Here is a 52,675-nt window from a genome sequence, read left to right on the forward strand (position 1 = left end):
CGATGTCCCCGAGCGAAAGCTAACATTAAATTAAATTAAAGCACGCTAACATTAGCGACATAACTCCGCTGCTCTCCTATAATACGGTAAAGGATTACGGCCAAGTGTTTAAAAAAGACATAAAGGACAACGTACCTTTTGACTTTCTTCTCTTTTGTTAATATGCTCGATCTCCCATAGTCGATCCCCTATCCCACAGGTCGGGACCGCCTCGTGGCCTGGTGAACTTCCGTTGTGTTTTGGGGTTTGCAGCGTGTGTGCTCCGGTTGTGATTGCTGCATTTTTCTCTCGCAGCATTTTTACTGTTGGATTTATTTTGCCATTTGCACGTGTCGACCACCGTAAAAAATGTATCTGTTACTTTGGGAATCTTTGCTTGTTGGTCTTTGACGATTAATTATTTGTGAAGCTTTTATTTTATGTCCTCACCGGAAGTGATATCTAATAGCGTCTCTGCTAACTTAACAACCTCTTTGCATCTGTCTCTATGCTTCCCTCTGGTGGCCATAAGCTGTAACTACACCCTCAGTCAGGATGAACATTGGAATGTGGGAAATTTTTCTAAAATTAGGTTTTATGATGGAAGAGAGCAGTCATATTAATATTTTAACAACACTGTCATATTTAGTTAATGCTGGAGTTTTACCACAGCTCACATTTCTCATCATTACTCAGTGAAGATGGAAAGTAGGAGCAGTTTCAAACCTGCACAGTAACTGGTAAAAAGCTTTAAGGATGAAACTTCTCCTAAAGTTTTTTGTACTTTGTCAGTTTGAATGTTTTACTGACAGCATTGTTGTCCCGTTGTGTCTGAAATGGAGGGAAATCTGTTCCAAAGTCATTTTGTTCATATGATGAAGGCAGCCAGCTGCAGTCTGCAGGTTCAGTCTTTATAATGTGAGCCAGAGCCGTGTATTGAGAGAGTTCGGCCAACTCGAATCATGGGCGCCATGTTCGCTACCAACGGCGAAGATTCCCCAGCTTAATTCTATCGGCCGCATATGTCAGAATCGCTGAATTTAAAATACAAATAAGGCTCGATATATCATCAAACTTCGCTTGTAGTATTATCAAGATCCCTACATATGAACTCAAACATTAAAAACATTGTTCGTATACAAGTTTAGTTTAGTTTAGTTTAGTTTAGTTTAGTTTATTCCAAGCAAAAATAATATACAGAACAAGCGACATTACAATTTTTTTTTTTTGTTCAAATTCAAATAAGCTTGGAAAGGAGTGGGATGAAGACAAGCTTATAGATTCCCACCCCCATTCAGTTCTTAATAAATAATAAGGCCGCCGCCATTTACATAATTTGTTCTCCATCAAATGTGTTTACATAGTACAGTTGCAAAAAAGGAAAGGAAAAAATACATACACATTCACACATACATACACACTGACATATATATATATATATATTTATACATACATTTCTCTTCCCCCCTTTCTTCTTCCTTAAAAAATACCAGCAACTGATTATAACATATTTTACTTTCGTACGCAGCGATCTTCTTGCGCACTGTACTTTAATAATGTAATTTTTTTGTATCTTAGTTTGAAAAGGTGAATGGATGGGCATTGTTTAATATTGGCACATAGACTGTTCCATAGACGGACACCACATACAGATACACACATGGTTTTCCTCGTGGTCCTCACTGCTGGTACTTTGAATTTGCCACAGCCCCTCAAATTGTAGTTACCTTATATATACAATATTCTTTGTATATAGAGCATCATCTAGAGGGGACTGCATAAGTGGGTTCAGAAAATCCACTTTTGGACCAAGTGCCTTCTCAGTAAAAACATCAGGGCTGTGGAATAGCATCCCTGTTAGTATCAGGGAAAGCACCACACTTAGTACTTTTAAATCAGGTCTTAAGAAGTGGCTAAAAGCAGGGCAGCACTGTGGACATTTTTAGTCATTGATTTTGTGTACTTGTGTTTACTTTATCATATATCATGTTTTTGTTTCTTTAGTTTATTTTTAAATTGCGTTTGCCTACTTGTCATGCAATATACTGTAGGCCTATTCTGCACATAGTCTCACCCAATATTGTGTTTTGTTGTTATATTTTTGTATTATTATTAATTTTAATCTTTTTTTTTTTTTTTTTAATTTAACATCAATTCCTGTCCAGGAACTACAGGACTACAGATGAAAATTAACCTTGTGGCTATAATCTGGCTCAATTGTATGTTGTGCACTGTCCCTGTTAAATAAACATTAAACTAAACTAAACTAATTTGTCGGTAATAATTCCTTACTTGCTTTGAACAATAGCTGTGCTGTATAGAAATCAATTAAATCTTGAAGTTTTAATATTTTGGACTGCAGAAACAATGGATTTGTGTGTTCAAGGTAACCCACTTTATTAATGATTCTCACTGCTCGCTTTTGTATTGTTACTAGGGACTGAAGCAAACTTTCATAGTTATTTCCCCAGACTTCAATTCCATAGGTTAAGTATGGCGATATCAGGCAGGAGTACAATATATGCAAAGCCTTAGGATCTAGAACATATTTAGCTTTGTTCACTATTGAAATATTTTTTGCTGCCATTTTCTGTATATGTCTGATATGTGATTTCCAGCTCAGTTTATTATCAATTATGATTCCTAAGAATTTGATTTCGGCTACTTTCTCTATTTCAGTACCATTTATGTTAATTGCTGATTTATCTTTTTCTCTATAATTTCCAAATGTGATAACTTTTGTTTTGTTTAGGTTGAGTGATCATTTATTCCTATTCAGCCATGTTTGTACTTTAGTTAATTCATGATTTACCTCTTCTATTAGCTTACTGTAATTCTCATCACAGTGAAATAAATTTGTATCGTCTGCGAATAATACAATTTTTAGTACGTTAGAGACCTTAAATATGTCATTAATGTATAAGCTGAACAGTAATGGGGCCAGTATAGAACCTTGAGGCAGACCACAAACAATGCCCATTCGTTCAGACTCAAACTCACCCAACTTCACAAATTGCTGTCTCTCTGTTAAATAGCTTTTAATCCAGTTCCAGGCCACTGCCCGTATGCCATATTTTTCTAATGTTTGGAGTAGGATACTGTGATCAATTGTATCAAATGCTTTCTTCAGGTCTATGAAAATTCCGACAGCGTGCTTTTTGTTGTCTATTGCATCAGTGATTTCTTCTACAGCGTCTATGATTGCCATTGTGGTTGATCTCTTTGGTCTAAATCCGTATTGTCCATCATTAAGCAGTTTATGTTTCTCAATACATTTTTCTAGTCTGGTGTTGAACAATTTTTCTAATATTTTTGAGAACTGGGGTAGAAGAGAGACTGGAGTTAGCTTAAAAGAGGTTCCTGTTAACACAGGACCTAACTCGCGTTGCTTTCCGTGTTGTTGTCTTAAGTAAGGCAGTGCATTCAAAAAGGCAATTGAAGAAAATGTGATAGGCCTATACTGCCCTACAAAGGCAAAGTGTAGTAACTACGTCTATGTTGAAACTGAGAAAAATGCCTTCAATGCCTTGGTATTAGGTTGGATATTGTAGTTACTGCAAATTTGACATAGCAATATCTCTAAAACAGGTCACATTTAATATCCCAGCCTCTACTTACCTTGAATATCTTAAAAGTACTGTACATGCATTGTAGTCAGCCTAGTCACATCTCCATCCATAACAGAGGAATTATTAATATGTAGAATTAGAATATGTAGAATAATTATTAATTGAATTATAATTATAATAGAAATAGAAATAATACAAATAAAACTTGTGTTACTGTCTGTGATCATTATGGTCATTAGTATTATTCACACACACCCCCTCCCAAAAAAAAACACACACACAGTTGTATCAAATGAATCAAAATTGATGAAAGTTTTGATTGTTCTGCAGGGAGCGAGTGCAATAGAATTCTCACATATTTACACATTCATTGAAACATAAGGCATGCAAAGTGCTATATAAAATAATGGGAGTCATTAGGCCTAACAGACCTATACAAATAGATATATAAAAGATAATATATATATTTTTTTTATTAGCCTGTTGGGCCTAAAAGTGCAGATAAATCATTAGATTAAATTTAAACAAATACTAACATCCAGTACAATATAAAAAACAGATCAATTTGTTATTTTTTGATAGCCATATTATGCTTACAAATGCAGATAACTCATTAGAGTTCAAACAATCACTAACATCCAGTGCAATATAAAATCAGTTCAATATGTTCTATTTTTGATGGCTACAGTAGGCTATATTATGCTTACATGTGCAAATAAATCATTAGGCTAAATTCAAAAACACTAACACACACAAACAAGTAAATATGTTCTTCTCCTGGAGGGTCAATGTGAAAGTGCAATGTAATAATCAACAATCAAAAACAAGCTGTTCCCTTCACACTTTATCATCTCAGCTTTGCCATGCTTTTGCTCCCTAGTGCTCCCGTTGACTTGTTCAGTTTAGCTTTTGGGATTTGTCCCTGCTGCTTCCGAGCATGAAAGTGTAACCGTGTAGTGAAAAACTGACTAAAAGATGGTGTTTGATACCATGACAGGTTGGTAAATGGATGTCCTGCGTGAGATGCTCTGCTTGACTTACAAGTGTCAGTAGAAGATTCTCTTTACCAGCAAAGTGGTCTTCACTGGCCCTAAACAGCTGTTCTGCCTTTTCAAATAGCTCCCAGCAGACATCTGTGCAGAACACCAAGCAGCCTTCCTTGAATTCTTTCAGAGCTGTGAGCCTCTGAACCGGACCTTTCTGCGGCGCAGAATCCTTCACAGCATTCACACACACTGAACACAGTTTTTTCAGCTTTACCACTTTATTGAGACAGTACCCGCCAGCATCATGCAGGCTGCTCCTCTCTGCATCTACTAGCCCTGAAAATGATGGAAGGTGCCGCAGCTCCAGATCCACAGGCAGAGTAATGGCATGATTTCCTGGCTGATCAAGGAACTCAGCAAGAAAAGCACCATCATCTTCTTGGTAACTACCTTTTGAGGGGCATTTCAAAAACTGTGCAACGGTTCTGATTTTGAGTGCTTGCTTAAATTCAAGGTGTTGGGTTTCTCATCCTAATACAGCCAAAGAGGTTTTCCAGGCAGTCCTGGGAGAAGCGAGATGTCAGGACGAATGGAAAGCCCTGCGAGAGAAGCTCAGCCTGAATATCCAGAATTGATGACGCGGAAAGTACGACACCTGACTGCACAGGTTTCCAATGGCCTTTTGCCCCGATAGATATGTTCTTCATCCCCCACATGGCCGAGCGCAGATGTGACAGTGCAGCTTGGTATGACTCCTGGTTGACCTGACTCAGTGCCAGACAGGGTGTCTACCTGACATGAGATCAAACCATCTGTTGAAAAAATCTAAGAACCACGCTGTGGTAAGAAGATCTGTGTCAAATCCTTCTGAATGCACTAAGTAGCGCAGTGCGGAGCTCACTGAATGACTGACACAGTGTAAGGCATTGGACACCTTCATTTTACCAAAGTGGGATGGTGTCAGTGTGTGTTCCTTCAGTTTTGGGGCAGGCTTCAGGTCTTTATCTTGCTGAAAATCGTGGAGCATTTTGACATGCTTGACAGTGACTGTGTTTGATGTTAAATTAAACTTCTCAACAACCTCCTTCCCTAAAATGATGTCATTTCCATTGACAAGTGCCGCTTTCATATTTTTGATGATGTGGGGAACATCAGCAATGAAATGCAGAAATCTGCCCTCTTCCATGGGATGGGGAACTTTGTTTACTGTCCTACTGAATTTAGAGCAAACAATGCCAAAACTTAGCCAAAGTGCACGATTTGAAGCACCCATGTCTGATGTTATTGCTGTCACATGTAGCCCAATGTCTTTGGCCTTCTTCAGTACCCGCTTACAGCCTTATCAGTGCATGCAGTGTCCATCAGATCCAACTGGTCACGGTCAACTTGAATATCTGAAAAAGAATCAGAAGAAAAAAACACACACTCGTTAAATGTGGAAACATGTATGCAAGCTAACTAGACATGGGTTGAATCGGACACTATCAATTCAGTATAATTGTTTTCAGACTGCACAGAGAGTGAGAAAGATTTAATGGTATAATATCAGTCATGGTCAGAGTTCACGTTTGCAATTGTAAACATTAGTGAACATTACCAAAATGAATAATAATGGTGTCAATTATTATTTTGATTAGCCAAAAGCATTGTCACTTTTAGTGGAAATAAATACCTACATATAAAATAAAGCAAGAATTTATAACATCCAATAAATTGATATTTATGTACATGTCACATTAACTTTGTAGCTGCATTTTGCACTCCTGTCCTTATGGGGATACCTCATTTTCAAATAGACTAACTTCAATCAGTTCTCACTTTGAACACCTTGAACATATTTACCTGTTTGAACTTCAACAGATGTATGGCTTTCTGTAGAACAATAGAAAAGGTCAAAATTGTATGTGTTCCTGTGAACACTGAATAACAGTAATAACTTAGTAACTGAGGCAAAGTTATGTGTTACCAAAATGTGGCTGTCTACATCCACATGAATTAAATGCACACGTTGTTTTCACAGTAGGTGTTATATTGCATCCGAGTTACTGATGTTATGACAGTAGCTGCTAATTTTCTAACTAGCATAAGGTTAGCATAAGGCTTGACTAACTTCAAACTTAATTCATTTCTTAAGCGGTGTCAGGAGTTTTTGAGAGCATGGTATATATTAATGCTATTATGACTTTATTTTTTTAAGTAATTGTTAACAAAAGTCAAAGAAAAAAATGACATTTACCTCACACAACACGGAGAAATCTGTCGCGTTCTTCCTTCTGACCTTAATCTCCCATCATTTCCTCCGTTTTTTGTCACGGGGGAAACGGTGTAGTTGTTTCCCCTGACCCGGTCTTACACTACAGCCATATGCACTGCAGCGTGGCATTATATTGGCATAACAACTAATAATGATTTAATAATGTATTTGAAGTGTTCTGATATAGCTCACTGTGGGGATCGCTGTATGAATTATGAATATTGGTAGCAAACATGGCGTCCACGAAACACGTGACCAGCCCAGAACCAATCAGCATAGCGGGATAGCTCAAACGTTCGAACCCATAGTTGGCCGAACTCTCTCTATGTACGGCTCTGCTGTGAGCAGGGCGTTTCTGCCCTCAAGTGGCCACAGATTATAGCTACATAGATATATATTATAGAAAAGGTAAAGCTGGAGATGTTACAAATGACTGACACTTCCGGTGAGACCTTTCACAATAAAACGCTATTAACGCTGTGCTGCCCCTCACAGACGTAATATAAAGCTGTTTGATCTGATAACAGCGGAAACTTGTTTTACTCAGGAGTGAAGGAAGAGAAATGAAGGGCCCAAATACAAGCTCACAGGCTGAAGACAGGGAGAAATAAAGTTAAATCAAAGCTTAATTATTAGATGCTAGAAACCTGAGCCACTACAACAACATGAAAACATAACAATATGAGAATTGAAAAGGATTAAAGTTCCTTTTATTCCCCCTTTTACAAACTACTTGAGATGTGTGTAAGTGCAGGGATTGTCCATCAGTCTCGACTGTTATCAATCACGTATCAGATCAACGCCTTTAGTGCTTATTCATTCATACCATGATTTTTATTTGTCCAAATGAATTCTAACTGGGACACTTATTGACTTTCCCTCACATGAGACTGTGTGTTTCTACTTTACATGTGAGCGTTCAGTTAAACTGAGCAAAATATTCCCCATCCATACAGATCAACTTTTCATTTGAGCCGTCGGACACGCTCTCAGAGTCATCTGCATCTATATTGTGTCCAAATGTTGGCAGCGCAGCAGCTTAATGGCTGAAGGAGTGAATGAGCCCACAGGAGGGGAAATGTGTCCAAAGAAAAGTGTCATGTTTAGTTAAAAGCTGAGACTTCAGTTTCCATCAGCAGCCATGTTTCCAACTCTGTGGCCAAGCAGTGTCCTTCATCACGTAGCGGTCTGATTATGATGCAATATGTCTGAGTCACCTTATATTCAAAGAGTCCAAACTGTCAAAAGCACTGAAACATAATAATTCCATTTTAAAAACAAGGTTTTTCAGGAGAGTTTGCAGCTTCTGCATCCTGTGCAGCAGAAAGGCTGAAAGCAGAAAGTTGTTGGAGCCTCAGAAGAGTCTTAATTCTACCTAAACACACGTTACAGTGGAGAAGTTCATCATGCATCATGTTTGTGTTCCACAGACCTTATTGTGTGTGTTTATTCATTCATATCTGCCATGAAGAAGCGCTGGGAAATGAAACGGCCGTTATTACTGCCCTCTAGCGGTTAAACCGCACAGCTACATCAATCAATGCTTCATGATTTAACCGGAAGTCAGATCACCAGTACAGACATCCCAAGTCTCCCGGAAGGTCCGGGAGTCTCCCTGATATTAATAGTTAATCACGGATGCCCGCGAGTCGGATAAAATATCCCGGATTTTAGACTATTCGAGGGAGTTTTTTTTTTTTTTTTTTCAATGCGAGTGAGAGCGTGCAGGCAATTAAATAACTCGTGCAACTTGGGCGTTTGGACTGCGCAGGCACGAGAGAGAAAGTGGTGTGGGGAGAGGTTGCTTGTGAAACCTGTCTGTCCAAAGCGACGCTCTGTTCAACGAGCGTCCAGGGCGACTGCTTGTCGGGGGGGGGAGAGGAGAGGAGACTGAGTCATCTCCCTGAAATGAGTTTTCGGAACTTGGGATGTCTGCCAGTACCACGGTACAGCGAGAACTATAAAGTCTGCTCCGTTTAAATTTACTGTCACATGAAGTAGCCACGTTTTAGCACCACATTCACTCATTCTTTACTTAACCTTTAAACTAAATATAACCGGAGCTAACAAAGATGCTAGCTAACTGCTGCTAACTAGCTAGCGTTAACTGTAGCTTTTTATACACTTGAAGAAAAAACCTGCGCCTTTTGCACTAAGAGGCCACCAACTTATTTACATTCAGTCACTCCTGAGTAAAACAAGTTTCCGCTGTTATCAGATCAAACAGCTTTATATTACGTCTGTGAGATGCAGCACAGCGTTAACAACGTTTTATTGTGAAAGGTCTCACCGGAAGTATCAGTCATTTGTAACATCTCTAGCTTTACCTTTTCTGTAGATACCACCTGTGGCCACTAGAGGGCAGAAACGCCCTGCTCACAGCATAAAGACTGAATCTGCAGACTGCAGCTGGCTGCCTTCATCATTTATAACAAAATGACTTTGGAACAGATTTCCCTCCATTTCAGACACAACGGGACAACAATGCTGTCAGTAAAACATTCAAACTGACAAAGTTTTTTTATTTAATTTTTAAATTGTATTTATTTATTTAAACATGTCACATAGACAGAACAATGACATACTCAAAAGTAAACAGTTTGTGTTATTTTAACTTCACATGTTCACACCTCCACATATAGTAAAAATTGAAAGAAAATAAATTATTGTAGTGTGGGCTATCTCTTATAGAAAAATAAGTATTGAAAGATCTTAAATGCACAAGATAAAAAAGGGGATAATAAATGATAAAAAAAACAAGGAGAAAAGAAAAGGTAAGTCCATTCTAAACAGTTACAGGGGGGTTAGGACAGGTTAAGATTTGCTATGAGCGTGTATCATTTATCTGCATGGGGATTATTTACATGTTTCAGACATTTTTGGAAGGAGAATATATAATTTTTTAATGCAAGCCATGAAGGTGGGGATTTGGCATATCGACACTTGTGAATATAATATTTAGTGATGATGATGAGGTTATTTACCAAGAACTCTGTCATTTTATCTTTGAGGATTACACCTACCTGGATGTTTTGAAAAGAGCAGAACTCCGTGTTTATGGAACTGGACGATAATAAATCACGGAGAGATTTCCACAGATTTTGGACAGTCTCACATTCATAAAATAGGTGTTCTGTTGTTTCCAGATTTGTTTTGCAACTATAACAGTTTTCTACAACAAATTTAAATCTTCTTTTTAAAAATTCATTTGAGGGATAGATGTTGTTTATATTTTTGAAATGAACTTCTTTACATTTTGGGGGGACTGGGAATTTTAAGTATTTTGTTCAAATATTTGATTTTTCAGATTTGTTATAATCTCTAAGAATGAATGAGCTTCTTGCTATACCTGGATATAAGGTGTTTACTGAATACTGTCTTAAAAATGTATTGTTGGACTTCCGGTGGCGCCATGTTGGAGAAGACAGCATAAAAAGTTAGCTCTCGGAGAAACCAATTAAAACTAGCTCCTTTAAACATCATTAACAACGGAAAGTGGGCCAAAGTCAAGGAAACTTGACAACGAAAGTCAATGACAACAAAAAAATAGATGGAGACAAGGTCTAAAACAGAATACGCGAACAATGAGGAGATGGACTCGGCGAGGGGAGCCATGCCGGAAAAGGGACTCGACGGCGGGGAACAGGAATCCGTAATATTGGCGGAGCTACGCAAGTTGAGACAAGAGCACACAGAAGCGGCAAATGAAAACAAGAAAGCTCTGGTGAGACTAGACACTAATGTAAGGGAACTTGTGGAGAGAACTGCCTCGCTGGAGCAGCGAACTGTGGAAGTGGAAGAAAGGTTGGGGGAGACTGAAGACAGGGCGGCGCGGCTGGAACGATCAGTCGCCTTTCTCCTTCACCAAGAGGCCATGTTAACGGCAAAATGCGAAGACTTGGAATCAAGGTCAAGGCGCAACAACATACGGATACACGGGATCCCGGAGGGAGCAGAGAGAGGTGACACCATGGGATTTGTGACTGACTTCATCCGCTCATCACTGAAAATCCCCGCGGCCGCGGATATCCGCATCGAAAGAGCGCACCGCTCGCTGATGGCCAAACCAATGGAGAGCACGGCCCCCCGCGAGCCATCGTCGCCCGCTTCATTGATCACCAGGTGAAAGACCGCATCATACAGCAAGGATGGAAACAAAAAATAACACGAGGGACGGACCATCTACTTCAACCAAGACTACACCAACGAGATACAGAAGAAGAGGAAACAAGTGCGGGATGTAATAAAAAAGTTGAAGGAGAAAAACATAAAGGCACAGTCTCCATATCCTGCACAACTGAAGGTGTCTCTGGAAACAGGGACTAAAGCCCGATTTATGCCCTACGGAACCGGACGAAATTCGTCTGTCCGGTCCATACGTTGCTCCCGGAGCTTCTGTTTATGCCTCCGTCCGTATTGCGCACGTCCGTAAGAAATCCTCTAGAGGGCGGTATATATTGAGTCATTATCGGCCGCGGGTTTGAGAAACATGGCGTCAATTGAGGAAGTTGCACACAAAGAAACCGGTGTTTAGGAAACATTAAGTTGTGCGTTTTTTGTTTTTTTTTACACCCGTTCCTTTCGTATACGGTTGTGGTAAATCTCCTACTCTTCGTTCTTCTTCTTCCTCCATAACTTCCGGAGCCAACACGCTCCTGACTCTCTACTGCCCCCACGAATTCCTCTGGTATTGCTCCGTTTCGCCCGGAGCTCACCGGATTGCTAAACTCTTGCCCTACGGACAAACTGACGGATGAAACGACCCCCGGAACCGGGTGAAAGCGTCCGTTTCCGTAGTTACCGTAGGGCATAAATGGGCCTTAAGACATTCGCCACACTGATGGAGGCCGCACCCATGCTGAGGAACATGGGGATTCATGTGGAGGAGGACGAGTGGGAGAAACTACAGAGAGTGAGGATGCATGGCAGCTGGACCGCTGCAGCAGGTCAGAAGGGGAAGAGGAGACAGCCATGCATCACAGAGGCAGACCTTCGAGCCCTCATGCAGTGAACTCTGAAGTTCACAGTGGTAAGGACCAGACAGTAGTCTGGATCTAAAAGTGAAAACAATCCTGAAGTATATATAATACGGACAATCTGAGTATCCGGCTAATAAAATGCTAAAAGAGTATTAAAGAGCTAGTTATGGTATTTAAATACTGCTTATATATTAATGTCAAAATTGGTTGAATGAGCTAACTTGGAGCTCAATTTAAGTAAGTAGCAACTTAATTACATCTGAGAAGTTGCAGGTGCACATTGTGCTATTTCCCCAGAGAGACTTTGCCACATCTCTCTGATGATGGGACTTTTGGGACTTCATTGTTGTTGTACATTAGTTCAAAGGGAGATGTGTATTATTTGATTGTTTTCTCGCTGTGTACTGTTTTGCGCGGTTGGTTTTATTTATAGGAGGAACAGAGTGTCAGGTTGTGGGTGGAAGGGAGGACACGGATGCGGACTTTTCAAAAGAACAAGGTAAATTTATTAAACAAAAACAAAGTACCAACATAAAACGCGGCTGAGCCGGAAAAAAACGTAGCTGTGGATAAAACACAACAAGGAACTTAACACGGCATGGATAAATACTTAGCTTGAAAACGACGTGGAACATGGAACATGATAGTATCGCATGGGTTTACCAACTTGACATGAAACAAAGATCCGGCAAAACTGAAAGGGGAGGCAGGAAACTAAATCGGGAGTGAGAGTGATTGGGGAGTGAGTGCAGCTGAGGGAAAAAACACAGGTGAAGTGAGTGAACTAATAAACAGAGTGCAGGGAAACTAAAGCATGACAAAAAACCTAAACCTGGACTGAAAACAAACATAACCTAAACATGAAAACTAAAAACATGAGTCCATGGGTGTGACACAGAGCTGACGGTCAAAAACTTAGAATATCATGAATAGGTTGAACCTGGTGTCTTATAATGTGCATGGTTTAAATCATCCCATTAAGAGGAAGAAAATATTAAGTCAGATGAAGAAACTACAATGTGCAATTGCACTATTATAAAAAACTCACCTGAGTGAGAATGAACATAACAAACTGAGAAGGGAATGGGTAAACCAAGTATTTCATGCTTCATATGGCAAGAAAAGGGGAGTGGCCATACTAATCAATAAATCTCTACCTTTTTCTGCAGAGAAAGTGATTAAAGATGATATGGGCAGATATATTATGGTGGTTGGCACAATAGGAGAAATGACTATTTCGATAATAAACATCTATGCCCCAAATGAGGAGAATGAAACATTCTTCAAGAACATAGCTAATATAGTTTCCAGTAATGGACAAGGGATGATAATCATGGCTGGGGATTTTAATACTATACAGGATGGTAAATTAGACAGGCTGCCACCATAGAAAGGACCAAATACAAAAAAATCCAGAGTACTAAATAATGTTATAAAATAATTAGGCCTTATTGATCCATGGAGACATAATAATCCTAAAGGGAAGGACTTTACCTTCTTTTCTAACCCACATAGTAGTTACTCAAGAATAGACTTTTTCTGTGTGTCAAAACAACACATACACAAAGTCAGGAATTGCAGTACAGAGTCTATAACTATAAGTGACCACGCCCCCATCACACTATCTCTTGAGCTGGGCAGGGAATCCTTCTTCAGGTACTGGAGACTCAATGTGTCGATCCTATCAGATGAAAAGGTAATCAAAGAACTAAAGCAACATTTAAAGGAATATTTTCAAATAAATGACAACGGTGAGGTCTCACCATCGATTTTGTGGGAGGGAGGAAAAGCAGTCATAAGAGGGAAAATAATAGAAATAACATCCAGATTGAAAAAAGCTCGATTGAAACAACAAGGAAAACTAGAAAACAAAATCAGAGAGTTGGAGTTAGAACATAAAAGGACATCTAACAGCTCCATTCTTCTCGATTTAAAAAAAAAAAAATTAGGCGTGAGTTGGATGAACTACTAACATACAAAGCAGAAGGAGCTCTTCGTTTTACAAATCAAAGATATTATGAGATGGGTAACAGAGCAAGCCGGTTACTGGCATTTCAACTGCGAAAAGCTCAAACAAATAGAATAATCACTAAAATAAGGCATCCCAGCTCCAATTTAATCACAGCTAAGCCAACAGAGATAGCAGAGGCCTTTGCAGAATATTATAAAAACTTATACAATCACTCAGTCTAATCTCACTGAGACCAAAACACAAGAATTCTTCAAAAAACTACGGTTACCGACATTAACGAAAGAGGAAGCATCTGAAATGATAAAACCAATTTCATCACAAGAAATAAATGACACGATAAAAACTCTTAAAAGTAACAAATCGCCAGGTACAGATGGCTTCCCTGGAGAATTTTATAAATGTTTTGCAGAAGAGATTACACCAGTATTGTGCAAGGTTTTTAACTATGCTCTGTCAACAGGAAACCCTCCAGGTACTTGGTCAGAAGCCATCATTTCTGTGCTACATAAGGAGGGCAAGGACCCGACTTCATGTGAGGGATATAGACCTGTTAGCTTGCTCTGTAATGATTTCAAAATATTAACAAGCATACTAGCACAGAGAATGCAACAACATATAACTAAATTAATCAAACCAGATCAAACTGGGTTTATCCCGGGGAGACAAGGAGCTAATAATATCAGAAGAACTTTAAATCTTATATCATGCACTAAAAACAATCGACAACCTACCATGCTGCTTAGCCTAGACGCACAAAAGGCATTTGACCGCGTGAAGTGGAACTTCTTGTATCAAACATTGGAGGTTTTTGGGTTTCATTCAGCATTTATAAACTGGGTAAAAATTGTTTATAAAAATCACGGATCAGAGTCAATGGGTGCTGCTCAGAATTTTTCCATCTCAAAAGAGGAGTCAGGCAAGGGGACTGCCTGAGCCCGCTGCTGTTTGCTGCAAGTATTGAACCGTTAGCGGAGTCAATAAGACAAAATAAAAACATGAAAGGAATAAAAGATGAGGGGGGCATAGAACACAAAACGTCGTTATTTGCGGACGATTTATTAACATATATAAGTGAGCCCTCCACGTCTATACCAGCGTTACTAGACAACTTAAAAGAATATGGTGAAATATCAGGGTATTTGACGAATGAAGCCAAATCAATAGCTATGATGGTCTCAGGACAATGTCCAGGAGAACTTAAAGAGAAGGTCCACTTTAAATGGACCGAAAGAGGGTTTAGATACCTGGGTATAACTATCACTCCTGGTACAGCTCAGTTATTTGAGGCTAACTATGGGAAATTGATGATTGAGATAAAGAATGATTTGGCTAGGTGGGAGATTTTGCCATTGACTCTGCTGGGAAGAGTATTAGCAGTAAGAATGAATATACTGCCAGGATTGTTGTTTTTGTTCCAGTCGTTGCCCATTGTGATCTCTGGAGCTTTTCTAAAAAAACTGGACAAAATCATATCAAAATTCTTATGGCAAAATAAAAAAGCGAGAATTAAATACAAGACGCTTCTTAGCAAAAAAGAGAAGGGAGGGTTGAATTTACCTAACTATTGGGCAGCACAACTCAGAGCCTTAATTATGTGGATCACTAAAGAGAAAGATTCGATATGGGTGGATATGGAGCAAAATACATGTCAAAATGTTTCTTTAGAATCACTCCCATTTTTGAATGAGGGGGCTCGGAAGAGACTCGGGATGGGTAACGAGTGGATCAGGGGAACAATGAAAACTTGGTCAGCAGTAAGAAAGAACCTGAAACGGTCGAACTCTGTGAGCAGGGCTACTAAAATAGCAAAGAACCCAGACTTTGTACCATCTGTCATGGATTCAGGATTTAACAAATGGACTGACAAAGGACTAATATATATTGACCAAATGTTCCAGGGACAAACAATGAAATCATTTACACAACTTCAAAAAGAATTTAACTTATCAGCTCATGACTTCTACAAATTTTTACAGCTAAGAGATTATCTACAGAAACACCAGGAATGGGAGAACATTTGTAAGACACCATCTAAATTAGAGGAAGTGTTCTGGTCATTTTCAGAGGACAAGTCAAAAAAAGGGATTATATCAAAAATGTATAAAGCAATACAACATGAATCTGAGGATAACAACTTGGATAATAAAGAAAAATGGGAGCTGGAAGCAAACATCATAATAACAGAAGAAGAATGGGAGGAAACATTTAAAGAGGGACATAAACTAACGAATAGCCCAACGTGGAGGGAATTTGACTGGAAAGTTAAGATGCGTTACTTTTACACCCCATTTATTACATCGAAATACAGCAATACAACTGATCTATGCTGGAGGGAGTGTGGAACGGTGGGTGACTCCACCCATATATTCTGGGATTGCCCCAAAATACAGGATTTCTGGAAGAACATTCAGAAGGAGATCAAACTGATTTTGGGTATTGAGTTCCCTCTGGAACCAGCACTTTACATCTTAGGTATAATTCTCGACGATATGACGGATAAGAATTCTAAATATTTACTGAGAATCCTGCTGCTGATAGCAAAAAGACAATAACAGCTTCCTGGTTGAAACCGCGGCCTCCAAGCATAACGCAATGGAGAGACAGGGTAAAAAATGTGTTTATCATGGAGAAAATCACAGCAAGACTACAGCTGAAGACAAACTTGTTTGATAGGAGATGGTCATTAATAAGGCAGGTAATGCCTGAACTCTAATCGCCTCCACTTTTATTCTATCTTATTTTATTTATTTTTATTTTATTAATATAGCAGGGTACTTTCCTTCCCTTTTTCTTTCTTTACTTTTGAATTGGTGTTGTTGTTTTCTCTCTTATTTGTAAAGTACTAAGACTTGGTAGTATTGTTTTTTGGTTGTCAAATATGAAAGTATGACGTATTAAGTACGAGAACACTGACTGATAATTACAAAGATCTAGTCAATGAGAGGTTAGGGAATGGAAAAGACTTTCAAAGGACTATAATCTATCTGTATGTAACGCACATCTCCTATGTTGTTGAATTTGTGTTTGTATGTATGAATGTGTCAAATAAAAAATAAGTTCAAAAAAATAAAAAAATGTATTGTTACATTTTTCACTTACCTGGTCCAAATCATCTAACTTTATTTGATGTAAATTTGGAGTTGGAATGTTCAAGATATTGTTCTTTATTGATTGGATAAGGACTTGTGGGATATTCTGTATGACTTTCCTATAAGTCTCACAGGAGCAACTCATGCTATATTTAGCATTAAAATCATTCAATTCAAGTATGTTTCCATTATCATCCATTATGTGTCTAACAGACCAGATTTGTTTAGTCATCCAGTCTTCCATAAACATAGACTTCCTTCCATTCAATATTACCCGATTATTCCACAATGGTACATCATGAGGGCTGAAATTATGCCTGAACATCAATTTCCAATTTAACAAAAGCTGTTGATGAAATTTGGATAGTTTTATGGGCAGTTTTGAAATTTCAAAATCACATATTAATAGAAAATCAATACCTCCAACTTTGTTAAAAACAAGAGAAGGTAGCGAGAACCATATCTCATCATCATTTCTTAAGAAAGAACGAAGCCATTTGATCTTCAATATACCATTCATAATTTCAAAATCAATTGCTTTTAAACCAGCATCCTCATAATCCTTTATCAAATCTCCATTTTTGATGTAGTGATGCTTATTTTTCCATATGAAATTAAAGTTTATTCTATTATTTTCTTTTATAATTCTAGGTGGGATGGCGAGGGAGTATGCTGGATAAATTAATCTGGATAATGAATCAACCTTGGTTAACATGGTTCTACCGAATAGCGTTAAGTCTCTTTGTAGTCAGTCATTTGTAACATCTCCAGCTTGACCTTTTCTGTAGATACCATCTGTGGCCACTAGAGGGCAGAAACGCCCTGCTCACAGCATAAAGACTGAATCTGCAGACTGCAGCTGGCTGCCTTCATCATATGAACAAAATGACTTTGGAACAGATTTCCCTCCATTTCAGACACAACGGGACAACAATGCTGTCAGTAAAACATTCAAACTGACAAAGTACAACAATCTTTAGGAGAAGTTTCATCCTGAAAGGTTTTTACCAGTTACTGTGCAGGTTTGAAACTGCTCCTACTTTCCATCTTCACTGAGTAATGATGTGAAATGTGAGCTGTGGTGAAACTCCAGCATTAACTAAATATGACAGTGTTGTTAAAGTATTAATATGACTGCTCTCTTCCATCATAAAACCTCATTTTAGAAAGATTTCCCACATTTCAATGTTCAGCCAGACTGAGGGTGTAGTTACAGCTTATGGCCACCAGAGGGAAGCATAGAGACAGATGCAAAGAGGCTGTTAAGTTGGCAGAGACGCTATTAGATATCACTTCCGGTGAGGACAGAAAATAAAAGCTTCCCAAAGAATTAATCGTCAAAGACAAACAAGCAAAGACTCCCAAAGTATCAGATACATTTCTAATGATTTCTGTTTGTTAGTTTTATTTTAATATGAGTAAACTCCTCCAGTGGATCAGTCTAAGTACTGGAACAGAATATATTACCATAATACTCTACATTTCTATTAATGGAGGTAAATTTCATCCTATATTTATGGGTATAATAATGTATTTTTCTTCAGAAATGTGATATTTTTTTATTTAAAAATATTCCCTGTTTCCATATGCTGAGTCATGATTTTGGTTATTTTGTTTTTTTCAATGAAAAATATTCATTAAAGAAATAAACAGCTGCTAACAGCTGCTAACTCGAGCTTTTCTTCTTCTCCCCTCATCGTGTCTTCCTCTGACAGTCAGCTGGTTGTTTTGCTTCAGTTCTTTTACTCTGTATTTATTGGTGTGTGTATTTAATCTCTGTTTTCACTCTGTGTGTCAGCCTGCAGCTGTTTGGATGGATGGATGGAGCACATGGAGCAAACGTTTGGGTAACTGCACTCTGATGCCACTCAGTAACAGGGACTTTGAATCTTGTCGTGGAAAGATCTTCCCTTGTTTCCTAATCCCTCTGATGAGAAATGAAATATAGAGATCTCTGTCGTTTTTGCCGGTCGGCCACGTGTTTATTTTCTTCTGCAGAAGGGTCAGTCAGCACCAGTCAGCGTTCATGGTGAAGAAAGACGTCCGGCAGAGACAATCCAAAGCATTTATACAGGAGGAGGGGTTTCTGTATCTTCAGATGTGTATTCTTCAACCGTCACCTTACCTTCGGCCATTTGAAACTATTGCGGGAGTAGGTTTCAGAGACTTTATAAATGTCGGTGCAACATATGGCCGCATTTCAGCCAGTGAAGTTCTCCCTGACCCCACTACAATCTCCCGAAGGTGCAAAATTATGGCGAGTGAAAGGAGAGGAGGGACAGTTGAGGAGATAAAGGAGGTGATGTCACTCATAAATATTGGCATGACTACAGATATGTGGACGGATGATTTCCGTAAGATGAGCTACATGGCTATCACGTCACTATGTAACACCGACATTTGAACTCAGGAGCAAGCTACTCACCACAACAAGCTTCCCAAACCATGCTAAAACAGGAGATAATATCCGAAAAGAGCTTCAACAGCAGTTAGTCACAGTCCTCGGCTTTGATGCATCAGTTATGAACAATGTTGTCTGGGTAACCGACCAGGGTGCAAACGTGTTGGCCGCTCTCCGTCCATACAGGCACCTGGCTTGTCAAGATCACCTGTATAACACAGTCCTCCGACATGCCTTAAACACAGATGAGCTGGCTGAAGTAGTCCCAGAAGTAGCAGAGACCCTGTTGGCGGCCAAGGCTTTAGTCCGCTACCTAAAACAGTCAGGTCTGGTCAGTCAGCTGCCAAGAACTGTTAAACAAATGGCAGAGACCAGGGGCCTCATGTACAAAGGGTGCGTACGCACAAAATAGTGGCGTACGCACCTTTTCACGTCAACGATCAGATGTATCAAGAACGAAAAGGCCGTGGAAATGTGCGGTGCCTCACGGCAGCTTCAGGGCTGGCGTACGCACGTTTCTGCAGCTGTTGATTCTTTGGCGACACCTAAGGTGATGTTGGGAAACTGTTATAATAAATAAATGTGAAAACAATTAGTCCTCAGACAGTGATGTGAACATTTGAGACACATGAACAATTAATACTGATAAACAATTAACACACCCATGTGTCTCCACACGAGTGGATATAAAAGCAGCGCAAAGTGGTGCAATGCATACCATTAAAAACAATGGCTGCTTTAGCAGTATTAGAAGACTTTGCAAATGGTGCAATTCGAAGAGAGCGTGTGTTCACTACAACAGAGAGGATTAGCTGGCATATGATGGCGACTGACTCATTAGCCGTTTTGAGGGAAATCCTCCTGGAACTGTGCGCAGAGCTGCAGCCGGCGTTGGAGCGCAACACAGGAGCCATGCGCTGCCTGTGCTCACAGGTGATGTGCACACTGGGGTTCCAACCGGAGCATTCCAGAGGGAGCTGGCCAACCGATTGGGACTGTGCCAGTCTACCCTGACCCGAGCCATGCCAGCCGTGTGGGACAGAATTATCCGCATCTCAGCCACGTATATCAAATTCCCAACAGGCCAACATTAAAGCTCAATTTGTAGCGAGAGCCGGTTTTGTAATCGGAGCTATCGACTGCGCACACATTGCTATAAAAGCGCCATCACATGATGAATTTGTATGTTAACAGGAAACATTTTCATTCGATCGATGTAAGATCATATGTGATGCGTAAATGCAATTAACCAACATTGTGGCGAGGTGCCGTGGTTCAACGCACGATTCATACATTCTGAGTAACAGCATTGTTGGGAACAGACTACAGGATGGCACTGTGTGTGATGGCTGGCTTCTTGGTGAGTAACTTCATTCTTGTAATTGTCCTAATATTATTCCCCGTGACGCGCATTGAGCATGTGCGCCCCCAGTTTCTATCCCGTCTTCACAGCATCATTATTATATTATATATATTAGTCGGTGGTTAAAGTTAGTTTCTTGCTGTTTTTTGCTGGTTAAACTTCAGTTTAAGATCTTTCTAACAAGCCCCTGATCGTCTCTGTGGGCAAATGTTAATAACCCCGTGCGTAAAGTGTGAAATGTCTCAATCAGCCTCGACTTTTCCCCGGCGCAATTCTGCACGTTACTGTATGAACACGTTGTTGTGAGTTACACAGAAACATGGGTATTTAGCTTGGGGGTAATCAGAGTCGCCCACATGAGCTCCCACCACCCCAGAGAGAGCAGTGTCACCCATTGTTGCTCCGACTCTCTGTTCAAACAGAGTCGGTCACCCCCCCACCCGCCTGTTTTGGCCACACTGCAGCGGTGGACAGCCAGTCTCCGCTTCACATCCACCTTAATGTGGGACCACTTCTTCTTCACCTCTGCTTGTGAGGCTTCCCAGACCCCACAGCATTGACAGCCTCAGGCTCTCCCACCCACTCCTCTTGTGTTTGCTGCCAAAGAACACATTTTTGCGGGCCTTCACTTCAGAAAGTAGCACCGACATCTCGCTTTCCGTGAAGTTCTTCTTTTTTCCCGTCTTATTCATTCTTTTTTTTTTATTTTCTGACCGTACACCGAGGGGAATCGCAGGTGCAGGGCTAATTTAAATGTGATTTGCGTATTTAAGTAGGGGCGTGGACAGGGAGGAGTCGGCTGCTCCGACATGTGCGCTCAATTCCACGTTGATTGGAATGTACAAACGAAATGTGCTTGGATACATGCGTGCGCACAGATTCGTACATCCGACATTGGAGGGCATTTGGGTTTGAGCGTACGCCAAGTTTCAGTAGGAAATCCATGCAAGTCTTTGTACATGAGTTCCCAGGTCTCCAAAAGGAGGCGTGGGTTCAAATCCCTCTCCTGACACTAATTTCTTGCTTGAATCTTACTTGCTTATTAGAAGACCATGAAGAAAGCCATGTCAGGCCATGGTGAAAAAGGGCATTTATCTCTGAAGACGGGCCTTCAGTTCCTTCCATTAACATACACAATTCTGATGTGCGATGGGGCAGTTCTCCTGCTACATTAAGCTCTTTTCCACTCATACTTACTCACAACCACCTCAATGTGGGTGGGGTTCTTATAGCAAGGAGGTCCAAAAGTCCTGTGATGTCACTTTTATTGGACAAAACATGACACAACAATTTAGGACATCAAGGCGAAGGTATACCTGCTACTTGGTCTGTGTCTTTGCGTCTAGTAATCCACCTCGTTGATGAACACAGAATACATCAAATCCAACTGTTGCTGTTGCCGGGTTCTTGTTAAGGAGTGGCTTTCATGACTCATCCAGTGACATCAATCCATGACCAATCAGTTGCCTGCAGTCTGTAAATGTCACATTTTCGGGTGGACTCAACTCGACCTCGACCGAGTAGGTGCTAAAAATGTTCCACCTTGTGCCAGGTGGTATTACCTCATGGAAAACCATAACAGCTGAGTGGGATCCAGTCGAGTGGAGTAGGTAGAGGTTGAAAAGGGAGGAATGTGTTCCGATGTCATTTGAAATCTCTGAAAGTTGACTTTGGCTTGTTTTATCTCTTCTTTTTTTTTTGGAAGGCATGTTTTATAACATGTGAATAGCTCGGCTAGCTCAGTCGGTAGAGCATGAGACTCTTAATCTCAGGGTCGTGGGTTCGAGCCCCACGTTGGGCGTAGCAGTTTTAATAATCAACAGAAGTTTGATCCAGCACATAAAGTCAAAGTTCAGCTCTGTTACCACCATCACAGCGTCCTCAGTGGTGCCTCTTTGAATGATCACAAACCTCCTGAAATGCACAATATGAATAAAAAAAATTCAAACTTGCGCAAGAGCATTACTTTGACCTTTCTTTGGGCTCATGTCATTTCTGTATTCCCTTTTTGCTCAAGTATGATCATTCACTTTAAAACAAAAGAAGGAAAATCTGAATAACAACCCATGGCCTCTGGCCCTCTCTTGCTTTCATTACTCATCCAGTGACATCACTCCCTGGCCAATCAGTGCCTTGCAGTCTGTAGACGTCACATTTTCGGCTGGACTCAACTCGAATCCCTGCCGTGTAGGTGCTAAAAATGTAGCTGCTACCAGCTGTTACTACCTCATGAAAAACCCTAAAATCTATAATCAAGTAGAGTAGCGTTTTGCATTTTGGTTCACGTTTGTCATATTTTACACAGTCAGGGAAGTAGTGATGTCAGGATGGCCGAGCGGTCTAAGGCGCCAGACTCAAGGCTTCATTCCTTCCTTAGCACAGGGACTTCTGGTCTCCAAAAGGAGGCGTGGGTTCAAATCCCACTCCTGACACTAATTTCTTACTTGCTTATTAGAAGACCTTGAAGAAAGCCATGTCAGGCCATGGTGAAAAAGGGCATTTATCTCTGAAGACGGGCCTTCAGTTCCTCCCATTAACATACACAATTCATATGTGCGATGAGGCAGTTCTCCTGCTACATTAAGCTCTTTTCCACTCGTACCTACTCACAACCACCTCAATGTGGGTGGGGTCGTTATAGCAAGGAGGTCCAAAAGCCCTGTGATGTCACTTTTATTGGACAAAACATGACACAACAATTTAGGACATCAAGGCGAAGGTATACCTGCTACTTGGTCTGTGTCTTTGCGTCTAGTAATCCACCTCGTTGATGATCACAGAATACATCAAATCCAACTGTTGCTGTTGCCGGGTTCTTGTTAAGGAGTGGCTTTCATGACTCATCCAGTGACATCACTCCCTGGCCAATCAGTTGCCTGCAGTCTGTAAATGTCACATTTTCGGCTGGACTCAACTCGACCCCGACCGAGTAGGTGCTAAAAATGTAGCTGCTACCAGCTGTTACTACCTCATGAAAAACCCTAAAACCTGAGTCGAATATAGTCAAGTGGAGTAGCGTTTTGCATTTTGGTTCAAGTTTGTCATATTTTACACAGTCAGGGAAGTAGTGGTGTCAGGATGGCCGAGCGGTCTAAGGCGCCAGACTCAAGGCTTCATTCCTTCCTTAGCACAGGGACTTCTGGTCTCCAAAAGGAGGCGTAGGTTCAAATCCCACTCCTGACACTAGTTTCTTACTTGCTTATTAGAAGACCTTGAAGAAAGCCATGTCAGGCCATGGTGAAAAAGGGCGTTTATCTCTGAAGACGGGCCTTCAGTTCCTCCCATTACCATAAACAATTCTGACATGCGATGAGGCAGTTCTCCTGCTACATTAAGCTCTTTTCCACTCGTACTTACTCACAACCATCTCAATGTGGGTGGGGTCGTTATAGCAAGGAGGTCCAAAAGTCCTGTGATGTCACTTTTATTGGACAAAACATGACACAACAATTTAGGACATCAAGGCGAAGGTATACCTGCTACTTGGTCTGTGTCTTTGTGTCTAGTAATCCACCTCGTTGATGATCACAGAATACATCAAATCCAACTGTTGCCGGGTTCTTGTTAAGGAGTGGCTTTCATGACTCATCCAGTGACATCAATCCCTGGCCAATCAGTTGCCTGCTGTCTGTAAATGTCACATTTTCGGCTGGATTCAACTCGACCCCGACCGAGTAGGTGCTAAAAATGTTCCACCTTGTGCCAGGTGGTATTACCTCATGGAAAACCCTAACAGCTGAGTGGGATCCAGTCGAGTGGAGTAGGTAGAGGTTGAAAAGGGAGGAATGTTTTTCCGATGTCATTTGAAATCTCTGAAAGTTGACTTTGGCTTGTTTTACCTCTTCTTTTTTTTTCGGAAGGCATGTTTTATAACATGTAAATAGCCCGGCTAGCTCAGTCGGTAGAGCATGAGACTCTTAATCTCAGGGTCGTGGGTTCGAGCCCCACGTTGGGGGTAGCAGTTTTAATAATCAACAGAAGTTTGATCCAGCACTTAAAGTCAAAGTTCAGCTCTGTTACCACCATCACAGCGTCCTCAGTGGTGCCAATTTGAATGATCACAAACCTCCTGTAATGCACAATATGAATAAAAAACATTCAAACTTGCGCAAGAGCATTACATTTACCTTTATTTGGGCTCATGTCATTTCTGTATTCCCTTTTTGCTCAAGTATGATCATTCACTTTAAAACAAAAGAAGGAAAATCTGAATAACAACCCATGGCCTCTGGCCCTCTCTTGCTTTAATTACTCATCCAGTGACATCACTCCCTGGCCAATCAGTGGCCTGCAGTCTGTAGACGTCACATTTTCGGCTGGACTCAACTCGAATCCCTGCCGTGTAGGTGCTAAAAATGTAGCTGCTACCAGCTGTTACTACCTCATGAAAAACCCTAAAACCTGAGTCGAATATAGTCAAGTAGAGTAGCGTTTTGCATTTTGGTTCACGTTTGTCATATTTTACACAGTCAGGGAAGTAGTGGTGTCAGGATGGCCGAGCGGTCTAAGGCGCCAGACTCAAGGCTTCATTCCTTCCTTAGCACAGGCACTTCTGGTCTCCAAAAGGAGGCGTGGATTCAAATCCCACTCCTGACACTAATTTCTTGCTTGAATGTTACTTGCTTATTAGAAGACCTTGAAGAAAGCCATGTCAGGCCATGGTGAAAAAGGGCATTTATCTCTGAAGACGGGCCTTCAGTTCCTCCCATTAACATACACAATTCTGATGTGCGATGAGGCAGTTCTCCTGCTACATTAAGCTCTTTTCCACTCGTACTTACTCACAACCATCTCAATGTGGGTGGGGTCGTTATAGCAAGGAGGTCCAAAAGTCCTGTGATGTCTGCTTGCATCCATGACAGCACCCCTGAAAGCACACACCTGAAGGTTCCACTGAGATTTGAACTCGGATCACTGGATTCAGAGTCCAGAGTGCGGACTTTTACACTGCACGAAAAGAGGGATTTGTGTCACTGTGGACGGCAGTGAACTTCCGCGAATTTGCCTAATTTTCGGACGCACCTGGGCGCTTGCAGGCAGACAAACTTTAAGTTTGTTGAGCGACAAAATCGTCGGAAACGAACCCGACTCGCGGCGGGCTCTCACAGCGGGGTGCTAATGGCTCAGCGATTAGCACCCCGCTGTGAGAGCGCCTGGACCTCTCACTGGCCTCACTGGTATTGGATGAAAAAGGCACGTGATTACATGAAAAAGCTCCTGTAAAGCTGACCGCCCATTGGCCAATAAGGTTAATATATGCATACTTTATATGGGCATATCATTCAGCAATTATGATTAATAATTGTGATTATGATTACTAATATTCCTGGGATGTTTGTGTACTTCATATATTCACGTCATTCTTATAAGCTGCACTATGACTAGGCTAATGCAGGCATGAATGACGTGATTCTATTGAGAATGAAAAAGAAAACTTTTTTTTTTTTAAAGCGCTTTTATTGCCACACCACACAATGTACATAGCTTACATTGTAATAAGAACCATGTTGATAATAAAGAATTGAAAACTATATACACACACTGCTGTAGCCTACAATATACACAATAAGCCTAAACGCCGCCGTTTGGAATCCGCATTCTTCGCATTCCTCCGGTCCCTGCAGGGTCTGCGGAGTTGTCAGACGTCCTCATCCTGGATCAGAAGCTGGCTTCTGGGAGTTGTTGGAATAACCAATAAATAATCCATGCAAAGCATATTGACAACTTGTCTATAAAGTAACGAAAGTCATATTGACAGCGTATATGCTCTTACTCCCTTTCACTCTTCTGTGGTGAGACTGTGAGTATTTCGGGTTGGCTTCAAGACGCGCCTGTAGCACAGCACACAGGTCCGTCACGCAGCTAAAAAAAAACAACAAGAGGAATGAATAAAATGATCAGTGCTTAAAAGTATCAGTGCCAGCCGTGGTAAAAGTCAGCGCCGCTCACCCTCGATAGTGTCCCCGTCTGCCTCTCTGAAGTTCGGACTGTTTGCCACCGCCTCCTTCAAGCGACTCGTTACATCCATATTGTGAGGTGACCGTAGCCTGTAAAAACAACAGGCCTATGGTTTATAAAAAAAAAAAAACTGCATTGACGTAACGTAACATCGGGTCCAACTCAACTAGATATTGGGAGAACATTCACTTTTTCTTACCCTTGACCTGGATTATAATGCCACGGTGAGTTATGCAGGCGCAAACTGCTTCCTATAAATTGAAAACACGAAATTCATTTTTTTTAAATAAAGCAACTCACACTGGTTTTCACGTGATGGACACAATTAAGTTGAGTTTAGCCTAAAGCCACAGTCAATAACCTACTCTTACCGCGATTTTCGGATTCTGTATCCGCCTTCTCTTGGGGGTGCGCTCTTCAACTTCTCTGGAATGTAACTCCAGTCCATTCTCGACGGCCATCTTGCCTCCAACCTAGCGAATCTCTGGTCCATTCCCTCCAGCACCCTCTGGCCACCATACGAGAAATCCCGGTCATAGCATTCAACAGGACTTTCATTTGACCTGCCTGTAAGCAAGTGAGTAAGTAAGTTTAATACACAGCACATTTAAAATCAGCGAGAACTGTCCCAAGTGCTGTACAGTGTCAACAAGACTAAAATTAAACAATCAAATGGTCATGTGCAAGTAGAAAAAAACACACAAACCTGTAGACCCGCAGAGAGTTGCTGGGGAGTTGAAAGCAAGTAGTCTTCCAGCCAGATCTGCTCCTTAAACTTTTTGTTTACACTGCACGACACAATGTTTCTCATACGTGATTGAACGAGAGCTTATGCGAGCCGTTAAGCTCCACCAATCATATGCGTATACGTCATTACACGGAATACTCGCGAGACAACCTCCCGTCCTTTTGCTATTTAATGTTGTCTGACCACAGCTGGCAATTTGCACTGTTTTGACACAAAAATGGACTCTGCAAGGACAAAGAAAAGACCTCGGCGATATTGTGACCATTGTGACACCGAATTAAGCCATACACAATAAAACACTGAGCGCACTACTGCACATTATGTATACAGGCCAGATTTATATATTTTTATTTCTATTTTATTTAAGAAACCTTTTTAGAATATTGCTGTTGCATGCTTATTTTATCTTTATCTTATCTTTATTATTATACATTTGGACATCCAGTGCGGGCAACAAAGAAAATAATTTCTTTGTTCAGGGAAACACGTTTCTAACTGCACACATGACAATAAACCTTTGAAACCTTGAATCCTTGAATTTTGCCCACAAAAAGCGGTATTACAAAAGAGGTGTTTGGGAGAAAAAAAACCAGATATGCATCACCTGTCACCAGCAGACAGCGTGCACCTCTTCTTTTTCAAGACAACACAGCAACAAACTTGGCTGGAGTTGGAGGTGATGGTGAACGTGTAGAAACAGGCCTGCCCACCCCCCACCTCACCTCACCCCACCCCACTTGAAAATGACTGTGGCACCTCCTGACCTGATCACTGGCATTTACATATTAAAGGCTCTCCTAAGTAGGGGAGGGGAGGGGAGGGGGGCATGGGGGAGCAGTTGCCAGGTCAATTTGCGACAATTTGGGCCAAGTTTTCACTTTTACCACCGCAAATGCAGGGGCTCAACGTATGCGGACATGTAAGGGGCCACATACATCCGCAAATCCCTCTTTTCATGCAGTGTTACACCATGGAACCCCTTCCACAGTCAATTTACGCTCTCAGTCATGCAAATGCTTGACAATGAAAGGGTTTTAGCAACCTGTTATTTTTTTTTGTCAATTTTTCATTGATACTCTTACAGTTTGTATTCTCAGCATTGGCACGACAGTCAAACAACACATTCTGTATCTTTGCTGGTCAAAGGTTAGAATCCATCTGTCAAATAGAGGAACAGGGTTCGATTCCTTGACGGCAAGGTTGCCATTTTTGCTCATCAGCTTGGGGTTCGCCAAAGCCCGTTTCACACTTTAGCATCAGAGAATCTCTTAAAAACCTTAAAAAATTGACTATACATGTCAAGAATAGCAGATGAGGCTCCCCTCCTATCCATAATTAGGAATATGTTGATGTTGCTATCAGTAACGTGCAGTCATACATCTTCAAACAAGGATGAAACAAATAAAGGAGGAGCAAATAATGTTTCCGCCCAGTTTCAAACTGAGGACCTTTCGCGTGTGAGGTGAACGTGATAACCACTACACTACGGAAACTGACACCATGTCCACTAGCTATTGTTCCGGAAACCAAACAATGAGGTAAGTTTTCCCAAATTTTGTTGCCAGCGGTAAGAGATTGTGGAGTCGCTACAAATTGAGTCAGAAGTGGGATTGTAACACACTCCTCTGGGAGAGCATGGAAAAATAGAAGCATCGCTAATGAATATGCAAGAAGAATCCAAAAAAGATTCAGCTAGCAACACAGAGGTGAGACGTCACATACCACAGAGCCTCTCAGCTGGTATTGATCAATCGTGCACTCAGGTGTCACTTGACAACTGATCAGCCTACTCAACTCATCTTCTTTCCAGAAAGCATCCATGACAGCATCCATGACAGCATCCATGACAGCACACACCTGAAGGTTCCACTGAGATTTGAACTCGGATTACTGGATTCAGAGTCCAGAGTGCTGACCTTTACACCATGGAACCCCTTCCACAGTCAATTTACGCTCTCAGTCATGCAAATGCTTGACAATGAAAGGGTTTCAGCAACCTGTTATTTTTTTTTGTACATTTTTCATTGATACTCTTACAGTTTGTATTCTCAGCATTGGCACGACAGTCAAACAACACATTCTGTATCTTCGCTGGTCAAAGGTTAGAATCCACCTGTCAAGCGGAGGAACAGGGTTCGATTCCTTGACGGCAAGGTTGCCATTTTGGTTCAGCAGCTTGGGGTTCGCCAAAGTCCGTTTCACACTTTAGCCTCAGAGAATCTCTTAAAAACCTTCAAAAATTGACTATACATATCAAGAATAGCAGATGAGGCTTCAGAGTCCAGAGTGCTGACTTTTACACCATGGAACCAGTGTTAATTTCGTCAACCAGGACAATGACGAAAATATTTCGTTAACGCCCCTTTTTCCCGTGACGATGACGAGACGATGACACACAAAATTGCTTCCAGAAAATAAAAATATGACGAGAATAAAAAATGATTTTCGTTAACGAGACTAAGACAAGACTAAATTTACAAGCCATGGACGAATGGACATTAAAAAATGTAATTGTTTATAATTAATTTGTAATTTGTAACTGTTAATAAGTGTTTCTTGATGTAGAAAAGGCTCCAAAGTTGTGTTGGTCAGTTCAGAACGGAGCGGCCCCCTGCTGGTCATGTAGCGTAACTGTTGGTGTTCGGTTAGAACAGGTGTGTGTGCTCTGATGAGTCGAGGGAAGATCGAGCTGTTGATTAATGTCCCGGCAAGTGGTGTGTGTGTAAATGAAACGTGAGTATGGCTGTATATATTGTTTATGTAATGTATTCAGGTTGCTGCAGTCGTAGCTTCTGTTGCTTTGATGTGTAACTCGCCATGTGTATGCTAGTTGTAGCAGTTAGCTCACCTGCCTCTGATTGAGTGTAGGCTACGTCACGTCACGTGTTATGTCAGTTGTTAGCGCTCCGACTCATTACATGTGATGTTTACAGTGAGTGTTAGGTAATGTTACCATGTGATATTGTTTATGTGTTTAATAATAATAAGTCCGGTGAAGTGTGTTTAGGACTGTGATAGTGGGAATTAGAGGCAAATGGAGATGTAGTAATTTCAGTACTCCTTTATTAGAGAGAAAGAGCTTATTCTTTATTCATTTGGGTAAAATGACTAAAATGACTAAAATTTGACTAAAACTAAAATTGATTTTCGACATTGTGACTAAGACTAAGACTAAATTGGGAAGGGAATGACTAAATATGACTAAGACTAAAATTGATTTTCGACATTGTGACTAAGACTAAGACTAAATTAAAAAAAGCTGACGAAATTAACACTGCATGGAACCCCTTCCACTGTCAATTTACGCTCTCAGTCATGCAAATGCTTGACAATGAAAGGGTTTTAGCAACCTGTTATTTTTTTTTGTCAATGTTTCATTGATACTCTTACAGTTTGTATTCTCAGCATTGGCATGACAGTCAAACAACACATTCTGTATCTTCGCTGGTCAAAGGTTAGAATCCATCTGTCAAATAGAGGAACAGGGTTCGATTCCTTGACGGCAAGGTTGCCATTTTTGCTCAGCAGCTTGGGGTTCGCCAAAGTCCGTTTCACACTTTAGCCTCAGAGAATCTCTTAAAAACCTTCAAAAATTGACTATACATGTCAAGAATAGCAGATGAGGCTCCCCTCCTATCCATAATTAGGAATATGTTGATGTTGCTATCAGTAACGTGCAGTCATACATCTTCAAACAAGGATTTAATAAATAAAGGAGGAGCAAATAATGTTTCCGCCCAGTTTCGAACTGAGGACCTTTCGCGTGTGAGGCGAATGTGATAACCACTACACTACGGAAACTAGCACCATGTCTACTAACTATCGTTCCGGAAACCAAACAATGAGGTAAGTTTTCTCACATTTTGTTGCTTGCGGAAAGAGATTGTGGAGTCGCTACAAATTGAGTCAGAAGTGGGATTGTAACACACTCCTCTGGGAGAGCATGGAAAAATAGAAGCATCGCAAATGAATATGCAAGAAGAATCCAAAAAAGATTCAACTAGCAACACAGAGGTGAGACGTCACATACCACAGAGCCTCTCAGCTGGAATTGATCAATCGTGCACTCAGGTGTCACTTGAGAACTGATTGGCCTACTCAACTCATCTTCTTTCCAGAAAGCATCCATGACAGCACACACCTGAAGGTTCCACCGAGGTTTGAACTCGGATCACTGGATTCAGAGTCCAGAGTGCTGACCTTTACACCACTGAACCCCTTCCACAGTCAATTTACGCTTTCAGTCATGCAAATGCTTGACAATGAAAGGGTTTCAGCAACCTGTTTTTTTTTTGTCAATTTTTCAGTGATACTCTTACAGTTTGTATTCTCAGCATTGGCACGACAGTCAAGCAACACATTCTGTACCTTCGCTGGTCAAAGGTTAGAATCCACCTGTCAAGCGGAGGAACAGGGTTTGATTCCTTGACGGCAAGGTTGCCATTTTGGTTCAGCAGCTTGGGGTTCGCCAAAGTCCGTTTCACACTTTAGCCTCAGAGAATCTCTTAAAAACCTTCAAAAATTGACTATACATGTCAAGAATAGCAGATGAGGCTCCCCTCCTATCCATAATTAGGAATATGTTGATGTTGCTATCAGTAACGTGCAGTCATACATCTTCAAACAAGGATGAAATAAATAAAGGAGGAGCAAACAATGTTTCCGCCCAGTTTCAAACTGAGGACCTTTCGCGTGTGTGTCGAACGTGATAACCACTACACTACTGAAACTGGCACCACGTCTACTAACTATCGTTCTGGAAACCAAACAATGAGGTAAGTTTTCCCAAATTTTGTTGCTTGCGGAAAGAGATTGTGGAGTCGCTACAAATTGAGTCAGAAGTGGGATTGTAACACACTCCTCTGGGAGAGCATGGAAAAATAGAAGCATTGCAAATGAATATGCAAGAAGATTCCAAAAAAGATTCAACTAGCAACATATAGGTGAGACATCACATACCACAGAGCCTTTCAGCTGGAATTGATCAATCGTGCACTCAGGTGTCACTTGACAACTGATTAGACTACTCAACTCATCTTCTTTCCAGAAAGCATCCATGACAGCACCCATGACAGCACACACCTGAAGGTTCCACTGAGATTTGAACTCAGATCACTGGATTCAGAGTCCAGAGTGCTGACCTTTACACCATGGAACCCCTTCCACAGTCAATTTACGCTCTCAGTCATGCAAATGCTTGACAATGAAAGGGTTTTAGCAACCTGTTATTTTTTTTTGTAGATTTTTCATTGATACTCTTACAGTTTGTATTCTCAGCATTGGCACGACAGTCAAACAACACATTCTGTACCTTCGCTGGTCAAAGGTTAGAATCCACCTGTCAAGCGGAGGAACAGGGTTCGATTCCTTGACGGCAAGGTTGCCATTTTGGTTCAGCAGCTTGGGGTTCGCCAAAGTCCGTTTCACACTTTAGCATCAGAGAATCTCTTAAAAACCTTCAAAAATTGACTTTACATGTCAAGAATAGCAGATGAGGCTCCCCTCCTATCCATAATTAGGAATATGTTGATGTTGCTATCAGTAACGTGCAGTCATACATCTTCAAACAAGGATGAAATAAATAAAGGAGGAGCAAATAATGTTTCCGCCCAGTTTCGAACTGAGGACCTTTCGCGTGTGAGGCGAACGTGATAACCACTACACTACGGAAACTGGCACCATGTCTAATAACTATCGTTCCGAAAACCAAACAATGAGGTAAGTTTTCTCAAATTTTGTTGCTTGCGGAAAGAGATTGTGGAGTCGCTACAAATTGAGTCAGAAGTGGGATTGTAACACACTCCTCTGGGAGAGCATGGAAAAATAGAAGCATCACAAATGAATATGCAAGAAGAATCCAAAAAAGATTCAACTAGCAACACAGAGGTGAGACGTCACATACCACAGAGCTTCTCAGCTGGAATTGATCAATCGTGCACTCAGGTGTCACTTGACAACTGATTAGCCTACTCAACTCATCTTCTTTCCAGAAAGCATCCATGACAGCACCCCTGAAAGCACACACCTGAAGGTTCCACCGAGGTTTGAACTCGGATCACTGGATTCAGAGTCCAGAGTGCTGACCTTTATACCATGGAACCCCTTCCACAGTCAATTTACGCTCTCAGTCATGCAAATGCTTGACAATGAAAGGGTTTCAGCAACCTGTTTTTTTTTTGTCAATTTTTCAGTGATACTCTAACAGTTTGTATTCTCAGCATTGGCACGACAGTCAAGCAACACATTCTGTACCTTCGCTGGTCAAAGGTTAGAATCCACCTGTCAAGCGGAGGAACAGGGTTCGATTCCTTGACGGCAAGGTTGCCATTTTGGTTCAGCAGCTTGGGGTTCGCCAAAGTCCGTTTCACACTTTAGCATCAGAGAATCTCTTAAAAACCTTCAAAAATTGACTTTACATGTCAAGAATAGCAGATGAGGCTCCCCTCCTATCCATAATTAGGAATATGTTGATGTTGCTATCAGTAACGTGCAGTCATACATCTTCAAACAAGGATGAAATAAATAAAGGAGGAGCAAATAATGTTTCCGCCCAGTTTCGAACTGAGGATCTTTCGCGTGTGAGGCGAACGTGATAACCACTACACTACTGAAACTGGCACCATGTCTACTAACTATCGTTCCGAAAACCAAACAATGAGGTAAGTTTTCTCAAATTTTGTTGCTTGCGGAAAGAGATTGTGGAGTCGCTACAAATTGAGTCAGAAGTGGGATTGTAACACACTCCTCTGGGAGAGCATGGAAAAATAGAAGCATCGCAAATGAATATGCAAGAAGAATCCAAAAAAGATTCAACTAGCAACACAGAGGTGAGACGTCACATACCACAGAGCCTCTCAGCTGGAATTGATCAATCGTGCACTCAGGTGTCACTTGAGAACTGATTAGCCTACTCAACTCATCTTCTTTCCAGAAAGCATCCATGACAGCACCCCTGAAAGCACACACCTGAAGGTTCCACCGAGGTTTGAACTCGGATCACTGGATTCAGAGTCCAGAGTGCTGACCTTTATACCATGGAACCCCTTCCACAGTCAATTTACGCTCTCAGTCATGCAAATGCTTGACAATGAAAGGGTTTCAGCAACCTGTTTTTTTTTTGTCAATTTTTCAGTGATACTCTAACAGTTTGTATTCTCAGCATTGGCACGACAGTCAAGCAACACATTCTGTACCTTCGCTGGTCAAAGGTTAGAATCCACCTGTCAAGCGGAGGAACAGGGTTCGATTCCTTGACGGCAAGGTTGCCATTTTGGTTCAGCAGCTTGGGGTTCGCCAAAGTCCGTTTCACACTTTAGCATCAGAGAATCTCTTAAAAACCTTCAAAAATTGACTTTACATGTCAAGAATAGCAGATGAGGCTCCCCTCCTATCCATAATTAGGAATATGTTGATGTTGCTATCAGTAACGTGCAGTCATACATCTTCAAACAAGGATGAAATAAATAAAGGAGGAGCAAATAATGTTTCCGCCCAGTTTCGAACTGAGGATCTTTCGCGTGTGAGGCGAACGTGATAACCACTACACTACTGAAACTGGCACCATGTCTACTAACTATCGTTCCGAAAACCAAACAATGAGGTAAGTTTTCTCAAATTTTGTTGCTTGCGGAAAGAGATTGTGGAGTCGCTACAAATTGAGTCAGAAGTGGGATTGTAACACACTCCTCTGGGAGAGCATGGAAAAATAGAAGCATCGCAAATGAATATGCAAGAAGAATCCAAAAAAGATTCAACTAGCAACACAGAGGTGAGACGTCACATACCACAGAGCCTCTCAGCTGGAATTGATCAATCGTGCACTCAGGTGTCACTTGAGAACTGATTAGCCTACTCAACTCATCTTCTTTCCAGAAAGCATCCATGACAGCACACACCTGAAGGTTCCACTGAGGTTTGAACTCGGATCACTGGATTCAGAGTCCAGAGTGCTGACCTTTACACCACTGAACCCCTTCCACAGTCAATTTACGCTTTCAGTCATGCAAATGCTTGACAATGAAAGGGTTTCAGCAACCTGTTTTTTTTTTGTCAATTTTTCAGTGATACTCTTACAGTTTGTATTCTCAGCATTGGCACGACAGTCAAGCAACACATTCTGTACCTTCGCTGGTCAAAGGTTAGAATCCACCTGTCAAGCGGAGGAACAGGGTTCGATTCCTTGACGGCAAGGTTGCCATTTTGGCTCAGCAGCTTGGGGTTCGCCAAAGTCCGTTTCACACTTTAGCATCAGAGAATGTCTTAAAAACCTTCAAAAATTGACTTTACATGTCAAGAATAGCAGATGAGTCTCCCCTCCTATCCATAATTAGGAATATGTTGATGTTGCTATCAGTAACGTGCAGTCATACATCTTCAAACAAGGATGAAATAAATAAAGGAGGAGCAAATAATGTTTCCACCCAGTTTCGAACTGAGGACCTTTCGCGTGTGAGGCGAACGTGATAACCACTACACTACAGAAACTGGCACCATGTCTACTAACTATCGTTCCGGAAACCAAACAATGAGGTAAGTTTTCCCAAATTTTGTTGCTTGCGGAAAGAGATTGTGGAGTCGCTACAAATTGAGTCAGAAGGGGGATTGTAACACACTCCTCTGGGAGAGCATGGAAAAATAGAAGCATCGCAAATGAATATGCAAGAAGAATCCAAAAAAGATTCAACTAGCAACACAGAGGTGAGACGTCACATACCACAGAGCCTCTCAGCTGGAATTGATCAATCGTGCACTCAGGTGTCACTTGACAACTGATTAGCCTACTCAACTCATCTTCTTTCCAGAAAGCACCCATGACAGCACACACCTGAAGGTTCCACCGAGATTTGAACTCGGATCACTGGATTCAGAGTCCAGAGTGCTGACCTTTACACCATGGAACCCCTTCCACAGTCAATTTACGCTCTCAGTCATGCAAATGCTTGACAATGAAAGGGTTTCAGCAACCTGTTTTTTTTTTGTCAATTTTTCAGTGATACTCTAACAGTTTGTATTCTCAGCATTGGCACGACAGTCAAGCAACACATTCTGTACCTTCGCTGGTCAAAGGTTAGAATCCACCTGTCAAGCGGAGGAACAGGGTTCGATTCCTTGACGGCAAGGTTGCCATTTTGGTTCAGCAGCTTGGGGTTCGCAATAGTCCGTTTCACACTTTAGCATCAGAGAATCTCTTAAAAACCTTCAAAAATTGACTTTACATGTCAAGAATAGCAGATGAGGCTCCCCTCCTATCCATAATTAGGAATATGTTGATGTTGCTTAGTAACGTGCAGTCATACATCTTCAAACAAGGATGAAATAAATAAAGGAGGAGCAAATAATGTTTCCGCCCAGTTTCAAACTGAGGACCTTTCGCGTGTGAGGCAAACGTGATAACCACTACACTACTGAAACTGGCACCACGTCTACTAACTATCGTTCCGGAAACCAAACAACGAGGTAAGTTTTCCCAAATTTTGTTGCTAGCGGAAAGAGATTGTGGAGTCGCTACAAATTGAGTCAGAAGTGGGATTTTAACACACTCCTCTGGGAGAGCATGGAAAAATAGAAGCATCGCAAATGAAGATGCAAGAAGAATCCAAAAAAGATTCAACTAGCAACACAGAGGTGAGACGTCACATACCACAGAGCCTCTCAGCTGGAATTGATCAATCGTGCACTCAGGTGTCACTTGACAACTGATTAGCCTACTCAACTCATCTTCTTTCCAGAAAGCATCCACGACAGCACCCATGACAGCACACACCTGAAGGTTCCACCGAGATTTGAACTCGGATCACTGGATTCAGAGTCCAGAGTGCTGACCTTTACACCATGGAACCCCTTCCACAGTCAATTTACGCTCTCAGTCATGCAAATGCTTGACAATGAAAGGGTTTCATAACCTGTTTTTTTTTTGTCAATTTTTCAGTGATACCCTTACAGTTTGTATTCTCAGCATTGGCACGACAGTCAAGCAACACATTCTGTACCTTCGCTGGTCAAAGGTTAGAATCCACCTGTCAAGCGGAGGAACAGGGTTCGATTCCTTGACGGCAAGGTTGCCATTTTGGTTCAGCAGCTTGGGGTTCGCCAAAGTCCGTTTCACACTTTAGCATCAGAGAATCTCTTAAAAACCTTCAAAATTTGACTTTACATGTCAAGAATAGCAGATGAGGCTCCCCTCCTATCCATAATTAGGAATATGTTGATGTTGCTATCAGTAACGTGCAGTCATACATCTTCAAACAAGGATGAAATAAATAAAGGAGGAGCAAATAATGTTTCCGCCCAGTTTCGAACTGAGGACCTTTCGCGTGTGAGGCGAACGTGATAACCACTACACTACGGAAACTGGCACCATGTCTACTAACTATCGTTCCGAAAACCAAACAATGAGGTAAGTTTTCTCAAATTTTGTTGCTTGCGGAAAGAGATTGTGGAGTCGCTACAAATTGAGTCAGAAGTGGGATTGTAACACACTCCTCTGGGAGAGCATGGAAAAATAGAAGCATCGCAAATGAATATGCAAGAAGAATCCAAAAAAGATTCAACTAGCAACACAGAGGTGAGACGTCACATACCACCGAGCCTCTCAGCTGGAATTGATCAATCGTGCACTCAGGTGTCACTTGAGAACTGATTAATTCAATTCAATTCATTTTTATTTATATAGCGCCAAATACAACAAATGTCATCTCAAGGCATTTAGATAGTAAGTCCAATTCAAGCCAATTGGAATTCAATTAATTAATAATAATCATAATTCATAAGATAATCCAATTCGTTCATATAGAGCCAATTCAAAAACAATTTCCTAGCTAAGAAAACCAACAGATTGCACTGAAAACTTTTTGTTTTTCGGTCCAATCTCCCGGCCTGAGCGACGTGCCTGAGGCGACTGTGGAGAGAAACGACTCCTTTTTAACAGGAAGAAACCTCTGGCAGAACCAGACTCAGGAAGGGTGGCCATCCGCCTCGACCAGCTGGGGTTTGAGAAGACAGAAAGGGGGGGGGCGGAAGGGGGCCGCGGCGGCGGCACTGTAACACCATTCAAAGGATATCTGTTGGAACAGGGAAACACGAGTTAATGACCACAATAATATCACATATACATAAAGAGAGTAAAGTGAGGAAAGGTCTGACAGATGAGGCCCCCCAGCAGTCTAGGCCTATAGCAGCTTAACTATGGGATGTTTCAGGATTACCTGAGCCATCCCTATTCAAGGTAAACACAAGAAACTTGTGCTAACGAAAAAATAAATAAATAAAGGACCAGACTCAGTGAGTAATTCCCTATACTCCCTATATAGATCTGCTCCTCACACCACAACAACCATCTTTTTACAGCCACAAGCTACCTCAGCCTCTCACCAACTGCACACCAGTCACAGCGGGGTGGGGATGCAAACCCTGGTTCGGGTAGGGGGAGAAATAAAAGAGGTAAGATAAGCGGGAATGGGATTCAAACCCTGGTTCGGGTAGGGGGTAATGAAAGTATAGAGGGTGCCAGAGGTGGAGGCAGAACAAGACACACTAGCAGACACACTATCAGATTCAACAGACCTAACTATAAGCTTTATCAAAAAGGAAAGTTTTAAGCCTGGTCTTAAAAGTGGAAAGGGTGTCTGCTTCCCGGACATTTACTGGCAGCTTATTCCACAAGAGAGGGGCCTGATAACTGAAGGCTCTGCCTCCCATTCTACTTTTAGAAACTCTGGGAACCTCAAGTAAACCTGCAGTTTGGGAACGAAGTGCTCTGTTAGGAAAATATCTTACAATGAGATCTTTAAGATATGATGGAGCTCGGTCATTAAGAGCTTTATATGTAAGGAGAAGAATCTTAAATTCTATTCTGAATTTAACAGGGAGCCAATGAAGAGAAGCTAAAACTGGAGAAATATGATCTCTCCTGTTAGTTCTCATCAGAACTCTGGCTGCAGCATTTTGGATCAACTGAAGGCTTTTCAGAGAATATGTGGGACAGCCCAATAATAAAGAATTACAGTAGTCCAATCTTGAAGTAACAAATGCATGGACTAGTTTTTCTGCATCACTCTGAGACAAGATGTTCCTGATTTTAACAATATTACGAAGATGAAAGAAGGCATTCCTAGAAACCTGTTTTATATGCGAGTCAAATTATAAGTTCTGGTCAAAAATAACTCCAAGGTTCCTCACTGTAGAACTAGAAGCCAAGGAAATACCATCTAGAGTAACTATATAGCTAGACAATTTCTCCCTGAAACGCTCAGGTCCAAAGATAACGACTTCAGTTTTGTCTGAATTTAGAAGCAGACAGTTCTGAGTCATCCAGGTCTTTATGTCTTGAAGACATGCTTGTAGTCTGACCAACCTATTGGGTTCATCTGGTTTTATAGATAAGTACAGCTGAGTATCATCAGCATAGCAATGGAAATTTATGCCATGCTGTCTAATAATGTTACCTAATGGAAGCATGTATAAAGTGAAAAGAATCGGTCCAAGCACAGAACCCTGGGGAACTCCATGACTTACTCTGGTGTGTGAGGAAGATTCTTCATTTACAAGAACAAACTGAAATCTATCAGATAAATATGACTCAAACCAGCCTAATGCAGTTCCTTTAATCCCAATAACATGTTCAAGTCTGTGTAATAAGATACTGTGATCGACCGTATCAAATGCAGCACTGAGATCCAACAGGACAAGCACAGACACAAGTCCGCTATCAGAGGCTAAGAGGAGATCATTGGTAACTTTGAGCAGTGCAGTTTCTGTGCTATGATGCACTCTGAATCCATTACTGAAACTCTTCAAACAGATTATTTCTGTGTAAGTGATCACAAAGCTGAGCTGCAACTATTTTTTCAAGAACTTTAGACATGTTAGATTCGGTTCTTTTAGTAGGAGGCTCAAGAACGGACCGGAGTAATTCAAGTGAAAATGAAGTCTTTATTGGCATGGCAACAAGTGGAGTATTTCAGCGCTGGTCTCAGTCTGACAGAACTCTCGCAGGAATCCGTCAGACAGAGCCCCGTCTCTCCGGTTACACCTCGTATATACATCGCATAGTTTCCCACGGGGGTTTGAAGTGACTTCATGTATCATTATGTAAGCTTATGTGAAAGCTGTTCATCATTGCATATAAAGCAGCAAGCAAGTCTTCATTGCACAGGCATGGAAATAGTAAACATAATTGTAATGCTTAAGCTACACTTTCAAATCAGGACTATTCCATCATTTTACTCGGAACAGAAACTCTTTCCGAGAGGGTTAAGACCTTCATAAGTCACTGATTATAACTCTGCAAATAAGCACATTTAGAAAATAATTGTGATGCTTTAGCAAAACCTTCTATATCAGGAGTTTTAATCAAGTTTCTAGAAATAGAGACTCTTTTCTAGTAAGTTTAAAACCTTCCTTACTCAACTGATAATAACTCCGCAATGAGCACATTTCTTACTAGATTATATGTAGAAAATAATAATTTGATAAAATTTTCACATCATTTCTATACTACTGACACTCAAACATTGCATAAGGCAATTAACATTACCAGCAGGCTCGTCCACCGTTTGCAGCGAATAGGAGCGAAAACCCGATGGCTGAACCGGGAAAAATTCACCTATGGCCCCATTCCACTTGGCGACCGACCAACCTAGGTCCCGCTCCAAACAGCTGAGTCACCCCACTGGCAATTGACATTCTAAAAATGATTCATTATCAGCCTTTAAGAGGAACTATCTAAACACTTTAAACATGAAACATAAACATATAAATTTAATCAAGGCTCGATTATATGAGTATATTAGCCTCTGAGTAATTATGATTAACTTTCTAAATTATATATTTTTCTTAGATGACCACATGACGAGTCGTGTGGTCTCTTGTGGTCCAATCCTGTCGGTGCTCGGTTTTCCTCTTGGCTGAACGTCTGTTCAGCATTCTGATCCGGAACTAATCTTGGAAGGAGAGGTCACCAGTACATCGCTTCCTTGAGGGATATTCAGCATCCCCTCCCTAACTACTATTCTTTTGGGATAATTTTGTTGTGTTGTTTTCCACCATCATCTTGGCATGATGGGAAAGGCCTCCCAGAACTCAAGCTTATGAGTCCTCCGGCCATGCGTCCTGTAGTGGTTCTGAATCTGTGGAATAATATTAGCAAATCTCGCAGCGCAGTAGTGCAAAATGTCATTTGCACTGTATTTTTATACTTAGGGCATCTCTCTTTGAAAGGTTCAATTTCAATGCCCAATTCATTCTTAATTTTGTTTTTCATATTGACCCCAAACAAAACAAAACCAAAAGAAACAAAAGAAAAGAAAATCAAATCAAATCAAAGAAATCATAAAATAAACACAAACCAAAACAAAACAACTGGCCAGTTGGTATAACCCTTGCTTTTAGGTCGCTTTGTTCGGGGAAAGCATTATGCACGCGCAGCCACTTGTTCTCACCACTTTTTATCTATACCAACCCCCAATATTGAACAGAAACCACTCGAGATCTGCTGGCGCAGTCAAATATCTTCGAGCGGCAAACCCCACCCCACAGTTGCATGAAAATTAAAAAATCTGACCCTGTGTCCTACAGTATAAATTTATTCTTGTCAGACCGACTATGTCTCGGGATTATAGACCGCTTCGCACACCGGAGGTCTCAATCCCTCGTCCTAACTTTCGTCAGAGGAGAAACCTTCCGTGTCGGAATTCCACTAATTTTATTTATTTATTTAGTTGACCCCCCTCAATTTGGGGATTTTATAAACTACTTCGGCCACACTTAGCTATTAGTGCACGGAAACAAATTTTGAAGACAAGTTCTCCGACTGGGATATTCATTTATAAAATGAATTTATCTTGTCTTTTATTTGTTCGAATTCACTTGTCAGGACACTTATTCACTTTCCCTATTGAGACTATGTGTATCATACTTCACGTGTTACCATGCAAACATCAGACAGTACATTAACACTTGGATTTACCATGACCAGAGGACAACTTAATTCAGGTTATTCAATATGCAGAAATTTCACATTTAGTCATTAAGTGGTGTTCTGCTCACCTTTTTTCTGGCGCCTGATTGTCTGAAAAAAGCTGTCCCTCCAATCACCTCGAGGCGTCCTCCCTCGGATGGGGGTCGGTCGCACGGCACGGTGGTCCTTTAGCCTTCGAACCTCGTGTCACGGCACCATTTGTTAGATTCGGTTCTTTTAGTAGGAGGCTCAAGAACGGACCGGAGTAATTCAAGTGAAAATGAAGTCTTTATTGGCATGGCAACAAGTGGAGTATTTCAGCGCTGGTCTCAGTCTGACAGAACTCTCGCAGGAATCCGTCAGACAGAGCCCCGTCTCTCCGGTTACACCTCGTATATATGTCTCCTAGTTTCCCGAGGTGGATCCCTGGTTGATCAAATGTGATTGGATATGAATCGTACTAACCCAAATAATGTCTCTGAGGAATTCAAATAATGTGTGTGTATCAATCTGCCCTTGGTTTCCCAGACTTTCATGATTGTTTTGTCTGTCTACTCCTGCATCACTTAAGGTCATATGGAAAAGTACTGAGACTTATTTCATTCCTAATGTCTAAGAACAAAGCCAATTATAACAGACATAAAAGGGAGATTGGATATAGGTCTATAATGAGCCAACACTTCTGAATCAAGAGTAGGTTTTTTAAGTAAAGGTTTAATTACAGCAACCTTAAAAGTCTGAGGTACATATCCTGTCAACAAAGACAGATTGATCAAATCCAATATGGAAGTGTCAATTAAGGGGAAAACCTCCTTGAACAGTCTGGTTGGGATTGGGTCTAAAACACAAGTTGATGGTTTAGAAGAGACTATTGCTGTTGTTAGTTCAGAGAGATCAACTGGACAGAAGCCGCCTAAATATAAATCAGGTTCTAAAGATACTTCTAAAGCTGCTGTACTTGATGATACATCACTGATAATAGTGGGAAGGACTCCATCAATCTTCTCTCTGATAGAAACAATTTTATTAATAAAGAAGCTCATGAAATCATCACTGCTGAGAGTTAAAGGAATACCTGGCTCAGCAGAGCTCGGACTCTTAGTCAGACTGGCTACAGTGCTGAAAAGAAACCTGGGATTGTTCTTATTCTCTTCTATCAATGATGAATAATAAGCAGTTCTAGCTTTACGAAGGGCTTTCTTATACGTTATTAAACTATCTTTCCAGACTAACTGAGACTCTTCTAAATTAGAGGAACGCCACTGTCTCTCCAGCTTTCTTGCAGTCTGCTTTAAAGCACGCAGCTGTGAATTATACCAAGGAGCCAACCTCTTCTGACTGATTACCTTCCTTTTCAGAGGGGCAACATTGTCCAGTGCTGTACGCATTGAAACTATAGTGCTGTCAACAAGAGAGTCAAGTGTTGCTGGAGTAAAGTTTAGGTAGTCGTCCTCTGTCATATCTGCACATGGCAGTGAAGAAAAGGATGATGGAATTAATTCTTTAAATCTGGTTACAGCATCCTCTGATAAACACCTTCTATATGTAAATTTCTTCTCAGAAACTGTATAGTCAAGTAATGTAAACTCAAAGGTTATCAGAAAATGGTCAGATAAGACAGGGTTATGAGGGAACACTGTTAACTGTTCACTCTCAATGCCATAAGTCAGCACAAGATCAAGGGTGTGATTAAGGCAGTGAGTCGGTCTGTGAACACTCTGAGAAAATCCAATAGAGTCCAATATAGAATTAAAGTTCATATTCAGGCTGTCATTTTCAACATCTACATGAATATTACAGTCACCCACTACAATGACTTTATCTGTACTCAGCACTAACTGGGATAAAAACTCTGAGAATTCAGACAGAAACTCAGAATAAGGGCCAGGTGGACGATACACAACAACAAACACAAGAGGTTTCTGGGATTTCCACTTTGCGTGGGAAAAACTGAGAATCACAGATTCAAAAGAGCTCAAACTAATCTTGGGTCTGGGACTGATTAGTAACCCTGATCTGAAGATAGCTGCCACTCCTCCTCCTCTGCCTGTGGTTCGAGGAACGTGAACATTTAAACAGTCAGAGGGAGTTGCTTCATTAATGCTAACATGATCCTCCTGCTGCAGCCAGGTTTCTGTAAGACAAAATATATCAATATGATGATCACAAATCAACTCATTCACTAACAGAGACTTCGAAAGAAGAGATCTGATATTCAGCAAACCACATTTAATAGATTGATGTTTTTGTTCAGTTAAAGTTTTTGTTTTAATCATTTCTTTTTGCACAAGAGGATTTGCTCCTTTTGTGTTAATCGATTGTGGGGGTAGCAGCAGGTGGGAAGCTGCAGAGAAGTGTGCAAGACTACAACTCTGCATCCTGCTCTGAGCCCTGGGTTGTCATGTTTTAGGGTGGCAAATAAATTCATCCATATTTCTAGAAATGAGAGCTGCTCCTTCCAAAGTGGGATGGATGCCGTCTCTCCTCATCAGACCAGGTTTTCTCCAGAAAGATTGCCAATTATCTATGTAGCCCACGTTGTTTGCTGGACACCATCTAGACAACCAGCGATTGTAGGACGACATGCGGCTAAACATGTCATCACTGGTCAGATTTGGCAGGGGTCCAGAGAAAACTACGGAGTCCGACATTGTTTTGGCAAAATCACACACCGATGCAACATTAATTTTAGTGACCTCCGATTGGCGTAACCGGGTGTCATTAACGCCGACGTGAATAACTATTTTACCATATTTACGTTTATCCTTAGCCAGCAGTTTTAAATAGGATTCTATGTCGCCCGCTCTGGCCCCTGGAATGCATTTGACTATGGCCGCTGGTGTCTCTAATGCCACGTTTCTGACTATGGAGCTGCCAGTTACCAGGGTTTTATCCTCAGCGGGTGTGTCGCTGAGTGGGGAAAATCTGTTAGAAGCGCGGACAGGTCGATGGTGAACAACGGGCTTTACTTTAGAGCTATGCCTCTTCCTGACAGTCACCCAGCCACGTTGTGATCCCGGCTGCTCGGGTTCTGCTAGGGGGAGGCTAATTGAGCTAGCTACGCTAGGTGGCTCCACACTGGCTAAAGGGACCTGGCTCGCTAGCGGTTGATTTTCAACAGTGCAGAGCCGAGCTTCCAATTCAGATAACCTCGCCTCCAAAACTACAAACAGACTACATTTGTTACATGTACCATTATCGCTAAAGGAGGCAGAGGAGTAACTAAACATCTGACACACGGAGCAGGTGAAAGCAGGAGGAGGAAGAGAACCGGTAGCCATGCTACGCTAGAGAACTAGACACACCGTTAAAAAGTGAAAATAAAGATTGAAGATCTGTAGGAGTGTGTTAGAACAGAACGGTAAGCTATAGAGTTTAACAATGCAAAATTGTGTAAGTTATAGATAGAAATAAAGTGATTATCAGTACTCCAAGCGGAGCAAGAAATTCTACAGTGCACAAGCAAGGTAACAGGAAGTGATGCAACACGTCTTACCGCAAAGCAAAGCGTCACATTCAGTGTCACAATATCGCCGAGGTCTTTTCTTTGTCCTTGCAGAGTCCATTTTTGTGTCAAAACAGTGCAAATTTGCCAGCTGTGGTCAGACAACATTATATAGCAAAAGGACGGGAGGTTGTCTCGCGAGTATTCCGTGTAATGACGTATACGCATATGATTGGTGGAGCTCAACGGCTCGCATAAGCTCTCGTTCAATCGCGTATGAGAAACATTGTGTCGTGCAGTGTAAACAAAAAGTTTAAGCAGATCTGGCGGCAACAAGGTAGACAGAAATCGCTGAGGTCCCGTGCTGTGAAAACTGACCTGGTTTGCGGAATACAATGGCTGGAAGACGACTTGCTTTCAACTCCCCAGCAACTCTCTGCGGGTCTACAGGTTTGTGTGTTTTTTTCTACTTGCACATGACCATTTGATTGCTTAATTTTAGTCTTGTTGACACTGTACAGCACTTGGGACAGTTCTCGCTGATTTTAAATGTGCTGTATCTTAAACTTACTTACTCACTTGCTTACAGGCAGATAAAATGAAAGTCCTGTTGAATGCTATGACCGGGATGTCTCGTATGGTGGCCAGCACTGTGGATACGGTCGTGGAGAAGGTGCTGGGGGGAAATCGACCAGAGATTCGCTAGGTTGGAGGCAATATGGCCGTCGAGAACGCACTGGAGTTACATTCCAGAGAAGTTGAAGAGCGCACAAGAGAAGGCGGATACAGAATCCGAAAATCGCGGTAAGAGTAGGTTATTGACTGTGGCTTTAGGCTAAACTCAACTTAATTTTGTCCATCACGTGAAAACCAGTGTGAGTTGCTGTATTTAAAAAAATGTATTTCGTGTTTTCAATTTATAGGAAGCAGTTCGCCGCCTGCATAACTCACCGTGGCATTATAATCCAGATCAAGGGTAAGAATAAGTGAATGTTCTCCCAATATCTGTCAAGACCAGAGAATGGAGGACGCAGATGCAGGAGGTTTAAATCCAAGACTTTTATTTAGAGGCGACAGATCGACCCGTTCCTCGTGAGAGAAGCTAAGAAGGGCTATGAAATATTACTCTAAGATTATACTTTCCAAAAGTGGAGAAATATATCTCTATAAAAATTATCAAAACTCAAAATCACTCCACTAGCGGAGGAGAAATCAAAAGACCATGAAACGTTATGATTAAACTAAATATCACTCCTACTGAGGAGGAAAAGAAAAACCTCTCCTAAAAATCGGAGGAACTAAGCTATGAAACTTTTACCAACAAAAGGGCCACTCCACTCAGGAGGGAAAACAAAAGGGCTATAACAAAAATTACCTCTGTAACTCTTACAGGTTCTATATTATCAAATATTACTCTAGGAAAAACAAAAAATCTCTCTTACGAGGAAATACCACTGGGAACTCGGAAACGGGTTTGGGAAAAACAGGCTTGGAACGAACGCGAGGATGATGCTCTATACGGGGACAGATACAACACACTGGCACAAGACAGGGGGAGACGCAGACTCTTAAGCACACAGGGGTAATGGGAAACAGGTGGAATCCTTCATACCACAATCAGACTGGAACACGAGAGGAAGGGCAAGTGACCTGGAACGAGAGGGAAGTTAGTCTTTCAAAATAAAACAGGAAATGACGAGACAAGACAAAAACCCAACTTAACCTCACCACGGTGTGACAATATTTAGTTGAGTTGGACCCGATGTTACGTTACGTTAATGCAGTTTTTTTTATTAACCATAGGCCTTTTGTTTTTACAGGCTACTGTCACCTCACAATATGGATGTAACGAGTCGCTTGAAGGAGGCGGTGTCAAACAGTCCGAACTTCAGAGAGGCAGACGGGGACACTATCCAGGGTGAGCGGCGCTGACTTTTACCACGGCTGGCACTGATACTTTTAAGCACTGGTCATTTTATTCATTCCTCTTGTTTGTTTGTTTTTTATCTGCGTGACGGACCTGTGTGCTGTGCTACAGGCGCGTCTTGAAGCCAACCCGAAATACTCCCAGTCTCACCACAGAAGAGTGAAAGAGAGTAAGAACATATACGCGCTGTCAATATGACTTTTGTTACTTTATAGACAAGTTGTCAATATGCTGTGCATGGATAGACTATGTTTTGATTATTTATTGGTTATTCCAACAGCTCCCAGAAGCCAGCTTCTGATCCAGGATGAGGACGTCTGACAACCCCCGCAGACCCTGCAGGGACCGGAGTAATGAGAAGAATGCGGATTCCAAACGGCGGCGTTTAGGCTTATTGTGTATATTGTAGGCTACAGCAGTGTGTGTATATAGTTTTCAATTCTTTATTATCAACATGGTTCTTATTACAATGTAAGCTATGTACATTGTGTGGTGTGGCAATAAAAGCGCTTTAAAAAAAAGTTTCCTTTTTCATTTCCTCAATAGATTCACGTCATTCATGCCTGCATTCATAGCCTAGTCATAGTGCAGCTTATAAGAATGACGTGAATATATGAAGTACACAAACATCCCAGGAATATTAGTAATCATAATCACAATTATTAATCATAATTGCTGAATGATATGCCAATATAAAGTATGCATATATTAACCTAATTGGCCAATGGGCAGTCAGCTTTACAGGAGCTTTTTCATGTAATCACGTGCCTTTTTCGTCCAATACCAGCGAGGCCAGTGAGAGGTCCAGGCACTCTCACAGCGGGGTGCTAATCGCTGAGCCATTAGCACCCCGCTGTGAGAGCCCGCCGCGAGTCGGGTTCGTTTCCGACGATTTTGTCGCTCAACAAACTTAAAGTTTGTCTGCCTGCAAGCGCCCAGGTGCGTCCGAAAATTAGGCAAATTCGCGGATGTTCACTGCCGTCCAGTGACACAAATCCCTCTTTTCGTGCAGTGTATCATATCACCACTTTCACTGTCTCGAAAAATCAATCAGTAGGTGCCAGTGCAACTAAAGAAACGCAACTATACACACGTATTGAACATGAAATTAAATGTGAGAGAACATGGTATTCATTAAAACTAACCAATACCTAACAAACATCCGATCTACACCCACATTGGACCAGACTCAGAAAAATGGGGGACAGGTAATAATGTTAATGATACAAATTATTGAAAACTCCTTTCAAAACAGTCAAGGACACTGTAGAAACAAGATTATGCTGCCCTCAGTATATGTGCTGTGATACACCTTGGCAGTTAGACAAACTCCTTCCTAACATCACGACTCTGGAGACAGCTGTCCCTTGTCCACAGGTTTAATGACGTAAGAAAGAGTAAAACTAAAACACACAAAGACATAATGAATACAAATAAAATTGCTTCCTCTTTATACTTACATACACACACCATGTAAATATACTGATTCTTAAATCAACTAAAGTGCTTGTTTTTAACTGCTACCTTTCATGTATTTATTACCTTTTTTACCTGCAAAGCCATTGTATTTTTAACATATTTTAACGTATAATCAACTATTTATTCACATTTCTTCCCTTACATGAATTTTAACAACAGTAACAGTAACTATAATGACTCAATAGACTTTCTGCATAAACTTCTCAAAAACATTGACACAAAAATAATCTGTGAATCTGCAATCATTAATAACAATAAAACTACTTGATACATACCAACGATGCCATCAAAGAGCATAAGATGCAGGCAGATTCAACATGGTAGAAAAAACTAACAAATACAGCAACTCTGCAGCATGCTTCTCCTCACTTCCTGTTTATAAGCAAGGAAATAAGTCACCTGAAATTCGACATGCATTTCCTGTTTCAAAATAAAAGATTTACCGATTGTAACAAAACACTCCCCGCCTGGCGTGGATACACGCCACTCAATAAAACCTTACATAGTTGAATTCACTGAGCCTCTGGGGGGAGAAGAAGCACTATCTCAGAAACAGGCCTAAGAAAAAGTTTAGTCACTCCTGTTCTTGTGACCTTGACTTCAACCTTTCGCACCTTCCCGTCTTCACTGGGGAAGGTCTGCATTACCAGTCCAAGAGGCCATTCATTTCTTGGTATTTGACTGTCCTTGAGGAGAACAACACTTCCTGAGTTGATGTTCGGACAAGTGGACTGCCACTTCTTGCGTGCCTGTAGTGTTGGGAGGAATTGCTTTAGCCACCTATCCCAGAAGGTGTTGGACAGGTGCTGGACCTGCCGCCACTGGCGCTTGTAGAGGTCTGAAACTCCAAAATCTCCAGTAGGAGCAGACAGGACATTCACCTTTTGGGTTAGAAGAGCAGCTGGTGTAAGTATGAATGAGTCCTTAGAGTCAGTTGTCACAGGAACAAGGGGCCTGCCATTTATAATGGCTGCTACTTCTGCCATGAAAGTCACCAGCACCTCGTGGGTAAGTTTGTCCTTCAGCTGAAGGAACATGGAGTCTAGAATTCTCCTTGCGAGACCAATCATTCTTTCCCATGTACCGCCAAAATGAGAGGCGTGCGGAGGGTTAAAGGTCCAAGAGCAACCTTGACCTGACAGGTAAGTCTTCACAGTGATGTCAGCAATGTTCGAGGGTATCTTCAACTCCTTGCAAGCACCAACAAAATTGGTGCCACGGTCCGAGCGGATGTGTTTCACAGGACCGCGCACAGCCAGAAAGCGCCTTAGCGCATTGATGAAGCTGGATGTGTCAAGGGATTCTATGACCTCAATATGAACTGCTCTCACGCTCATACATGTGAAGATTACGGCCCACCGTTTACTGTGGGCATGACCTCCTCTTGTTCTACGTGAAGAGACATTCCAAGGACCGAACACATCAAGCCCGACATTTGTAAAGGGAGGCTCTGTCGAAAGACGTTCCGCTGGCAGATTAGCCATCTTTTGGATTGTAAGTGGGGCTCTAAGCCTTCTGCAGATTACACACTGGTGGATGATGCTGCTCACTTTTCTCTTGCAACCAATTATCCAAAAGCCAGCTGTACGGACAGCCCCTTCTGTAAACAGACGGCCTTGGTGATGGATGTGTTCGTGGTGATGCATGATGAGTAAAGTTGCAACCTGATGTTTGCCAGGAATAATCACTGGAGTCTTTTCACTCTGATCAAGGTTTGCATTGTGGAGGCGGCCTCCGACTCTCAGAAGACCGTGTGCATCAATTAGGGCTGTCCACGACCAAGGATTTTGTTGGTCGACCAGTGGTCGTCATTTACTCCGATTAATCGACTAATCGACCCCCCCCCCCCCCAAAAAAAAAAAAAAAACATTTGAAAAAAAAAGTGATTTTTTTTTTTTTTTTTTTTTTTAAACAACAACATTTACCTTTAATGCCCGGCTGCCGCATCTATGCGCATTTACCAAAATGTTTCCTGGTTTGTCTAAACACTAGGCCTATAGCCTACACAAAAATCAATTGACTGCTCAGTTCTTCTCTCAGTCGGAGAGTGAGAAAAAACCCGACGTTAGTGACCATTGGCTGACAAGCAGAATTTTACAAGCGCACAAGCCGGGTGCTTCAAGTCTGCCCTCTCTTTACACGGGCAAATTATTTCAGATTTTGACATTCTGAATGTGTCACAAAAAATAATCAGAAAGACAGACGGACTTTGAACATTCTGACCGCGATTTGGATCTCACCACGGTCCAATGGAGGATAACAGAAGACATAGTGTCGGTGCTGAAGCCGATGGTCACACTTACCGAGTTGCTTTCACAAGATGTTAATGCATCTCTCTGCCACGCTGCCCATGCTCATAAACATGAAAAGACGTCACCAAAATAAAATAAATAAACCTGTTGCTGCGCGAGGATGACAGCGCGGCCGTGATCTGTGTGTGGTAACGGGGTCGGAAAGTACAGCGGTGACCGGCCACCTCTGTTCCAGAAGGCGCTCCAACATGCAGTGGAGTTCCATCTCGTGGAGACATCCTGGATGAGTTTGTGTTCAACAACGTTCTGTTGTATTTGTTTTTCAGTGAGAGCCGCTGTAGCCTCGGCACTTTTCTTAAAATGTCCAACAAGACGTCTGGCAGCTGCTATGACACGGCAAATGGGATCTTTTTTAAGAGCCGCATTGATGCACCGCTGCAAAGTGTGCCCTGCGCAACGAACTCCTTGGACGTTACCCCAGGACGCGCGCTAACTGATCGTTCTGTCCTTGTGACACGAAATTACCGTTTTGATTTGTTTGACGTCTTCCTTTGTCAAGCCCTTCAAATTAAAAGTCCCGGGAGCCCTTTGACGAGACGCGGCTTTTTTTTTTCCTGCGACCAATCAACCAATGGAATTTGGTCGACTGGTAATTTTTTTGGTCGACCAATCGATTATTTGCCGTCAGCCCTAGCATCAATGAAAGGATCCAGATTTTTGAGAGAGCTACTCCTTGGAATCTGCTCATGTTTTTGGATACATTTGATCTCTTCACTGTAGACATCATCTTGTACGGCTCGAATTATGGTGCGTGACGCTTGATCAGACTCCTCCACAGTGTATCCTGTTTTGCAGTAATGCCAGCCTTTGCAAGTCTTCTTCTTCAAGGTTGTGTTGAAAAAACGGGCTATGTGTATGAGGCGAGTAATGGCCCGAGTTAGAGACTTCCAGGATGAGGACTTTGAGAATCGATGGGAACCAAGCTGCTTGGACGTTGTTGTAGTACTCAAAGTGGACACAAGAGGGCGAATGTCTGGGTCTGAACTTGGGTCTACAAGTTCATAGGTGTTCTCCAAGGCACGTGTCTCTGGTTTGTATAGAGATTTGGGTCCACTCAGCCAGTTAGTGTCATTCAAATGGCCTGCGGTGACAGAACGTGTCGCGTGGTCCGCAGGGTTCTGTTCTGTTGACACGTAGCGCCACTGATCTGGGCGAGAGGACCTTCGGATACGTAATACCCGGTTACTTACATAAACATAAAAGCGCCTGGTTTGATTAAAAATGTAGCCCAGGACTACTTTGCTGTCTGTGTGGAAGT

General features: G+C 41.5%; 15 non-coding genes across 15 annotated transcripts; 5 read left to right on the forward strand and 10 right to left on the reverse strand.

Annotated features, from left to right (window-relative positions):
• Positions 1-22,320: 22,320 nt before the first annotated feature.
• trnak-cuu (transfer RNA lysine (anticodon CUU)) lies at positions 22,321-22,393 on the forward strand. Its single transcript has one exon. It is a non-coding gene; the product is annotated as a tRNA-Lys (tRNA).
• Positions 22,394-22,913: 520 nt separating this feature from the next.
• On the forward strand, positions 22,914-23,024 carry trnal-caa (transfer RNA leucine (anticodon CAA)). The gene is made up of 2 exons: positions 22,914-22,951; positions 22,979-23,024. It is a non-coding gene; the product is annotated as a tRNA-Leu (tRNA).
• A 640-nt stretch (positions 23,025-23,664) lies between these two features.
• On the forward strand, positions 23,665-23,775 carry trnal-caa (transfer RNA leucine (anticodon CAA)). Its single transcript has 2 exons — positions 23,665-23,702; positions 23,730-23,775. It is a non-coding gene; the product is annotated as a tRNA-Leu (tRNA).
• A 700-nt stretch (positions 23,776-24,475) lies between these two features.
• On the forward strand, positions 24,476-24,553 carry trnak-cuu (transfer RNA lysine (anticodon CUU)). The gene has a single exon. It is a non-coding gene; the product is annotated as a tRNA-Lys (tRNA).
• A 524-nt stretch (positions 24,554-25,077) lies between these two features.
• Positions 25,078-25,188, forward strand: trnal-caa (transfer RNA leucine (anticodon CAA)). Its single transcript has 2 exons — positions 25,078-25,115; positions 25,143-25,188. It is a non-coding gene; the product is annotated as a tRNA-Leu (tRNA).
• A 3,530-nt stretch (positions 25,189-28,718) lies between these two features.
• trnav-cac (transfer RNA valine (anticodon CAC)) lies at positions 28,719-28,791 on the reverse strand. The gene has a single exon. It is a non-coding gene; the product is annotated as a tRNA-Val (tRNA).
• A 2,235-nt stretch (positions 28,792-31,026) lies between these two features.
• trnav-cac (transfer RNA valine (anticodon CAC)) lies at positions 31,027-31,099 on the reverse strand. Its single transcript has one exon. It is a non-coding gene; the product is annotated as a tRNA-Val (tRNA).
• A 1,285-nt stretch (positions 31,100-32,384) lies between these two features.
• Positions 32,385-32,456, reverse strand: trnaq-cug (transfer RNA glutamine (anticodon CUG)). The gene has a single exon. It is a non-coding gene; the product is annotated as a tRNA-Gln (tRNA).
• A 442-nt stretch (positions 32,457-32,898) lies between these two features.
• On the reverse strand, positions 32,899-32,971 carry trnav-cac (transfer RNA valine (anticodon CAC)). The gene has a single exon. It is a non-coding gene; the product is annotated as a tRNA-Val (tRNA).
• An 868-nt stretch (positions 32,972-33,839) lies between these two features.
• trnav-cac (transfer RNA valine (anticodon CAC)) lies at positions 33,840-33,912 on the reverse strand. Its single transcript has one exon. It is a non-coding gene; the product is annotated as a tRNA-Val (tRNA).
• An 868-nt stretch (positions 33,913-34,780) lies between these two features.
• trnav-cac (transfer RNA valine (anticodon CAC)) lies at positions 34,781-34,853 on the reverse strand. The gene has a single exon. It is a non-coding gene; the product is annotated as a tRNA-Val (tRNA).
• Positions 34,854-35,709: 856 nt separating this feature from the next.
• On the reverse strand, positions 35,710-35,782 carry trnav-cac (transfer RNA valine (anticodon CAC)). Its single transcript has one exon. It is a non-coding gene; the product is annotated as a tRNA-Val (tRNA).
• A 344-nt stretch (positions 35,783-36,126) lies between these two features.
• On the reverse strand, positions 36,127-36,198 carry trnaq-cug (transfer RNA glutamine (anticodon CUG)). Its single transcript has one exon. It is a non-coding gene; the product is annotated as a tRNA-Gln (tRNA).
• An 867-nt stretch (positions 36,199-37,065) lies between these two features.
• trnaq-cug (transfer RNA glutamine (anticodon CUG)) lies at positions 37,066-37,137 on the reverse strand. Its single transcript has one exon. It is a non-coding gene; the product is annotated as a tRNA-Gln (tRNA).
• A 439-nt stretch (positions 37,138-37,576) lies between these two features.
• On the reverse strand, positions 37,577-37,649 carry trnav-cac (transfer RNA valine (anticodon CAC)). Its single transcript has one exon. It is a non-coding gene; the product is annotated as a tRNA-Val (tRNA).
• Between the last annotated feature and the right edge of the window lie 15,026 nt (positions 37,650-52,675).

This window comes from Odontesthes bonariensis, chromosome 8, assembly GCF_027942865.1.
Source record: "Odontesthes bonariensis isolate fOdoBon6 chromosome 8, fOdoBon6.hap1, whole genome shotgun sequence".
Classification (NCBI taxonomy): Eukaryota; Metazoa; Chordata; class Actinopteri; order Atheriniformes; family Atherinopsidae; genus Odontesthes; species Odontesthes bonariensis.